This window comes from Miscanthus floridulus, chromosome 1, assembly GCF_019320115.1.
Source record: "Miscanthus floridulus cultivar M001 chromosome 1, ASM1932011v1, whole genome shotgun sequence".
NCBI classification, from domain to species: domain Eukaryota; kingdom Viridiplantae; phylum Streptophyta; class Magnoliopsida; order Poales; family Poaceae; genus Miscanthus; species Miscanthus floridulus.
The window spans coordinates 22,321,752-22,393,840 of record NC_089580.1 but is presented as its reverse complement, the minus strand read 5'-3'; the positions used below and the strand labels follow the sequence as shown (position 1 = coordinate 22,393,840).

Sequence of the window (72,089 nt, the reverse complement as noted above, 5' to 3'; positions counted from 1 at the left end):
GCAAACTTCATTCACATATGATTGCGAGTTTGAAGTAAATGGAGGGTCAAATATTGACCAGACGCTGGTTCTGGTGTGACCGGATGCTGGCGTAGACTCTGGTCAGTTCATTTGATCAAGGTAAAGTCATCTGGATGTGACCGGACGCTGAGTGAAATATGATCGAACGCTGGGTGGTAGAGTCCGGTCAACTCCAGTAAGGTTCTAGAGAGGGAGAATCCTGATCGGACGCGTCCGGTCAGTGCTGATCGGACACGTCCGGTCAGTGCTGACCGGACGCCGGTCAGGTTCTGGCTACTGACCAGACACTGAGCAGCAAAGTGACGGGACGCTGGGTGCCAGAGTTCGGTCGACATCAGTGAGGTTCTAGAGAGAAGTTTTTATGACCGGATGTAGGTCAGAGTTCGGTCATAACTTAATGGCTCAGTGGCGGGGAGAACTGATCGAAGCATCCGGTCACCTTGACCGGAGCGTCCGGTCACCCCGCAGAATGCTGACTCAGGCACATAATGGTTTGTTTTGAATGAGGGGGTATAAATACTTCCTCTATTTATTCAAGGGAGGACTCTTGCCCATTTCAACAGCTAAGAAACACCCTTGAGAGAGTGCCAAGGAGAGCAAGAGCCTAGTGAGGTGATTGAGATATGAGAATCCAAGATCAAGGCCTCATTAACAAAAAAAGAGTAGCAAATGTGCATCCACCCTTCTCATTAGGCTTGTTGTGGTCAAGTGAGAGTTCTTGCTTGTTACTCTTGGTGATCGCCATCACCTAGATGGCTTGGTGGTGATTGGGAGTTTGGTGATCATCTGACGGAGCTTGTGGATGACCCAACTCAAGTTGTGAATGGTTGTGGGTGATTCACCATGACTGTGGCAGAACCACCTAATCTAATGCCTCTCAGGAGTGCTTGTCTTCCATTGGACACTAAGCACTCAGGGGAAAACACTAAATTACTCAGTTCCATCAGGCACACCCCAGGGGAGAACCTGAAAATCCACATTTTTACATTAGGATCACAAATAAGAGAATAAAGCTTACATCATTCTTAACCATTTCTTACATCACTTTTATTACAACATCAGAGTATAATATTTATTGTTATATAGCGGAATGTAATCATGTTATTAGAGTTACAGTGGAAAATGAATATCTAATCATGACATGATGAATTGTTGATATATAAATTATGACAACAGATTATGAAACTTTCATTTATAAAAGTATTTGGTGAGAGTTATAAATAACAACTACGATCGCAGCGTAAAGGAATCCTCGCTGAGCCCACCAGGAGGTATCCACACACAAGGGTCAGCTCTAGCATCCACCTGTAACCTGCAGCAGGGGGAATAAAACCCTAAGTACTCAATTATACTCAGCAAGACTTACCCGATAGGAGGAAAGAAAAGACTCCAAGGATATACAAGGCTATCTGGCTTGTGGGTTTATTGCATTTGCAGGAAGCATTACTAAGAGTGCGTCCTTACATTCAATTTTTATTAATAGCCGTATTGGTTTATTAACTAGCCATTCTATGTAAGCACCTATGCTACTTTCAAGCAGGTGGTAAACAATCAGAGTTCCTTTTTCCATTCCATCTTTCATCTTTCAGTTCTTACTACGGTGCTAGACACGAAACAAGCCGTATTGGATCGCTCGGCGATTCATGAATCAATGCCCCCAGCTGGGTACCCTGAAAACATATGCCCTGCTTGTAGCCAAGGCACAAGTAGGACCAACCCATCACCCTCCTGTCCTAGGGCCCTAGGTCCCCGTCCAAACTAGGACTCCAAGCCCCTACCCCCGAGTCCCAAACTCGGTGCAGTGCAAGGACCTCCTCCACCAAAAAAATCCTGACAGTCAGTCTGGAAAGAGCTGAAACCCACGACAAGAGAGCAACAAGTCTTCCAAGCGCCCATACACAAGTATGTGCTCGAGATAATAAATCTATGACTTGCCCACGATGCCTTTTGCAACGACCTGTCCTTAACTGACATGGACAGTGAAAGTAGTGTAACCAAGCCATGCCCCGCGTCCACGGCGACACAACCTCTTACACCCACCCATACCTAAACCATATCCCTGTCCGATCACCATTTTCCTTTCCACCATTTATATTTTCCAAGTAATAATAATACAATAATATATTTCATATCTCTCACGAGTGACAGACAATCACTCGACTTTTACCGGAGTCTTGTAGCATAGCATTCTACACGATCCTGTCATACTAGTAAGACTCATAGGATAAAGATATATATGCAAGTAGGTTTCATTCACCTCCTTAAAGCTTAATGCACAAATATAATTTAAACTGTAGAAAAGTAGGGGTTATACACCGGGGCTTGCCTGGGTAAAATATAACCAAGAGTTAGTATTTGCATCATCAGATCATCCACCATCAACTGAATAGAAAGCCCATTGCATCATCTCCTAGAGAGAATACCATTACACCATCTTTGGATTCCCAATCATCCTTCAATTGATCTGTTGATCCATCATCGTACCTATACGATATGCATTGATGCAAATGCATAGATGTAAATAACCAACGATAGCCAAAACGCTTAGAAATCCGATAACACCTCACAAGCTAACGCGATAGCTCTAACGCGGGTCTACATATCCATGTTGTCGAATAATGCGTTACTTCCCAACCACCGTTTTAGTTATACAAACCCAAGTTATTTCATTGTTTCATTCTATCGATTTAATCATTATTCGAAATAGGGCATCATCATTAATCTAGTAACTAATTATTACGGAGCTACAAAAATTACAGTGAGTACCTAATATTGCTAGGAGCCCACTGTACAAATTTTAGATTCAACACTATTACCAATTTATCCCAATAATTCCTACAAGTTTATATTCTTCAATATTAAGTACCTTAAATTAATTATATAGCTTCCATGAATATTATCACATTATGTGAACAAACTATTCTAACAGGTAGATCCTGATTTTAGGAGACTAACAAAATTGATTTCACTATTTTTAGATCCCTATACTATTTTATATTGCTTTTATAACTTAACTAGAAACCTATATTAGAAAAGTATTTAAATAACGGAAAGGGCAGGAGACAACCCAGTCGGCCCAACAACTCCCAGGGCCCGCAGACGAGTGCACGGCTCAAGCGCGGTGGCACAAGGCTACCCCAAGCAGCCAACCAGCGGGGCGCGTGGCACTAGGCCTAGCGCGACGGATGCGTGGCCCAGCATGGCTGGCGGCACGAATAGCCCAGAGACAGGCAACCGCAGCCCAAGCGAGGGCGGGGCACACGGGCGCAATTGACCTAGCAATGGCCTAAGGCCAGGAGGCCCACACGCGCCATCGTTTTGCAGAAATGACCCTAGATTTCAATGAAATTCACCCATAGCCCTATCCACTATTGTTCTCTTTCTCTGATGGTTTCACCTAGCCCCCAGACTTTCTCCTAATTCAAGCGCACCAGCCTCCCAGCAACTCCACGCGCGACAACGCGACTTTGGCTAACACTGCCCCACTGCGTCGATCAGCAGAGCGAGGCACCGACTAAAGGGCAGGCCGACGAGCACTACAGAGCCACAACGAGACCCTAGGTGCCGATTAGGGACCGAACGGTGACTCCTAATGCTCTGACCACACCGGTGGACTACAAGGTATGGCGGCGCGACTGTTCCAACGTCCTGCGACCTCGAAGACGGAAATCAAAAGATGGGAGAGCAACAGGACGTTACCCCAGACACGGCTACGGTATCAACTAGAGCGGAAACGACCCGTGCTAGGATGGCCACGTGCACAGTGAAGGGCGGCGGCGCTCTGAGCGTGGCACGGCCGTGGCAGCTCATCACCGATGAAAGTCCTGACCAAGCCGAGATGAGCACCAGATAGAGGAGGTTAAGGCGAGTTAGAAATTGCATTTGATCAAACTGCTACCGTAGCCTTGGGCCTTACCCCCAAATGTGCTCTGTAACAGCGGTGGACAGACCGACGGCGACAGCGATGCTCCGCGCGCGCACTCTGGTGGACGATTTCCATAATGGTTGACTGAAATGGCAAGCTAGGGACCTTGGGCACTAGTGAGTGCAAGGAATTGGAGGGAGGCGCTGCGCGCATGATGAATTTTGGAGGAGAGGGAGGGCGGTCATGGTGACTAGCGACAATGACATGACTTAAAGGCGCAGAGCTAAGTGGGTCGGTGAGCAAACTAGTCTAGTGTTCAGGGCATGGGGTAGGGCGCATGTGGTACCACATGGTCGGTAGGGTGCGTCGGCTAGCATGGACAGCGGCACAAAGATGCGCCTGCGTGCGATCAAATGCAACAACGACGCGACTGGCAACACGATGACGTCGAGAATAGGGTGAGGTAGGCAGGTCAAGTAGCAAGGGTTGAGCTCTACAGCGGCCGAGGTGACAAGAGGCAAGGGCGTGGACCTACGCCGGTGTGCGAGAGCAATGCCATGGCCGGCAATAGCTTGCGCATAGTAGGGAGCGGATGTGACCCTGCTAGGCCTGGCGTGCAGTCGACGGCCACTAGGCTGGCCACCTGGGCAGTGGGGCAAAGCGCGGCAGGAGGGCAGCTAGGTGATCGAGGATGGCAGCGCGGCGACGGTGACTAGGCTCAGCCAAGCACTCAGCTAGTGGGCCAGGCCACGACATGGCCAGACAGCAGATGCACTGAGGCGCGTGGTGACCGCGGTCATAGGGTGAGCAACCGAAACAAGTGTCGTGCATGCTTTTTAAAGTGATGCCAAGGCTGCCAACTAGTGCAGTTAAGGTTCAACCAACCTCACTAATCCAAAGTCCATGCCACCAGCTAGCTAGGAAAGCACTCGGCGCGACCAAAGAGCGACTAGGGAAAAAGATACGAGAAGGCCAAGATGAGTTCGTCGAACAGCGCGCTGGTTCACGAACAGAACACCAAACGTGGTTCTTTGCTTGTTCTAAAGAGCTTCGAGCAATCTTATGATAAGCCCGCTATGTCAGACTATTCTACGACCCACTCCACGCCAAAGTACTCACCAGGATGCAACTAGCGATGCAAGAATATCAAGTTAGTGTTTAAGAAATTTAGCTAGAATTTAAATGCTAACACGTCATTGTCTCTTGTTTCCAACTTAGAAAATTATAACTTCTAGTTTTGAACTATATTCAAGAACTACTCAACTAGTTAGTTTAATATAACTCACCACGAGTAATACTTTTAAATATAAGACAAATTTTAAAATCCGAGAAATCATTTCAGAAATTTTCTTAGGCCTAAATCGTGGTGCTAAATAAGCTCGTAACACCAGGGGTGTTACAACCAACCCGCCTTAAAAAGAATCTCGTCGTGAGATTCGAAGCAAGAACCAAAAGAGGGGAAATGCGATTACATTCCGTAAATCAGGTATTACACGAAAGATTACACGACTTCGAATACTAAACCACACGGGGACCTAGGGATATATGGTTAAGAGCAACCTGGTATAACCAAGACTTAATCCAGAAGTCAAGATAGACGAGGGCAGTGGAGAAACAATAAGATAACGATTATCCAAAACATGGCGTAGCACCAATAGATCCAGAAACAGGACTCCCAGAATTCAACCATTGTGAACCCTAAGACCAAACTTACCAAGAGAACTTGAACTTCTTCGGAAACCAGACCCTTTCTTCTTCTCAGATTACACCATCACCTCAGACTAACGAACCTAGCTTCACAACGTCGACTGGATTTCGTAGCTCTACTTCAAATGCGAGGAGAATGGGATAAAGAAGAAGGGCAAGGACCAAGGGCATCTTATATAGGCGAACGGAGGTGGGGCGCAACACACCGGAAGTGGAGGTGGTGGGGATGGGATACATAGATGGTTCATGCTGTGAAGATAAGATCAGACATGGTGTGCTTCCTGCACGAGCGGCAGAGGGGAAATAGAGGAGAGGAGAGGGGGTCCACTCGATGAGGCAGGCGTGCGGGCGACCATGTTCACAACAGAAGACAGAAGGAAGGGAAAGGGGGGGGTCTGGTATGAGGGACGAGGCGTAGGGGTCGAGAGCTGACTGAATGCTGGGAAAAGGAGAAACACACAGTGCACAAAGACGGCGAGTGTGGCACAATGCCGCGGCCACGCGAGAATGAGGTACAAAAGGACCTGACACAGATGGCGCTCGTAGGGCACGCAGCGAAATGACCCAGCACGGTCAACTAAACACATGGCTTAGGACATGACATCCACTCAGACATTTACAATCACTCCCGACTACTCGAGACTAACCTTCCTTACTACTCTTCTTTCCTTCTTTGACCACATCCATCTTTCATGTAGACTAAGACCATGTCGTACGTTCTTCCTCCAAAACCATGTTCTCTTGCTTTCTGTGAGAGAACACTATTTTATTAACTCGTTGTGGATTTCCCGTTTGAACACCTGAACATTTTCAAGGAAATTATTTGTAGCAAAAGTAGTAAGGCGGTGTAACTTGATAAAGGTACTTGGTTAACAACCTTGATACCAGTGCGTGCCAAGCAGCGTCACCATGTGGCAGCTATTCCACAGGGAGCCCTCGGTTTCGTCACGGCACCATAAGCTTTTAACCAGGCAACTATTACCAACTTACACGCCATGAAGACGGTGGGGTCATAGACCACAGAATAAGAGAAGTATTGCAAGGGAATATTCAAACAACAAAGGTTCTCTTCACAACAAGGGACAAGAAATTCAAATCCAAGGGCGGATTTGCTTTAAAGAGAATGAGGGAAGCTTGCGCACAGCAGGGAGCGGATGCGACCCTGTCGGGCCTGCGCGTGCAGTCGACGGCCACCAGGCTGGCCAGCGTGGCAAGGCGCGGTAGGAGGGTAGCCAGGTGATCGAGGATGGTAGCTCGACGATGGTGACTAGGCTCGGCCAGGCATTCAACCGGTGGGCTAGGCCACGGCACGGCCAGACAGCAGACACGCTGAGATGCGTGGTGACCGCGGCCATAGGCGGAGCAGCTGAAACAAGTGTTGTGCATGCTTTTTAAAGCGATGCCAAGGCTACCAACCAGTGCAGTTAAGGTTCGACCAACCTCACTAATCCAAAGTCCAGGCCACCAGCTAGCTAGGAAGGCACTCGGTGCGTCCAAAGAGAGACTAGGGAAAAAATACGAGAAGACTAAGATGAGTTCATCGAGTAGCGCGCTAGTTCTCGAACAGAACACCGAACGTGGTTCTTTGCATGTTCTAAAGAGCTTCGAGCAATCTTGGGATAACCCCGCTATGTCAGACTATTCTACGACCCACTCCACGCCAAAGTACTCACTGGGATGCAACTAGCGATGCAAGAATATCAAGTTAGTGTTTAAGAAATTTAGCTAGAATTTAAATGCTAACACGTCATTGTCTATCGTTTCCGACTTAGAAAATTATAACTTCTAGTTTTGAACTATATTCAAGAACTACTCAACTAGTTAGTTCAATATAACTTGCCATGAGTGATACTTTTAAATATAAGTCAAATTTTAAAATCCAAGAAATCGTTTCATAAATTTTCTTAGGCCTAAATCACGGTGCTAAATAAGTTCATAACACCAAGGGTGTTATAGCGACGGAGTGTCAAAGAATCAACATATAGAGACCACTTGATCCTTGCGCAGATCAAGGGGAAGCTACACCCTTCCGTGGGTGCTCCAATGAGGACTAGCGGGTGCATCAACCCATAGAGACCACTTGATCCTTGCGCGGATCAAGGGGAAGCTACACCCTTGCGCGGATCCTTACCTTGGCAAAACATCACTGCGTTCCTTCTCCTCTCTTTACTTTAAGCATTTACATTTGAGCAATTCAATTCTTGTCTTTACATTCTTAGAATTGCCATGCTAGAGTAGGATTGGAACCTAGAGTGCTAAAGTTTTGTGCGGTAGATCAATAGAATCACTTTCGAGGTACAAGGGGTGAAGTGGGCTAAGTGGGTTAAGCTAATGACACTTGCCTCGATGGCTCGAGTTTCACACTCGGTGAGCTCGCTAATGAGCATGTTTAAGTGGAATCTGGGTCCATCGTTTGTGACGAGGTTGGCATAGCCCTCATTTAGTATTCCACTACTCCTTAACCCGCCTCCCGATAGATGCTCGAGTCGTTTCGGAGACCGACTCAGGTGACCTGCTGGCCTCCCCTCGATGGAGATTCTGTGGGCATGGCTCGAGGTTAGGATTGAGCGAGAAGGTTGAGATGACCCTGTTCACTCCTGAGCAGGTCGACAAAGGCTGCTGGGGCTCATATTTTTTTCTCCCCTTGCTCTGTTCGATGCGAGGTGGCCTCAGCCCTTCGTGGGCCAACCTTCGAACCTTGGTCAGTCGCTGCTCATATCGAATGAGACAACTATCGCTTCATGATGCGACACGAAGCGTTCTGATTGAATAACTGCATATGCGATGCTTGGATGTATGAGAATGGATGAATAAATGCTAATGCTCTGGAAAAGTATAGTGAGGGTTGGTAAAGTTTCCTTGATTTCTCGAGTGACGGGTTCGGAGAGCTCTTACCGGATATGTTTAGAATCAGGGTCCATCGTTAGTGATGGAGTCGACCTAACCCACATGGGGCATCCTACTGCTCCTTACCCGTCTCTCAGTAGCACCCCGAGCCGTTCGATTGACTTGGGCGACCTGTTGGCCTGTCCTCGATGGAGATTCCGCTGGTGGGCCCCTCCAAACCCTTCCTAGAAAGGCGAAGTCTAAAGCTTGGGGTACGATCAACAAACTCTGATCACGCTGGTGAGCAAAAACGTTGTAGCCACTGGAGCGTAGGTTTCTTGCGGTCCGACCAGTTTTACTCAGCATTTGTTTCCACAAACCTTGCCTGTAGCTTTTAATCGTGAGAAAGGGCCATGCATAGAGAATGTATACTGAATAAACATACTCTTACCAGCCCTCGAGTGAGGCCCGACCCCTTGCCATTGCTGGGGTCGGGCGTCACTTATAGATCGTGGAGTTGATCACGATACAAATAAGAGAAAATGTGCATAAATCAAGGGTGACCCCTCTGTCGGCAGCGTCCTGAGCCGTCCAATCGACTTGGGTGACCCACTGGCATAGGACTTACCTTGTTTGCTTGAGTGACTGGTTCGGGGAGCTCTTATCGGATATGTTCGAGTGGAATTTGGGTCCATCGTTCGTAATGGAATCGGCATAACCCTATAGGGCGTCCTACTGCTCCTTACCCGTCTCTCGACAGTGGCTCGAGCTGTCTGATCGACTTGGGTGACCTACTAGCATAGGACTTACCTACGCAGATAGAGGATGAGATCATCCCCCTAAGGAATTAGTTAGGTAGATAAGCCAGGCGGCAAACTCGTAGTAAGCAGACAAGCTCTTAAATTTCATTATGGCCAAATAGTTTTTTAGCCCTTCTCCCCTTTTTGTATAAAAAGGTTAATACGTTCTGACCCTTTCTATCGTTAAGGCTGTAAAGCTTGGGGTGTAGGTGAACAAACTCTGATCATGCTAGTGAGCAAAAACGCCATAGTCACCGGGGCGTAGGTTTCTTACAATCTGACCAGTTTTTCTTAGCATTTGTTTTCGCAACCCTTGCTTCTAGGCCTCGATGTGAGAGAGGGTCGGGCATAGAGAATGTTGGCCAAGTGGATATACTCTTAAACATGTACCAACTCTTTCCATAGTTAAGGGTAAAAAGCTCGAGGTGCAGAACAAACTCTGATCACGCTGGTGAGCAAAAATGCTAGAGCCACTGTTGCGTAGGTTTCTTGCAGTTCGACTAGTTTTACTCAGCATTTGTTTTCATGACCCTCGCTTCTGGGTCTTAATGTGAGAAAGGGTATGTTCTTATTAGCCCCCAAGTGAGGCCCGACCCCTTGCCATTGCTGGGGTTAAGCGTCACTTAAACATCAGGGAGTTGATAGGGAAACTAATAAGAGAAAGCGTATGTAAATTTAAGGGCAAAAGCGATGTATCTGTTCGATGTTCCAGGCATTGATGAAGACTTCACCATTGATGGTCCTAAACTTGTAGGTGCCTGGTCGTAGCACTTCCATGACAATGTATGGTCCCTCCCATGGCAGAGAGAGATTATGGTGGTTCTTGTTGCTCTAGACGAGGAGGAGCACTAGGTCCCTAATGTTGAAGGCCCAACCCCGCACTCGATGGCTATGGTACCGGTGCAATGCTTGCTGGTACTTGGCTGAGCGGAGGAGGGTAATGTCGCATGCTTCATCTAGCTAGTCCATGGCATCCTCGAGGGATGCCTCGGCTCCCTATTCGTCTTAGGCCTTGATCCTTAACGCTCCATAGTTAAGGTCGGTCAGGAGGATAGCCTTGGAACCATAGACCATGAAGAATGGTGTGTAGCCGATGTCCTGGCTATGGGGTCATCCTCAGGCTCTAGAGCATCATGGGAACCGCATCATGAGGACACAATCCTTATATAGGTGCTCGATGGGGAAAGCATGGTTCGAGCATGGCCCTTCGAGTAGCTTCTCAAAGTGGTTCGGGGTACCCTCGGTGGGCTTCTGACCCCCCTTACGGTCGGCGACGGCCACGAGTAAGCCCTCGCGCCACTGCTTGTTCTTCTTCTTGCTAGGATGGTTGGAGGCGCCTTTGTCGGTGTTCTAATCTCGCTTAGCCTTGCCTTTGAGGTGGTCAAAAATTGCCCTGACCGCCTCCTCGCCCGAGGTGTGGCTAATGGTGATGTCGAGGAGCTCTTTGATGGTTTGTGGGTCCTTACATAATAGCTTGTGAACCAAGGACTTGCAGGTGGCCCTAGACATGAAAGCTTGTAACACCCCGATGTTATGAGCTCGTTTAGCACCAAGATTTAGGGCTAATAAAATTTCCAAAACGATTTTCTCAGATTTTAAAATTTATTAAAAACCAGCTTTTCGCGTCAACATCTGAGATTATATTTAAAAGCGCTATTGTTCTTGTTGCACTGTCGTTCTGGATGTTTGAGTATAGTGGTGCATCTCCCGTGCTCTGAATGAATCCATCATCTGAATTATTAACGTCGCGCCATGGCAGAGTGAAGCCGAGTCAGTCCTGCCTCCCTGCTTGCTCGCTCTCTTGGAATCTGCTTGTCTTTTATGCCAGTATGCCCTGCTCATTGCTGCTGCTGCCGTGTACTTCTTTTTATCTGCCTCTGTTGTCTCGTCGAGCCTTGTTGTGCTGTCCCTGCTGCCTGTCTCGTTGTTGGCTCTGTCTGCCTTGTATCCTCTGCATCTACCAAGCTAAGCCAGACTAGTCTCTCACTCTCTCCTTGTGTGGATGTCTCCTGCCTACCCTTCCTCGCATCTCTCACTCGTCCTCTTTCTTTTAATCCTCTCGGTTTCTCTCTCGTTTCCGTCAATCTTCGTCGCCGCTCCTTACCGCATGACCACGCGTGAGCACCGCATCACCAATGCTCCTTCCGTTCCCCCGCCGGTGCTGGCCGTCCCCGCGAGCAAGTGTACCTACGCCCCCTTTGTCGTGCTGGACCAGAGCCTAGGCGCCCACAGCCACCCATACCTGGAGCTCCACTGGTCTACGTACCTCGTTGCGCCTTCCCCGTAGCTCCACAGTCGTAGTGCCCGCCATGGCTGTGCCTGCAGTCGCCCGTGCCAGCGTTGTCGTGAGGCCGCGCCTCGCCAGCCATGGTCCACACCATTGAGCCATGCCTTCCGTTCGTCGTCGTCTCTGCGCCCTCGCTCACCCGTCGCCGGTCCTCTCCGTGTTAGCGTGCCGGAGCCCCACGGCCGCTCGAGACCATAGCACCATAGCGCGCTCGTGCTCTCGGTCTACGTGCGTCTCCCGCCGAAGTGCCACACCACCGCAGCATCCATGCCAGAGCTCTCCATGCCAGTGCTGGCCTTCCCCGCATTGGAACCGCCGCTCTGCTCCATGGCTATCGCGCCCACGAGGCCATCCCCGCCCACCATCGCCCGCTCACCCGGGCGCCCCTCAGTCCCACAGTTACGCGTCGCGCATTCGGCTGCCTGCGCCCTTGTCTTGCTTGCTCTTCCCATGGATACGCTGACCCCATAGCGCCGCTCCATTCCCGTGCTCTGAAGCTCCCCAATGCCGAGCCAGTTCGCCTCGGCCGTCCGGCCACATCACTTGTCCACCTCAGCGACCCGCGCTGGCTGGACACCGCCGGTGGTGGTTCCCCACGGCTCCTCTGTGCCCGCGCGCCCGAGCCACCTCTCTAGCCACGACCCACATGACTCCACCGGTGCCAGCCTTCTCCCGCACCACGTCTCCATCGTCCGTGCCCTGCAGCGCCCTGCTGGGCCGTGCCACCACTGCATCCTCACCGTCGGTTCCCCGGGCATGCACGCTTGGGCCCGTGTTGCCCGCAGTCGCCCTCACCGTGGAGCCGCTTGGTCTCGCGCGCTGACATGCGTGGCTGGAGCTCCTCGCCTTAGCTCGGGCCGAGCTGCGTCCTCCTGTGGGTGCGCTCGGTATCGTGCAAACTATGAGGTCGCCTCCCCACCTTCGTCGTTGAGCGCGCGACCGGATTTTTGCCGCTGCCGGTCGGTACTCCGCTGGTGCTCTATTCATGGAAGAAGAAGAGGACGAGAAGGGTATAAATCCAAGTTGAGCTTTTATACAAGGTCTTTACTGCGAAATACGAGACTCAGTTCAATAGGACACTGGACTGCGGGTTAAATTCATGAAAATGCATGGCCCTTATTGCATAAATTGCTAGGCCGGTTTGGGGGCAGGTCGTGCATCGGCTGGCTTGTCGGGCCGTGCTCACGCCTGCGCTGCTTGGGCTGGCCTACTCGCTGCGCGCACCGCTTGCGCCCACGTGGGCCGTCCACGCCGCCTGCCTCGCCGGGCCGGCCATTTGCCGCCCCCACGTCTGGACCGTTGCTCCATGTTGGGCCATGCTCGCCCCCTGGGCTGCGCTTCTGCTGGGCCAGTTGTGGCCGTCGGCCCCTTTTCCTTTTCCAAAATACTTTTCTAAATAAGTTTCTAGTTTAACTGGTAAAATCAGTAGCAATTCGTGTAGTGATCCAAAAATTGTGAAACCAGTTTTGTCGGGTCTCTAAAATCATGAGCTACCTATTAGTAGATTTTATTCACATAGTTTGATAATATTCTTGGGAGCTATATAATTAACTTGGGATACTTAGTATTGTAAAAAGGTAACTTGTAGGAATTGTTCGGATAAATTGGCAATAGTGTTAAATCTGAAATTTGTATAGTAGGCTCCTAGCAATATTAGTTACTCACTGTAATTGTTGTAGCTCCGGAATAACTAGTTGCTAATTAGATAATGATGTCCCATTGCGAATAAAGATTAAATTGATGAAATACGGTAAAGAAATGACTTCGGTTTATATAACTAAAAGAATTGTTGGGAAGTACGTCTTATCCGACAACGTGTATATGTAGCCTAAGTATGGTCGTTGTTAGAACTAGCCGTTAACTTGAGAGGCGTAAATCATACTTTACGAGTCGCGATTGCAGTTGATTGATTATATCTTTGCATTGCATCGCATGCATATCATATAGGTACGATGATGGATCAACGGATCGATCAAAGGGTGATTGGGAATCCAAGATGGTGTGATGGTATTCTCTCCAGGAGATGATGCAATGGGCTTTCTATTTGGATGATGTGGATGATCTAAAGATGCAGATACTAACTTTTTAATATATCTTACCTAGGCAAGCCCCGGTGCATAACTCCTACTTTTCTGCAGTTTAAATTATAATTGTGCATTAAGTTTTAAGGAGTTGAATGAAACCCACTTGCATATATATATCTTTATCCTATGAGTCTTACTAGTATGGCAGGATCGTGTAGAATGCCATGCTACAAGACTCCAGTAGAAGTCGAGTGATTGCCTATCACTCGTGAGAGATAGGAAATATACTACTATATTATTATCACTTGGAAAATATAAATGGTGGAAAAGAAAATGGTGACCGGGCAGGGATATGGTTTGGGTATTGATGGGTGTAAGAGGTGGTGTCACTGTGGACTCGGGGCATAGCTTGGTAACATTGTTTTCCCTGTCTAGTCGGTTAAGGGCCGATCGTTGCATATGACTCTAGGCAAGTCACAGATTTATTATCCCGGGCGCATACTTGGGTATGGGCGCAGGGAAGACTTGTTGCTCTCTTGTCGCGGATCCGGCTCTTTCTGGACCGACTGATTGGAGGCGGGGATGGTGGAGAGTCCAAGTTTGGATGGGGACCTAGACACCCAGGACAGGAGAGTGATGGGTTAGTCCTGCTTGTGCCAGGGGTACAAGCGGGGTGTGTGTTTCAGGGCACCCAGCTGGGCACATTGGTTCATGAATCGCCGCCGAGTCAGTATGACTTGTCTTAACTCTAGCATCGTAGTAAGAACTAAAAGATGGAAGATGGAAAAAGGAAATCTGATGGCTTACCACCTGCTTGAAAGTAGCACATGTGCTTACATAGAATGGTTAGTTAATGAACCAATGTGGCTATTAATAAAAATCAAATATAAGGACGCATGCTTAGTAATGCTTTCCGCAAATGCAATAAACCCACAAGCCAGATAGCCTTGCATATCTTTGGGGTCTTTTCTTTTCTCCTATCGGGTAAGTCTTGCTGAGTATAATTGAGTACTTAGTGTTTTATTCCCCCTGTTGTAGGTGACAAGGTGGATGCTAGAGCTGACGCTTGTGTGTGCATACCTCCTGGTGGGCTCAGCGAGGATTCCTTTACGCTGCAATTGTTGTTGATACTTATAACTCTCACCAAATGTTTTTATAAATGAAAGTTTATAATCCATTGTCATAGTTGTTATATATCAATACTTCAACATGTCATGAATCGATATTTCTTTCCGCTGTTAACTTAAATTGTCACAACTCTGTTAACATGTTTATATTTCGCTGTTACATTAAGTTATTCATAACTCTGATAATATAATTATATTCTGCTGTTATAGTAAATAAATATTATACTATGATATTGTACTAAAAGTGATGTAAGAAATGGTTAAGAATGATGTAAGCTTTATTCTCTTATTTGTGATCCTGATGGTGAAAATGTGGATTTTTGGGTTCTCCCCTAGGGTGTGCCCGACGGAACCGAGTAATTTAGTGTTCTCCTTTGGGTGCTTAGTGTCTAATGGAAGACAAGCACTCCTGGGAGGCATTAGATTAGGCGGTTCTGCCACAAAGCTCCTATGATGTCAGCGTCGGCGATGTTGGGCAGCTCGTTGCACTGCCGGGAGAAGCGCCGGATGTACCCACGAAGAGTCTCCCTAGACTTCTATCGATAGTTTTTGAGATCCCATGGGTTCCCAAGATGCATGTATGTGCCCTAGAAGTTTCCTATGAAGATCTCTTTTAGGTCTGCCCTACTTTGAATTTGATTGGACGGGAGGTGTTCCAACCACGTTCGCGCTGAATTGGCCAAGAACAATGGAAGGTTGCCAATAATGAAATTGTCCTTATCCATTCCACCGGCTTGGGAAGCAAGCCGATAATCCTTGAGCCATAGTTTGGGGTTCATTTCCTAGAGTATTTCGGGATGTTGGTCGGTGGTCGGTACTGCGGTGGGAAGACGGCGTTGAGGATGTGTCAGTCAAAGGCCTGAGGTCTCGGTAGGTTGGGGCTCGAGCTTCGGTCCTCGCCACTGTCGTAGCATCCGCTACGATGAGAGTGGTAGCCGTGGTTGGCCTCCTCCCTCGCATCGCCGTGGGTACGCCTATGGGAATCTAGGGAGTCGCGTGCGTCGCGATGGAGGCCAAGACACTCATGCACTGGGACCATGGTGCGTGGCCTGTCGCCTTGCTGTGCCTGGTGGACTAACGCGTCCTTGTTGGGTCACTCTGAGAGCGTGCGATGGGTGGCGTCGAGCTCGCGTCGTCGGGACAGTGAGATCTCGGCCTGCTATGCCGCCGCATGCTCGAGTAGCATGTGAATCTCACGATGGACTGACGATCCTCGGGTGTCACGGGCCCTAAAAGCCCCCGAAGTAAGGCCGCCACCACAATGATGTTCTGGTTTGCTCGGGGTGAAGTGTGGGAGGGCTTCATCATCCCCGATGATCCTCTGGTTCACGTCACAGGCCACGGCGCACGCACGCCCGCTGTCTCCATGGCACTCGATCTCTCGCTCGAGCTCTACACGTTTCTACTCGAGCTGGAGTCATGCTTCCTCGAGCTTTTGGTGCCGGGCCTTCAACTGCTCTACCCACATTCGAGGTGGGGCCCCTGCATCACCCTCACCTCGTTGTCGAGGTCGTTTGTTGGGGTAGCCTCTCCCTCGTGGATGCTTTTGACGTGTCCCTCAAGGGTACCTATCATGAAACACTCACGAGAGGGGTGATGACTCCCCCTGCTGGAGTCAGAGGTAGAGGGCGACTCCGATTCTCCTGCGAGGAGGTTGTGGAAAGATTCCGCGACATATTCGGTCATCCCCATGAACTCATCGTTCAAAGGGGATAGAGGCGTGCGTTGCGCCACAAGGTGGTCAACGGTCTCTGTGGCGTGGCGCAGACTAAATAGGAGTGCTATCGGGGCACTCTAGATGAGGTATTCTGGGGAGAGCATCTCTCCTCTGGCAAACTACGTCATGATATTGGCGAACAAGAAGGTGAGACGGCCCAGGTCCTTCTAGGACAGTCAGGGTCTCAGGAAGGCGCCGAGCTAGCGCTCTAGCCTTCCGTAATCAAAACCGAGAAGTTGGTCGCTCCTGGGGGTGCGGGCTTCTGGTGCGTGCAGCTGCAGCTCCTCAAGCGCCTCAGTGATCGCGTCGAGGTCGGCGGGGTGGAGAGGTTGGACTATGGCGGGAGGCTGCGCCAACTCTCCCTCCGTCGTGACGATGAAGTCCAGGTTCCCAAAGCGCACGTGCGCGCCTAGGACCCAGCTGACACCGTGACTAGCCATCTGAGACCTGGTGTGGACATCGAGACGCACAAAAGGTCCCTACCTAACGTGCCAACTGTCGTTGTTTTGAGTTACCATCGACGAGTAAATTTCTAGTATTGCGCGTCTGGCTCGGATAGTGTGCTTAGAGGATACGAGGTTTATACTAGTTCAGACAGAAAGTCATTACGTCCAGTTCGTTGCCGCTGCTCATGTTACTAGCACTAAAAGTTTGTAGTAGGGGTTACAAATGAGCGAGAGAGGAAAATGATCCCAAGTCTCTAATGAAAGGAGTGAACGGGTGCTGAGAGCTCGATTGCTGCTCGGCAGAGTGCTCGTGTCGTGCTCTTATGTGGATCTGGATCGGATTTTGATGGATCAATCCGGCTTGAATCGGATCCCCTTCATGCGACGCCCTGCTTTCCCTTTTGTAGGCTAAGGAAAAGTGCGGGTTACAGCGGAGGAAAAGAGAAGAACGAGAGAGAGAAGGAGGCCTTCAGGATCACTAGGTCCTTCTTCTTCACGCGGGTCCCGCCAATCTTGTAGATGTCAACATGGACGGCTCCACGTCGTGGCCCTGTTTGTCACTGGCGCCATGCGCAGGCGTCGTCTGCCGGTCATGGCGTTCCATTCCGTCCCGACGAACATCGTGGTGAACTGACACGCCTGTCAGCGTTCGTACGAGGGTTAGGCAGAACAGCACCGACACGCCCAACGCTTTTTTTGATGCGAATCCTCAGGTATGGCCCGTCATGGCCACGGGTTACATCGAGTCGTGCCAGTCTCTTCCCTGTTGTTAGAGTTTTGACCCAGGCCCATACGCTTGGACCTGGAGTGGTTGGTGAAGGTATAGGTCCCCGTCGGGCGAGATGGAGCCTGTGGCCTTCGGGTCGGGTGAGACGGAACCCGCGGCCTCGAGGTCTGGCGAGACGAAGCCCGCGTCCTTGTGGTCGAGCGAGACGGAGTCCGCACCCGAGGGGTCGGGCAAGGCGAAAACCGCACCCAAGGGGTCGGGCGAGGCGGAAACCACGTCCTTGGGGTCGGCGCGAGGCGAAAACCGCGGCATTAGGGTTGGACGAGACGGAACCCGCCCCCAAGGGTCGGGCGAGGCGGAGCCCCGCGGCCTTGGATGAGACCCTCGCAGCCAAGGGGTCGGGCGGGGCAGAGCCCGCACCTAGAGGTCGGGCGAGGCGGAGCCCGCGCACCTGGGGTTCGGTCGGAGCTGTAGTCGCGCTCTTGACTGCTCGGATGAATCAATGTTGATGACTATTAGCTCCTCCTCTTCAGGTACCCTAGTATTGGTTTCCGACACACAGCTGGTATAACATACGCATATAGGCTATATAAGGTAGGGATAGGGAGCCCTGGTTTGGTATCCAATACTATTAATCTACGAACACAATCTGTACAATCCACCAAAACATGATGCGGGGTCATACCTCCATGCAAGCGGCTAAATCTCCATGAATCTTCGTGCCTTGTGTGTTACCATCTTTTTTTTTTTGAAAGTTTAAATTTTAATTGCATCAGAAACAAAGTACAGATATAGGCCTAAGATTGCCCCATTCGAAAATGTTCCAAAGCTTGAGCAATGTTACATATTGGTGAATGTGCTAATGCGTGGCAAGAGAGAAGAGAAGCGTTTGGGATTCTAGCACACCTTGCTTTTTTGGCAAGTGTGTCAGCCGTTTTGTTTGACTCTCTTCCGATCTTGATGAAGGAGAGATTCCTGACATGACTGATCTCCTGCAATTCAGAAAATAGAGACCGTAGTGTCCGATGCCCATCTAATTTCATCTTGCGCATAATGCCCATAGTCATAATGTCGGTGACAAAACACTGACAATATGCAGTCGACCAGGGGTCACTATGGATCACTATAGACTTCTGTTTGGTTCACTTCCTAATCTTGTTGCAAGTTTGGCCTGCTGTTTTGGTGTGATGCACAGCGAGCCAAACACGCCATAAGGGTAGTCCTAATCCCAAAACCAGGGGCGCAGCCAAGGCCCGCCCACCTAGGCCGCTGCCCGGGCTCCCCCGCAACCTGCATTTTAGGACCAAAGGCCCAGCACAGAGAAACAGGTCCAGTGGGAGGGGCGCCACCACGGCTTCACGCTACCACGCATCACGGGAAAGTTGTTTCGCCCAGGCTCTAGGATTGCTGGCTCCGCCACTGCCCAAAACCACATATCTGCTTTTCCATAAGCCATCAGCTTGTTCGCTTGCTGGTATATGATCATAGATTATAAATTGAAATAGTATTTTTTTCTCACATCAAACTAACCCACAGTAATAATCCATAATCATTTTAGCCCGGCTGATACGGACGCGACCAGCGGCGAGGCAGGAGGTGTGGCGAGGATGCAGCGTGCAAGCACGCCGCCCTCAATGGCCACAAGGAGAGGCCCACTCGAATGGAAACCGGCGAACACCCCAATCTCTGAAACCACAGGTTTCCTACCCTTTCGAGCTCACAAGCCGAAATGGCTTCTCAGGCATGAAACAGCTTACCTCTCTTATTTAATTTTCTTATCTAGTCAGCGATATGTTTATATATATGGTAGCCCATTTAATGCATACTTCTTGTGGGTCTCAAAATAATGGGGATCTTACTTTCCGAGGAGTCAAAACATCTTAAATTTAACCAAATATATAAGAAATGATAAAAATAATCACAAATTGTATTACCTGTTTAAAAATATGAATGTTGATATTATTTTTAAAAATTTAGTCAATTTTAGGATTGTTTGATGTGCTGAAACGGGATTTTTTTTACGAGGGTTTGGACTACCAAACCGATGTGGGCTATGTACGAGTATTTATTGGACAATTTATTACTGCAAGGCCAGCATGACAGTGCTGCCACCCCCAGACATAAATACTGACCGGGCGTGCAAACGCACATAAATTATGCGGACAACGCAACCACTGCATATGAGCCATGAGCTTGAGCTTGTTTAGTTGTTCAAATTTGGGAATTTGGGATATTGTAGCATTTTTGTTTTTATTTGACAAATAGTGTTCAATCGTGGACTAATTAGACTCAAAATATTCGTTTCGCAATTTCCAACCAAACTGTGCAATTAGTTTTTTTCGTCTATATTTAACGCTCCATGCATGTATCGTAAGATTCGATGGGATGAGTACTGTAGTACTTTTTTGGATTTTAGGGTGAGAACTAAACACGCTCTGATTTGTTTTCGCCCTCCGTGACCAGTAGCGGTCATTGTTAAAGAATCCTTTCGCACAGGTGCTGCCCCAGGGCGAAAGTTACCGAGCTTTTCTGTAGGCCTGGTATCAAAAGTTACCGTATCAGAATATGGTAATGGCATAGTAAAAAGTTTTACTACTCGATTTCAAAACTTTGCCATTGCCACTCCAAAGCCTAGTTCTCCTCCCTCTTTTTAAAGAAGGGAACCAAAAGCAGGGCAAAGAGGGGCAGCGGCCTGACCTGCGCAAAACCCCGCTCTCAGCTCTCGCCAAAACCCCCCAAGAAGCCGCAAGGGAACGGAACCCCCCTCTCCAACTGTTTCGCCTGCGGCCTGTTCGAAAGCAACCGCGGAGGAGAAGAAGAATTGGCGGCGGCGGTGTGTAGGCTGCGCAGAGAGAGACAGCGAGGGATCGTAAGCTGTTGGCAGTGGTGGTCTTGGAATGCAGCAGCAACACCTGATGCAGATGAACCAGAACATGATTGGGGGCTACACCTCGCCTGCCGCTGTGACCACCGATCTCATCCAGCAGGTCCTGATCCTAACCCAAATCCCCCCATCCCTCCCCGCCCCCGCTCTATCCTCGTGTCTTTGAATCTTTTCTTCTTTGTTTGTGCCGTGATCTTGCCTTCGCTATCGCTTTTGGATTCTTCGCTTGTCAGAGTATCAGATATGAGTCAAAGTTCTCACTTTTTCCGTTCTTCTTCCCTCCCTGAAATTTTTCCCAATCTCTTGCTTTCTTGATTTTTCTCTGCACTAGTATCTTCACGTTTACTTGCATTTTTTTAATCTGTAAATGCAAATATTCTTTTTGGCGACTTGAAAAATACCCCCCTCTCTTTATATCAATCTTTCGTGATATTCGAAATAGTTGTACTAGTTCACACTTCCTGGTACATAGGGCTTTCAGTTTATCCCTTCTCTTCTGTTCTTCGTGTTGATTTCTTTTTCTTTTTTCATCTTTCGATTGATCCCATGTCCTTGTGTCATTTTATATTGACGTGTTTTCAGATGGTCCCTCGCTTCTGATTTCCTCTGCAGTTCAAACTGCCGCAGTCTATTTGGTCCTATTCTTTTGCTGCTGTCGCCCACATGATTTGAATACCTCCATTATCTCCGCATCTAAACCCAACCCTTTGTAGCTCGGTTTGGTTGGTGGTCTGCTGTGAATGATCATACATCCCCCTGCTGTTTTTCGCAAGCAGTAACGATGCCAGGCCTGCACCCTGCACCTGTCTCCTGCCTAGCGATCTTTAAAGCCTGGCCAGGCGGGCATCATGTGGGATATTTCCATCGAAGGAAACATATAAAAGCTGTGAGATTTGCATAGACATCAAATATTTGGGATATTCCATCAAAGGAAACATATAAAAGGACTAGTAGTATCAAATATCTTATTACAAGCTCACAGGCAGGCCCTTATTGGCCGTGCTGTGGGTGAACATGATCTGGACCATATTCTGAAATTCATGTAGGTAGGAGCGAATGTAGGTTCGCGTGCGCTGTACTGCTGGACGCCCATTGGAGTTTGACTGTTAGACCCTTAAAAAGCTCCAGCTTCACAGCCAAACGCCGAAATGCTAACAGCCAGGGGCCCGGACTGCGGACTGCATGTCCTGACCTTGCCTGATGCCTAGTATGTTTGCATGCTCCCGTGTCAGTCAATGATTCAATGATTGAGTGAGAAACCAGGGTATCAATCATTGAATCTTCACGGTAGTTCATTGGAGATGAACTGCCGTGTTGGTCAGTCGTGGAGCAAATGCACCGCCTGGCGCCCAAGTAAATTGTTCACTGGTCTGCAAAGTATTTGAGACTTGATTTCTTCGTTAGCTGAATAGCAGTACATGGATGAGATAGATGCTCCCGTCTGTGGTCAGTGATGATAGATACAGTACATGCGTCTCCTGGATTGTATTGACATGCTAATACGTTTTCGACCCTGAACTGTGCAGTACCTGGATGAGAACAAGCAGCTGATCCTGGCCATCCTCGACAACCAGAACAATGGCAAGGTGGAGGAGTGCGAACGGTGAGTTACTGAGTTTCATGTTCATCTCCCAGCATGATTGTTATGGATGTAGTAGCAGCTAGACTCTCTAGCAGCTGTAACTTGTGTTAACATGGACAAGAATGCCCCTTTGTTCAGTCTAGCATCAAACAAGCCTAATTTGTCTACTGTTAAAACATGTTTCTTGCTAAAATGCTCCTTTCGCGATGAATGATTCCATATTTGCACAGTCCAATACTGGTTAGTCTGCTGTAGCTCATGCATTGATTAATATATTTGGCAAATGTTCACGTGATAAAGCATGTGATTAGTTCTGTAGCACCAACCATGTACTGTTTTGTTCAGTCTACTGTTTTTGTGGCCTGTAATGGCATCATGTCAATGTCATATATCACACCATCTATAGTTTTTCCATAACTGAGGCCCCGTTTAGTTCCACCCAAAAACCAAAAATTTTTGCATAGTAACCGTCACATCGAATCTTGCGGCACATGCATGGAGTACTAAATGTAGACGAAAAAAAAAACTAATTACACAGTTAGCCGAGAAATCGTGAGACGAATCTTTTAAGCCTAAATAGTCCATAATTGGACAATTTTTGTCAAATAAAAACGAAAGTGCTACAGTAGCCAAAAGCCAAAAATTTTCGGAACTAAACACGCCCTGAATCAACTTCTGATGTTTCTTTCTCAGGCCTTGTTTAGATTGCAAGTTTTTTCACTCTCTCTCCATCACATCAAATTTTTGGACACATGCATGGAGTAATAAATGTAGATAAAAAAATAATTAATTACACAGTTTGATTGTAAATTACGAGACGAATCTTTTGAGCCTAGTTAGGCCATGATTGGACAATAATTGTTAAATACAAACGAAAATGCTACAGTGTCAAACACTGATTCCTAACCCCAATCTAAACAAGGCGTCAATCATCGTTCCAAAGTAAAAGAGACCGGTAAAAGAGACTTCGGCCGTTTAGTTTCCTCCCAAAATGTCAAAATTTTCAAGATTCCCCATCACATCGAATCTTTAGACGCATGCATGAAGTAGTAAATATAAATAAAAAATAAAACTAATTACACGGTTTAGACGAAATCCACGAGACGAATCTTTTAAGCCTAATTAGACTATGTAATTGTCAAATAAGAACGAAAACTGCTACGTGTCATTTTGTCAAATTTTTCGACATCTAAACAGGCCCTTGTTTAGTTTATATATATCTGACGACAACCATGCATGATTATGTAGTGCAGTGAACTATAGATATCCTCGTAAGCTGAGTGTTCTCGTGTCTGCCACCTGATGCTGTCTTGCAGGCACCAAGCTAAGCTCCAGCACAACCTCATGTACCTGGCCGCCATTGCTGACAGCCAGCCGCCACAGACCGCACCGCTATCACAGGTACTGCTAATGCTGCTCGTCGGCGTGGCCCTTGCTGCTCTAACACCCAAGCATTTTCATTAGCGGATCAAGGGTTGGGTCGCTCATCTCACTTGGCATGTCTGCAGTATCCGTCCAACCTGATGATGCAGCCGGGTCCTCGGTACATGCCACCGCAGTCCGGGCAGATGATGAGCCCGCAGTCGCTAATGGCCGCGCGGTCCTCCATGATGTACGCGCATCTGTCCATGTCACCGCTCCAGCAGCAGCAGGCAGCGCACGGCCAGCTGGGCATGGCTTCAGGGGCGGGCGCTGGCACGACCAGTGGGTTCAGCATCCTCCACGGCGAGGCCAGCATGGGCGGTGGTGCAGGCGCTGGCACCGGCAACAGCATGATGAACACCGGCATGTTCTCAGGCTTTGGCCGCAGCGGCAGTGGCGCCAAGGAGGGATCGACCTCGCTGTCTGTTGACGTCCGGGGTGGCACCAGCTCCGGCGCGCAGAGCGGGGACGGCGAGTACCTGAAAGCAGGCACCGAGGAAGAAGGCAGTTAAGACGATGTCACTAGCACTGGCATCGGCATGGCATAGCAGCAGGATTAGCAGGTAGCTTTGAGGAACGAGGAGGGGTAGTAGTGTAGTAATGGTAGCACTAGTATGTAGTCGGTAAGGTAGGGTTGTTCCATAGAACCTGGAGGTGGTAGTGACCAGCATGCATGCATGATGGTCACTTGTTTTGGATGTACGTTGCAGGTTTTCCCCCAAGATGTAGTATGGAACGTTGCTGGTGACCTCTTTGCGCGAACAATGAAGTGTTGATGATCTTGACCAAAAAAAAAAAAAACTTTTCACTATTGCCTTTTGATCTTGTGATTGTTGTTGGAACACTTCAGTTTCGAAGAAGCACTGGACACGATATGAGGATGCGAGGGCCCAATCATGGCGACTTAGGCTGTGTTTGGTTTGAAAGATATTCATGGACGGAGATAACAATTCATATTTTGAAAGTATGAGAAAGAATATTCTCTCTATATGGTGGATGAGGCTACAAGAAAAGACCTGATGTGCTCATCTATATTTTCTAATATTGGTCATTATTAATAAATTAAGGATTGTTAGTATGTTCTAATTTTTGTCATTATTAATAAAAGGTTAATTAGTATGTTATATTAGTACTTAATTATGATGGTAAGATTAGTTTTGATTAGTGCTTCTACGTTAGCTAGCGCATGACTTTTGTGCCAATTAACATATTTTATTTTTAATTAGTAATTATCTTGAAAAAATAGTGTCCGTGCATATTTATTTATGTATGACTATTTGTTATCAGTTCTGTTAAAAGATATACAGCATGTTCGTTTGGTCGTAAACGATTGTGGATTATAAGTCAGAACAGTATTTTTCTCACACCAAACCAGCCAACAGTAATAATACACGATCGTTTTAGCCAAAACGAACCGGCTGATAATTAGTGAACTACTATCCTATCCATCCAATTAAACAAAAAAATATTTATCATATCCATCGAACCAAACATGGTACAGATAGTCCTATCCTAAAATCTATGGATGATCGTATCCAATTCAACATTGCCGTCAAATCAAACACGCCCTAAGAGGACTCGGCCCCCAACAACCAAATCCGACCCATTTCCTTCCACTCCGCCGAGTAAACTTCAGATTTGACTTCTCCTCACGTGGATCTATCGATTCATGGATCATTGAGGCTTGTTGATGTTGTGGGTTGGTGGTGTGGAGGCAACTCGGCTTGGCCTTCGCTGCCACATCCCCCTTCGGCCACCCTAGTCTCTAGCGTTAGTCTCTAGCGTGAAGCTTCCTCTGTTGGTTCTCATCGTCCGTCTACTGATGTTTCTGAGTTCGAGCTCGGCTGCGTCGTCATCGAGGCGGCTCTTCCTTAGTTGTTACTACTGCATTCAAAGTTGTGCCTTCCGCCACTGTGGTGGTTGAAGGACCGAAAACAACGACCAGAGAAGGGTGAACGGGAGCTGTAAAATTTCTCATGAAACTTTTGGCCGCTGTTTTAAAATCATCGCCAAACACACAAACCAAATACCATGATGTACACGACCCAAATGAGTGGGTGAATGTTCCTCTGAAACCAGCGGGATAACACAAAGCAAGCGGACCGAGAAGCACTCACACCGTGTCAAGGAACCGAAAATAAGATACTCAACTTCTATCGAGAAAAAGCGAGTTTCCGAAGCTAAAATATCCAAGCCAACTAGTGGCAAGGGTAACTAGAAAAGTTTCTTAGTTGGATGGAAGACCAACGCAAAAAAAAACGGAATGCGAACAGGAGCTTAAACGCGCAAACGACAGACAAAAGCGAGCCGTAAATTCAAGCAGCTTGGACCGGAAAAACACCTGGAAATTCTAGCACAGAGAGAGCTACTGAAATCTGCTCGGCACTGCAGGGAACAAACTGGGCTAGCAGGAGCGGCATCAGCTGCCTATGCGAGCTGTGCGGTTGGATAAATTGCTCTTGCAGGGTAGGGATGAAAACGGATCGGATATGGACGGATATCACCGATATTACATTTGTTTTCATATTTCTGTCCGGATTCAGATTCGAATACGGATAGTGTCAACTATGTCGGATAGGATACGATTGGATATCGACATCATAAATATGCGATTTGAGTATTCGGATACGGATACGGTATCGGATGTTGGATATCCGGACTCGGATACGGACAGATCTCAACCTCTCTAAACGGATTCGGTTTCGAATACGGTCGGAAAATATCCGTACCGTTTTCATCCTCGCTTGCAGCTGAGCACCACACGCAAGTGCTTGAAGCAGGATCAAGCAACGAACAGGGAAAAACAGATGCAAGAAGCTATAACTTTTTGACCAATCAAAATTGATTTTTTTTAAATTTTAATACTTTTTAGAAACTAATTTTAAATCTAACACGGTCGTTTTTTTAAAAAAAAAACTAACACTTTTGGCCGTGCCTATTGTCCTGGCGCGGCTAAATGCCTGTGTCGCGCCATGCATGGTGGCGCGGCAGCAGACTAACGTGGCGGCGACCGGAATCGCTGACCGGTGACGTGGCAGGGCTCTGCCACGCTACCGATCTTGGCGCGGCACTACCGCGCCCTGATCCGTGGCGCGACAGAGCCGAATAAAACTCCCGCCGCGTCCCTCGTCCGCCAGTGGCCGGGCAGCCGCCATTGCCCGAGCAGCGCAGCAAGGCCGCCTGGCCGCCGCGCCCGCGTCCGGCCACGCCAGCCAGCCACCGAGCATGGCACGGCCGCCGCGCCCGCACGCCGTCGTGCCACCCCCTCCAGCCACGCACGGCGGCTGCCCGCCGAGGCCTGTGCCCGCGCCTCCTAGCCCGGTCTAGCGCGCTGCAGCGAGGTACTCCCCTAATATAGTTAGTATAGTTAATAAAGTTAGTAAAATTATTAAAGTATAGTTAGTATAGTTAGTAAAGTTAGTTAGTTTAGTTAGTATAGGTAATATAGTAAGTTAGTATATGTAGTAAAGTTAGGTAGTTTAGTTAGTACGGTTATTGAGTCTAGTTATATATTGTATTTAGTCTAATTAGTTGTTGTTGTTAGCCTCGTATAGATGTTAATATTAGATTAGTTAGTATAGTTATAGTTATAATATATATTAATATTACTATGGACATTACGTACGACGATTTCGACGACTTGATGAAGTTTCTTAAAATGCTTTTGCAAATGAATTGTTGTGTTAGAGTTTTGTATGAAGGAAGTGTTAGGAGAGAAGATGGTATGTTTGAGGATATGGAAGAAGAATTAGAATGGTTTGATGAACCTCATAGCTTCAATGACCTTTGTGTCCGTCTGAATGTAAAGTTTGGCAGTGATTTCACACTGAAGGGGAGGTTTGATACTGGAAAGACTAGGGCACACTATGTCCTCATACCCTTGCGCGACCCTACTCACTGGTCCCACTATACTAGGGTTCTCCAAGGTTCTAATGTGCCCATGGCTGAGGTGATGGTGAAGAATGGGTACATGATGCAGGTTGTTTAGGACGGCCCGTCCATTGATGGTTTTGGAGGTAATGACCAAAAATTAGGGGTCGAAGGGGAAGCAACTCAGAATAACATGGATTTGGACGGTCAGTTGATGCAGGAGCAGTTTCATTCAACTGCAATAGGTTGTATAAGCAATGACTTCGATGTGAATGATGTCGAACGGGAAGAGGAGGAGGAGGAGGAGGAGGACAGGATCAGTGATGTAGTTAGCAGTGATTCTGACGATTCTAATGATGACCAAGGTGGTACAGATGCTATGCCAACACCGGCTGATCCCATGCCAGTATCGGTTCATACTATGCCATTACCAGTACCAACTGAGGTTTTGCATGATGTCCAGGCTCAGGGTAGACTAGTCACAGATTTGGCTGCAGATGATACCCTCTATGATTCATGGGCCAGAATTAGCGAAGCGCAGCAGTATGTTCCACCACTACCTTACGCAGCGACTGAGCTTGAGCAACTAAGGTCCAAGAACATACCTTTCAGGAGCGTTCTAAACTATAGTGATGTCAGCATAACGGATATGGCAGTTTGTGACACCGGTCTCCAGATGTGTAGGAATTCATTGTACAACCATGAGAAAGAAACCCTTAGGAAGGGGATGATATTCAACACAATGTCAGAGATGAAACTCTTCCTTCAGGACTATGCTGTGTACCACCATAGGCCGTACACTGTCACTCATTCAGACTAGGAGTTGAGGTACCACGTGATATGCAAAAACGGTTGTATGTGGAGGTTAAATGCACGAAAGAGACAGAGTGATGGCAAATGGAGGATAACTAAAGTTGTCGAACCCCACACTTGCCTAGACAATAGGGGGAAGGAAAATCATCAGCAGCTCATTGCACGTTACCTTGCCCGTCCTATATTGGGGCTCGTTGATGATAATAACGACATCTCGGTGTCTTCTTTACAACAATCCATATCTGAATTCATTAAGTACGATGTGACGTACGGAAAGGCTTGGCGTGCTAAGCAAATTGCTCTGGTGATTCGATGGGGTACTTGAGAGGAAGCGTACAACAGGGTGCCCCGCAGCTTATGTGCAATGCACTACTACAACCCTCACTTGAAATGGTTTATGAACACCAGAGGGATGTTTTTTGGGACCCATTGATGCATGTCCTCTATTGTGTGTTCTGGTCGTTCGCGCAAATGGAACATGCATTCCAGTTTTGTCGGGCAGTCGTACTTGTCGATGGCACTTTCCTGACAGGAAAGTACAGGGGCACCTTGATGATGGCTGCTGCTATTGATCCTGAGGACCAGATAGTACACATGGCTTTTGCTTTGACAGAGGGAGAGAACAATGAATCGTGGTCATGGTTCATGCGGCTTCTACGTGTGCAAGTGCTTGGCCCAACTCGCACTATATGTTTGATCTCGGACCGTCAAGCAGGGCTTCTTAATGCTGTAGCTGAGCATATAGATGGGTTCCCACCTCTAGTACATAGATGGTGCATGAGACACTTTGCCGCTTATTTCTGGCAGCGTCAGCGGAAGCAGGAGGTATGTGACAAGGTAAAGGCTCTATGTTGTGTACGTACAGAGCACCAGTTCAAGGAGACAAAGAGAGAACTAGACAAGATGGTAAATACAGCGGGAAAGGCCTAGTTAGAGGCGTAGATGGAACAGAAGGCTCAGTGGACGTTAGCATATGATGAGGGGGGTTTCAGGTTTGGTATCATGACCACTAACTTCTCGGAGTCCTTCAACCGTGTATTCATCGGAGTTCGATCGTTGCCTGTGTCTAGAATTGTTGAGTTCTTCTTTCATAAGTGCAACGAATATTTTGTAAAGAGGTGGGAACTTGTGCAGAGGAATATAGCTGAGCATGGGCGTTTTGAAAAGGCCAGAGCTGAACATTTGAAGGTGGCCGAGGAATTGGCCAAGCAGCCCACCACCGAGCCGTATGGACCCCACTGCCATATCTTTAGTGTACGGGGTAAGGGTGGCACAAGCTTGAGCAGCAAACGTTATGGTGGACGAAACTAATGAGTTGATCTTGAAAAGGTAGAGTGTAGTTGCAACGTCCCTCAGATCATGCATGCTCCTTGCTCTCATATGATCATGGCCTACAGGGTTTGCGGGTACAACTATGAGGATCTGCCATATATGTCACCCTTGTATCTTCGTTCGAACACCGCTAGTATTTGAGAGATGAGCTTCGAGCCATACCTTGACCTGACACAGTGGCCACCTTATAATGGTTATGACTACATACCGCATCAGGTTCTAATGAAGGTAGGGATGGGTAGGAGGAAGAAGAAGCGACTCAAGGGGGACATATTCGCTATGAGAGGGTACGACGAAGATATGTACGGTGGGGGAGACTTCAACGAGACCCGTGACAGAAATCTTTGCTCTGTTTGCAAACAATCTGGTCACAAGGCTTGCTGGCATAGAAGACGAGGGCAGCAGGTGATTTCATATTGTGTTCGTATTGCATAACAAGTAGTTCAAATTTTGCAATGCTACATAATGTTAATCTGAATATTGTTAATTTAAATACTCTAACCCTTTGTTTATCAATTTGTAACATGATGACCCCTCCCACGCCGCACCAGTTGTACCCCCTTCTTGAGGTGGAGTACGACGACCCCCTTCTTCCACCTTACATTCCTGGGACTTAGTTCATTACATCGAACTTATGTCGAACGAATATTGTCGCCGAAAACTTACAGACTCATAAACTAATGAAAATGTTATGTGGCAACTTGTCATCCATTTATTTGCTTCATGTTCATTTCAACTTGCGCACGGTCGCGGCAGCACTTGTAGTTTTGTACAAGACCGATAATAACTCAATTGAAGCTAGATGTTGCCTGTCCGCGTCACTGCTACACCATGGTCTATGGCGCGTGACTTGCGGTGGACTCTGGCGTGGTAGAACCTGGGCTATGGCACGGCCGAACCAGTGGGCTACGGCGCTGTATTCGAGATAATTTCACCCGGTTACGTTCGTTTTAGAAATTTTGAACGCATGATACAAACAGATATGATCACTTAAGATCGATCATGGGTAATCCGAGTACATGATACATGGGTACAGTACATTAGTAGTTTAAATGGAATATAAGACAACATAATGGAATTTCTACTACATAGCTACATTGATCATTAATAAAGCATGGAACTAATAGACGACGTAATAAAAAACCCTCAGGCAGAAACATACTGAGTAAGCAACTTGTCGTCCGAGTATCAATCCTCAACCACAACCCTGTTGTTGTGGTTAGGCTCACCTCCATTGCCCTGATCTGCCTTTCGCCTATAGTAAGCGGCCTCCGCTTCATCTGTGGCCTCTGCGATCTGAGTGAAGAACACATCGTCATCCTCCTCCGCTTGCAAGCCCGTCTCTGGTAGAGCGATGAGCTCACTTAGTCTGCCAGTGTCGTCCTCAGCCTCCTCCGCCTACAAGCCCGCCTCTGCTAGAGCGATGAGCTCACTCAGTCTACCAGTGCCGTCTTCAATCTCATCCGCCTACAAGCCCGCCTCTGCTAGAGCGATGAGCTTGCTGAGTCTGGCAGTGTCGTCCTCATCCTCGTCCCCCTCATCAGACAACACAATCGGTGATTCAACGGTGCGACCAGCTCGCTTTCTATGCTCATCTAACTTCTTTTCCTCGTACCTTGCACGAGCCACCTCTGCAATATGGTCCTCGCTGCATCCAATCCCTTCATGTATAAAATGCAATCAGTTAGCAATGGGACTATATTACATTTAAAATCAGGCAACGAAAAAAGCTTTCAAGCACTCACTAGCACATAATGAAACAACATGCTCGTTCAAGACTTGCATCTGTACTCTTGTCCCTCCCTTGCCTCCTTCCTTGCCCTCTCCTCCTCTAATGTCATTCGTCTCTCCAATCCCCATTTGACAAGCCCAATGGCGATTGGGTTATAAATACCGCGCTGTCTAGCAAACTCACGCATCTTGTCTTTGTGATATTTAACGAAAAGGTTGACGTAGTCAGGTCCATATCCTCTCTTTCATGCAATTACTTGCGTCTTCTTTAGTTCATCCAAGAACTTAGCTTGACCATCATAACATTCTCACCTGCATTTCCTAGTGCTCTGTTCAAACGATAAATTATATCATATATGTTTTAGCAAAAAAAACAAAATACGATTTCATGGTTACCACAAAAATAACCAACCTCATCATAGTCAATCATATGGCTGCAATAATGGCCTATTCCAAGCTCCGAAGGGACTAGACCATACTTGGATTTAACACCACATTCGCGCTTAACTGGCGGTGCTCTGTAAATTAACCTTTCTTTCTTCTTTTGCTTTGCTTTTGGAGGTTCTTCGGGCCATTTATTCTTAGGACCATACAACAACTCCTTGAAACGACACTTCACTATTGAATACACCTAAATAACGTGATATTAGTACATGACACATATAGCTCAACATTTCAACACATATACTTTGCACTTACTTCATGCTTGTTTGGACACACAAACTCCAACGTATTGTCAGGGTTTATCACGGCTCGGTCTCCACAATGGCACAGAGGAGGTTCATCGAGTCGTCTAACTACGGCTAAGTGCTTCTCCTTAGCCATCATTGGAGGGGGGTTAGGGGGAGATGGAACCCACCGCTCGAAGTGCTCTCGTGGATATCGCCCTCTCCACCAAACGTCGAAAAGGAGGTACCTGGGGTCAAACTTGCTGCACCGTCGATCCACTGAAAGAAAAAGCACCTCTCATGGGCCTACACAACAAAATTCCAATAAAATATTAGTAATCTAGTAATACAAATGAAGAAAAAAACATACGAAAACAATTACTTACATTAAAACGACTGCATGTGTAGAAGCAACGAGCCGCTGTGTCCAGATGTCTCGATTGAAACACGTTGGCCAGACGACCACAGTCACAGTTAGGGACAGGGAGTTCAGGAGGGACAAGGGCATCTTTGCTAGACTCGTCGGGGTACAATTCTCTAGGACGACCCTGTTTTCGCCATAACTGCTCCCGAAACATGTCTTTCATCTAATAAAACGGTTCAAATTAAACATCAATCAAAACAACGCAAATTAATGTAAAATATAATCATTTGCAATGCAACTAAAATAATATAACCGACAATTATAGCAACAAAAAAACATGGTAAACATACTTCTAACTAAATAATTAACCTTAACATTGACAAAATCAAACTCATATCTTCCTTCAAACCGTAGACCATAGTTCCCAAACATAATTTTCCTTCTAACCTTAACTCCCATTCATAATATCCTATCCACCATTCAAACGAAAATAAAATGTGTGTCATTACCTTGAACGAGGATGAGAAGGGAGGGAGGCGGCCGAGGAATGGAAGGGAAGGGATGGAGGCGGCAATGGAGGGCCGGGCGGGGGGAGGGGGGGGGGCGGGCTGCCGGCGTTCGTGGCGCGGTGGGGGGCTGGCGCGGGCGGACGAGGGTGCGGCGGCTAGGCGGCCTTGCTGCTCGGGCAGCAGGACTGGCCACAGGGGTTTTATTGGGCTCTGCCGTGCCACCGATCAGGGCGCGGCACTGCCGCGCCAAGATCGGTGGCGCGACAAAGCCCTGCCAAATCACCGGTCGCGATTCCGGTTGTCGCCACGTCAGCCCGCTGCCGCGCCACCATGCATGGCGCGGCACAGACATTTGGCCACGCCAGGGCAATAGGCGCTGTCAAAAGTGTTAGTTTTTTTTTAAAAAACCCAACCGTGTTAGATTTATAATGAGTTCCCAAAAAGTGTTAAAATTTAAAAAAAATCTCAAAATTAAGGACAGATTCGCCTTGGCTCACGACGAGCTTTGCTCGGCTCTGGACGAGCGCACGGAGCTGATGCGCTTGATGCTGGTCTGCAAGCACCGCGACGAGCAGCAAACGGAAAACCAGTAGCCGGACTCCTCTGCCTGGGCATCGAACTATGGGACCTGAGTCCGACTCCCAGCGCTGGAAGACAGAGGCAAAAACCCGAACAGAGAGAGAGAGAGAGAGAGAGATCGATAACAAGAAATAGAGGGCACCGGACAGCTCTGAAAGGGCACCGCCTGGAGCAGGACGGTGCACCGCCTGGGAGAGGGCGGTGAACACAACACCGCCCGGTGACAGCCATACAGAAACAAGAGAAAAGAGAGGGACAACGACGCACGGCACAGAGAGAAATCGGTCTCGAGGACCTGGAGCGATGGGCGGGCCTCCTTGCCGCTCAGAGCCTGGCGAGCGCTCAGCTGCTGGCTGGCGTCCTCCGCAGAAGAAGGCGAGTGCCTGCTCTGGCCTGGGGACGGGCGCTGCTCAGACGAGCACGCTCGGTGCCAGAGCACCGGCGCTTGTAGCGCTGCTGTCTCCACCCATCGATCAGAGCCTGTGCCTCACGAACAGAGAGACCGAGAACAAAGAACAGGCAGACGAGCGGCCACAACGATCAAACAAAAATCGACCCAAACCAAAAGCTCTTGAGCCCAAATTTTGCACACATGAAATTCGACTTGATACAAACCTATTCCTAAAAAATCAACGCCATGGATTGACTTAAACTCCGAGAAAAATCAGATCGCAGTCAAGACGAAAATAGGGAAAAACTAATAACACAGATGAACAAAAATCACACATAAAAGTGACGAATCCCAGATGGCATGAGGAGGTTTTGGGCCTCCTTTCCCATTCCAAATCTCAGAGAATACACCACAAATATTTAGATTTGGGATCTCTCTCAATAACCCTAAGGGAGGGAGAAAACTAGAAAACCGGAGAAATGTGAGAGGTAAAATGGTTTGGGTGGAGCCATCAATTATTTATGGGCTATTACATAATTCTCAGAATGTCCCTAGTTATTTTGAGTCAAACCACTTGACCCGAGGGCGTAATGGTCCAACTCTTTTTCTGTTGATCAGACGGTCACGCTTTCTACATAGATTTGTTTCGCCTTGATGCAACCTCTGTGATTCCGCCACGTGCCACCCTATTCTTCCTCGAAATCTTCGCCCGCGTTTTGACGATAAACCTGTAAAAATCGTCCACCCAGTGGTTTTGAGGCTAAACCCACCAAACCGTCCATGCCTGGTTTTGAGGTCCAAACCAGCAAACCGTCCTCCGATGGTTTTGAAATCGAAACCACCGAACCCGTGCGATGGTTTTGAGGACGAAACCACCAAACCCCTCTGATGTCGACGCGTGTTCGACCTCAGCCAAGCTTGATGTCTTTGCCTTCCTTCTTGACTTGACCGACACCATCTACATCTCCCATGTAGATGCGTGTCCGCCCTCCGCCATGTGCCACGACGCCATCGTCCTCCTCTTTGACTTGGTCAACGCCATCTTCATCACCCATGTACTCTTGCACTTGTCGATATCCCCAAGTGTTAGCCATTGCGGCTGGTCACCCGACCTCCTGGTCCCTCGGTCCAAGCCTCACGTCCTTCCTTCACCGCTCCCAGTCCATCGACACGACACGTCTCTACTTGACCTTCACCTCGCCGCCGACCACTGCGTCCAAGCTCCACACCTGCGCACCACAAGCCAAGAGACATGTTGCACAACTCAACTCACGCCATGGTTAATTCACCGACTCAATCTAAGACGCAAGTCACGTTGACAATCACTCATCACAACCGAACCACAAGGGCACATACCAACCTGGTGTTCGCAGTGGTAGGTGGTAAACAGATGTCTATCATCGTTGCTTCCCATTCCGGTGGGGAGCCACAACTCGGGTCTTTGAGCTCGGCGTGTTGTCTCCTCAATGCTTCGCTAGCCACTGCCATTAACAAGACAACTACCTCTGTTGTGGACATTGTGCGGATGTTTGTGGTCTTATGCTCAAAGAATCATTCGCTCTCCTATCATTTGCCTGTGCCAATGCCAAGGTCGTCCTCTAGTTATGGCATGCCAGGCTTCACCCCTGATGCATTCCCGATGTTATTGACACCCTTGACATTGCCACAGTCGGGTTCTGTTAGGCCTCGCTCGGTCAGTTCTCGCCGGGTGCATCCTTCTTACCAAGGGTTCATTAGCGACGACATCACCGGAGGTCTGGTCTCATGACCCGCGGCTCCTTCGCCTCATTGCTCAACACCACGTAGGATACCACCATCTTAGCTCTTTCTTACATACAGCCATCGTCTCCTGACATTGCCCTTTGCATTGTTTGTTCGGAGTGTGAGCAGATGGTTGTTGTGTTATCATCCAAGCTATGCCGTGGACTTCCCTCGTCGAGATCCAATCGACAATTGCTAAGGATGCCATTCTTCGATTAGGTAGGGCTCAAGCTCACAGGTTGCTCTTAGTTGATCTCATCAAGTTTTTCAAGTATCAGATCCACTCCTTCCAGTCTTCGATTCGATGGTGGCTTTACCCTTATCGGGGCGAGGAAGTTCTGAAGGGAGCTACTCCTCTGTCGTTTCCCTCCATTCTGAGATCCAAAGTAGCCAGCCCTCGAAATCTAAGCTGGAATAGTACCTGGATAAATCCCTCACTCCACGTATCCAGGAGCTTGATATCCTGAACTGGTGGAAGCTAAACACAGTCAAGTTTCCAACCCTCTATAAAATGGCCCATGATATCTTGGCCATTCCAATGTCCATGGTAAATAGTGGCAGCTCTATATTCTCTGCTGGAACATGAAGTCACATGCTCGATGACTACAGAAGCTCTCTTCGACCCGAGATTGTTGAAGCACTTGTCCGCGCAAAGACTAGCTCCAGTATTCACCACCTGCCACCGAGGCACCGAGTTTTGCACCGGTGAAGGCCGAAGGATCGTAGGTTTGTCGTGGTCACTTCCTGCCTTGGGGAAGCAAGAATCTTATTATCCATGTGTCGTATCTCTGAGTGTAGTTAACTAATAGGTGTAATGTAGGCTGAGATTGTGAATTGATTGTTGTGATCTATTCCGGTATTTATCTCGTAAAGGTGTAACTTGTGTTGAACTCATGTTCTGGTGTCATCTGACTTAGGAGTTTGCACGCTTCACTCTGTGTGTGTACAAGCCGTGGGATGCATCAGCTGGTTGCTGTGTATTTTGTTTTTTTAATTATATAGTACAACACAGACGTCCACAACATGCACGCACACTCACCCATATCAACACATGTATGCAAACCTTACCTTTATGAGCACCTCTGAAGGACTGAGCCGACAAATCTCGAGATTCATGAAGTCACCACTTAAATCCTAGAATAAATTCAGAAAAAATACGAACACCCGTGCCAAGTCAAAGACTTCAACCCGGGTGAGTAGATCATATTGGCACGGGTTTTGGCAGAACCGCATAATCTAATCACGCTTAAAATACGTTTACGCCTCTCACGCTAACGAGCTAGCTCTAGTGACTAATGTACTAGGCTATGTACCCACGTTACCGAGCCAGGTGTTATTTTCCAATGGGCGTTTTAGCTATACAAACCCAAGTTGTTTCTTTATTCCATTCTATCGATTTAATATCTATTCGAAATAGGACATCATTATCTATCTAGCAAACTAATTATTCTGGAGCTACAAAAATTACAGTGAGCAACTAATAATATTAGTAATTTACTGTAAAATTTTCAGAGTCAACACTATCACTATTTTCTCACAAAAATTCCCACAAGTTCACATTTTAACAATATTAAACATTTTAAAATAATTAGAGCAACCCTGGAAACATTTTAAAACTAGATGAACCAATTACGCTAATAAATAGATCATGATTTTAGGAGCCTAACAAGATTGATTTGGCACTTTTGTAGGGTCGAGATGGCGACTAGAGGGGGTCTGAGTAGTCGTTTCTAAATTTAATCGCGTCGGCTAACCGAAACAAGTACGGAATTAAAACTACCGGTCTAGTCAAGACTACACCCCTCTATCTATGTTCTCTAGCACCTTGCAAAGATCCTAATTAAGCAACAAAGGTGTCGGGCTAGGTAGAGCTCACCTAATCAATTCTAGAAGCAATGTCACATAAACCTATGCCACTAGTACTTTAAGCAACGGGGAGCTCCTACACATGCTAGTAAGCAAAAGCACAAAGCCAACTAAGCTCGCTAGCAATGCTCAATAACAAGGCAACCAATACCAAATTAGAGAGCGCAAATACTTAGCTACACAAACTAAGCAACGTGACTAACAAGGTTATACAAACCAAATTAGTCACGCAAGAGAGCTACTTCAATGCTACACAAGCAAGAAAGTAACTAGTGAGCTATACGAGCAAACTAATTACAAGAGCAACTATACAAGCACAATGTATATAAAAGTAATTACAAGCTTGTGTAACGAGGATGCAAACCAACGGAAAGAATAAAGATGACAGGGTGATTTTTCTCTCGAGATTCACGTGCTTGTCTACACGCTAGTCCCCGTTGTGTCGACCGCTCACTTGGTGGTTCGGTGGCTAATTGGCATCACCCGCTAAGCCCGCACGTCGAGCACCGCAAGTACCTACCCCGAAAGTAAGGGTAGCTCAATGACATACTTTACTTGAGTTGCTCTTCGCGGCTCCCGCGGGATGAGCACAATGCCCCTCACAAAGCTCTTCTCCGGAGCACCGCACAAGCTTTTTATGGGCTTCGACGGAGACCACCACCAAGCCGTCTGGGAGATGGCAACCTCCAAGAGTAACAAGCACCACCGGCTTGCAACTCAATCACCTAGTGCCACTCGATGCAACCTCACGATGCAATCACACTAGAATTGCTCTCTCACATAATCGGATGATCACTATCAAGCATATGTGAGATGGAGGGCTCCTAAGCACTCTCAAGCATGGACACAAAATCCTCCGAGGTGCTTAGCATCGGCCATGGCCGAGACCACCTTTTATTTATAGCCCCATGGGCTAAACTAGCCGTTACCCCTTCACTGGACAAATTTTAGGACGACCGAACACTCTGGTCAGATCGACCGGACGCACCGTGCCAGCATCCGGTTGCTCTACGCCATCCACGTGTCACTCTGAGTTCAATCGGAGCCGCCCAATCTCAACGGCTAAGTTGCGATCGGACGCTGCACAGTGAATGACCGGACGCTGCTGCGCCTGAGTCCGGTCGTTTCCAGAGAGCTCCCTGAGCCTTTGTTTTGCGACCGAACGTGTCCGGTCCACCATGACCGGATGCAGACCAATGTTCGATCAGTTTTGTGCCTGCATGCCTAACTCCAGCATCGCCTACATCACCATACGTCAGCATTGATCGGACACAGACCCTGAGCGTCCGGTCACTCTTCGCGCCAGCGTCCGGTCACGAGACCGTGAACGCGCGCTTACTGCTGCCACTGATCGGACGTGCTAGTCCTACCGAGGGCAGCATCCGATCAGTTCTATGAAACCCTATCTTTTCTGTATAGGGTGTCAGTGGAGTTTTGAACCTTTCTCGCCTCTGTTCCTTCACCGAGTTGATCCACATCAACTCCAACTTGTTCTCCCTTGCAAATGTGCTAATACCACCAAGTGTACACCACCATGTGTATGTGTGTTAGCTTTTCATAAACATCTCTCAAAGGATTAGCCACTCAACTTGCCATGCTACTCAATCCTAGCGATGATACAAGGTTAGATCACTCGAGTGGCACTAGATGACCGATATGCAAACAAGTTTGCCCCTCTTGATAGTACGACCATCTATCCTAAACCCAGTCATAAACTTCTCTACACACCTATGACCGGTGAAATGAAATACCCTAGGTTATACCTTTGTCTTGCGCATTCCATTCCATCTCCTCCAATGTCGATGCAACACATGCACCAACATGATCAACAATGATATGATCCACTTCATATCATCACATTATCATATTGGTTCATCGATCTTGACTTCACTTGCTTTTCATCGTTGCCTTCGTCCATCGGCGCCAAGTCTTGCATAAGCTTCACCGCCACGTGGTCCATCGCTCTAAAGCCTCCAACTTGCCCTTCACGCTTGCAACCGGGCCATCAAGCCAAGTCATTTCTTGATCTTCTCCACCTTGATCACATGACTCAATGTCATGTCTCATTTGCAATGAGCTCCATCATCATCACTTGTGTGAGCTTTGCAACATCTCCAAGCCTTTTTCACCTTCATGGCATATGTTGCTCACACATATATATCTCTAGACTAATCACCAGTGTATCTTATGTAAACATAATTAGTCCACCTAGATTGTCACTAAATTACTAAAACCACACAAGGACCTTTCAACTTTTATGATTTTTCTACACCATTTGGCGGATTTATTAAGTTTCTGCAAAAAAGAAAAAAGAAAATGAAATTTCCTCTAGGCACTGGGCTACGGCCCTGTTTGGTTGGGCTTTTGGCTTTGGCTTTTGGCCCCAAAAGCCAAAAGCCCAACCAAAGGGGCTGCTTTTGGAGGGTGCTTTTTCAGAAGCAGCTGCTTTTTCGTAGTTCATTTTTGAAAGCTGGTTTGACCCTGCTTTTGGCTTTTGGCTTTCTGCTTTTCGAAATTGGTGGAATAAAAAGCTCTTCCATAGTTGTTTTAAGAGAGATAAAGATAAAAGGTATATTTTATACTTGTTTAACCAAACAGCTTTCAGCTTTTCTACAGCTCACAGCCCACAGCAGCTTTTCCACAGCTCACAGCCCACAGCAGCTTTTTTCCACAGCCACAGCTCAACCAAACAGGGCCTACGTGGCCACCCCGTAGCCACGGCGGCCCACTCGGACGTGTGACCCAGGCACACAGCGCGCACATGCGGCCCAGGCGCGGGTGACACAAGGCCGGCCCAAAGCGGGGCGCGCGGTAACGGGCGCGGGCGGCCCAGGCGCGTAGGCAGCGGCCCAGCAAGCTGGAAGCGAATGGCCCACGCGGACGAGCCCAAGCGCGGTGGCCAACTAGCACGAAGGCCCATGAGCTTTCTCGAAACTAACCCGCAGTACAAAAAACTATTCATGTGTGTCACGGATTTTGCATTGAGAACCCTAAAAAAGTTTCTATTCTAATTTCTCACCTGTCTCCTTCCATGGGCGAAGCAGAGGAGCAGAGGAGGGATGGCTTCGATCGATTCTCGTCGAAGGAACGGTGGCCAGCCGGAACAGGAGCAGCAGCGGACCTGACCATGCTATGTGGGCGCCGGTGGTATGGCCAAAGGTGGCCCGAGGCACCCTAGCCACGCACGCACGCAGGCAGCCGCATCGATGGCGATGGCGTAGCCATGGCGGGGGTGTTGTGGCCTATGGGGCATGGCTGCAGAGGTGGAGCGACACGGGGCAATGCGGGGCTCGAGCGCGCTCGCATGCACGGTGGATGGCGAGGTCACAACCTCGGCCATGGACGTCGGGGCACAGTGGTGAAGAAGCCTCGATGAGGTAGCAGCCTTGGTGAAATAGAGGAGGCACAACGTGGCTCTCATGTCGGCAAAGCGGAGCACGGCATGGCAGAGGAGGCTCGGCCAAAGAGAAGGCGTGGCCTTGAGTCAGTCCCTAGCGTGGTCGACCACGTGCAGGTGCGGCGAGGCGAGGTATGACAGCCTAGCCATGCGCGCACATTGCGGCGACACGGTACATGGCGAAGCCTGGCTCGGTGAAGGCCGACGAGCACGCATGGGACACCAAGGAGAGCGAGGCAGAGGCAGTGAGGTAGGTGGTCGAGCGCGGGAAGGCGCCGAGCGATGGTGAGCTCGAGCTTCATGATGGCCCTGGCGGACGCACGCGCGAGAACAAAAGGGGAGAGAGCGGAGCTAAGCTAGAGCAGCGCGAGAGAGGGAGGGGAGCTGAAAGCTCTAGTTTGGTTTTGGTGAATTGATGAAACCCTAAGTGCTAACCTAGTTTATCAAGTGATCATAAGATAGGTAGCACATTCTAAGTGGTGAAGCAAATGAAGATCATGACATGATGATGGTGATGCCATGGTCATGATCAAGTGCTTGGACTTGAAAAGAAGAAAGAGAAAAACAAAAGACTCAAGGCAAAGGTATAAATGGTAGGAGCCATTTTGTTTTAGTGATCGAGACACTTAGAGAGTGTGATCACATTTAGGATCGATAGCCGTAATATTAAGAGGGGTAAAACTCGTATCAGAATGTGGTTATCAAAGTGCCACTAGATGCTCTAACTCATTGCATATGCATTTATGATCTAGTGGAGTGCTAACACCCTTGAAAATGTTTGTGAAATATGCAAACACATGTGCACAAGGTGATACACTTGGTGGTTGGCACAATTGAGCAAGGGTTAGAAACTTCACCGGCGGAGTGTCACCAACGGTGCCACCGACGCCCTATACAGAAAAGACAAAGGTCACTATAAGTGACCGGACACTGGTCTCTGAAGGACCGATGCGTCCGGTTAGTGGTAGCTGAGGACGCACAGTTTTGGCCCCATGACCGGACGCTGGCGCTAAAACTGACCGGACGCTTAGGGCCTGAGTTCGGTCGGTCTGACGTATGATGACGTAGAGTGACCGGACGCTGGGTGAGTCCGGTCGAGCATGACCGGACACCTCCGGTTGTGATTTCTCGCTTCTGGATGCTTACAGGAAATGACCGAATGCTGAGGTCCAGCATTCGGTCATCACTTGACCATTGGAATCGAGCGCTCAGTATTTGAAGAGAGGGGACATGTGGCGTGCATCGCATGACCGGACGCTAGGGTCCAGCGTCCGGTCAATCTGACCGAAGCATCCGGTCGCCCCGTGTTCAGTGCAGTGAAGAGCCCAACGACTCTATTCATGGGGGCTCTCTATTTAGGCCCCATGGCTAGCTCAAGCTCACCCTCTTGGCCATTTGCATTGACATAACAACCTTGTGAGCATAGCCAAAGCCCTCCCACTCATCTCCATCATTGATTCATCATCTTTGTGAGATTGGGAGTGAATCCAAGTGCATTGCTTGAGTGTTTGCATCTAGAGACACTTGGTGTTCGTAGTTCACTGTGGGATTCACTTGTTACTCTTGGTGGTTGCCACCACCTAGATGGCTTGGACCAGCGTGGATCGTTGAGCGGAGGTTGGTGATTATCTCCGGCTCTGATCGTGTTGATTGTGAGGCGTTCTTGACCTTTCCCCATCGGAGAGCCAAAAGGTACTCTAGTGAATTGCTCGTGGCTTATGTGATCATCATCTTGTGTTGTTTGTGCGGCACCCTATTGAGGGTTTTGCGTATGATGCCAATTAGCGCGTGAACCTCCAAGTGAGTGAATCGCCATAACGAGGACTAGCTTGCCAGCAAGCAAGTGAACCTCAGTAAAAAATCATTGTGTCATCTTTTGATTTCGAGGTGATTGGTCTTTATTGGTATTCATTCTTGTGATTGATTGGTTCACTCCTCGACTCGGCGGTATAACCATCTTGCTCACTCTCTTTATATTACCGCAAACTAGTTATCAAGCTCTTTAGTGTAGCTAGGTGTGAGAGCTTGTTAGTTTGGTTAGTGTGACTCTTTAGTTAGTCTTTGAGAGCACACTAACTTAGTGTAGTGACATAGCCGTTGTGTGGAAAGTAACTATATAAACTAGAGTTATGGTAGGTGGCTTGCTTTTTAGTAGGCTAGCGTAACACTTGCTTAGTTCATTCTATGTAAGCATTAGTTCATTAACTAACCATTAACTAACAATTGTGGTAGGTAGCATTAGTTCATTAACTAACCATTCTATGTAAGCACCTATGCTACTTTCAAGCAGGTGGTAAGCAATCATAATCATTTTATCATCTTTCATCTTCCAGTTCTTACTACGGTGCTAGATTGTACACAAGTCGTACCGGATCGCCCGGTGATTCGCGAATCAATGTGCCTAGCTGGGTACCCCAAAACACACGCTCTGCTTGTACCCTAGGCACAAGCAGGACCAACCCACTACCCTCCTATCATGGGGTCTAGGTCCCCGTCCAAACTTGGACTCCAAGCCCCCGCTCCTGAGTCCCGGACTCAGTGCAGTGCTTAGACCTCCACCATCCCCGCCTCCAATCAGCCGATTCAGAAAGAGCCGGAACCCATGACAAGAGAGCAATTAGTCTTCCCGCGCCCATACACAAGTATGTGTTCAGGATAATAAGTATGTGACCTACCTAGAACCTAATGCAACGGTCGGTCCTTAACCGACACAGGCGGAACAAATGCAATCCGAGCCTCGCTAGAATGCCAACCCAAGTCTAGATCCAAAGTACCATTCCGCCCGGTCTCCAATTATCATTCATATATATATTCTAGGCGATAATAATATAGTAACATCAATAGTATATTTCCTATCTCTCGCGAGTGACAGGCAATTACTCGACTTCTACCGGAGTCCTGTAGCATAGCAATCTACACGATCCAGTCATACTAGTAAGATTCATAGGATAAAGATATATATATATATATGCAAGTGGGTTTCATTCAACTCCTTAAAACTTAATACACAAACATAACATAAAGTGCAGGGCAATAGGGGTTATGCACCGGGGCTTGCCTGGGTAAGATACAATCGAAGTTAGCATCCCATCATGATGACACGATCATCGAGACACCATCTTTTCCGATACTCCAGATAATTCCCCGATCCATCGTTGTTCCTATTATGACATACGTGGATGCAACGCAGAGACGTAATTAATCAAAGGCAACCGCAACTCTTAAAATACGTTTACGCCTCTCACGCTAACGGGCTAGCTCTAGTGACTAATGTACTAGGCTATGTACCCACGTTGCCCAACCAGACATTATTTCCCAATGAGCGTTTTAGCTATACAAACCCAAGTTGTTTCTTTATTCCATTCTATCGATTTAATATCTATTCGAAATAGGACATTATTATCTATCTAGCAAACTAATTATTCTGGAGCTACAAAAATTATAGTGAGCAACTAATAATATTAGTAATTTACTATAAAACTTTCAGAGTCAAAACTATCACCATTTTCTCACAAAAATTCCCACAAGTTCATATTTTAACAATATTAAATATTTTAAAATAATTAGAGCAACCATGTAAACATTTTAAAACTAGATGAACCAATTACGCTAATAGATAGATCATGATTTTAAGAGCCTAACAAGATTGGTTTGGCACTTTTATGATTTTTCTACACCTTTTAGCGGATTTATGAAGTTTCTGTAAATAAGAAAAAGGAAAATGAAATTTTCTTTAGGCACTGGGCTACGCGGCCAGCCCATAGCCATGGCGGCCCACTCGGATGCATGGACTAGGCACACAGCGCGTGCACGCGGCCCAGGCGTGGGCGCCACAAGGCCGGCCCAAGCGGGGCGCACGGTAACGGGCGCGGGCGGCCTAGGCGCGCAGTCAGCGACCTAGCAAGCAAGAAGCGGCCGGCCCACACGGATGAGCCTAGGCGTGGTGGCCAACTTGCACGAAGGCCCCTGAGCTTTCTTGAAACTAACCCGTAGTACAAAACACTATTCATGCGAGTCACAGATTTTGCATTCAAAACCCTGGAAAACTTTCTATTCTAATTTCTCACCCGTCTCCTTCCATGGGCGAAGCAGAGGAGCAGAGGAGGGATGGCTTCGGCTGATTCCCATCGGAGGAACGGCGGTCAGGAGGCACAGGAGCAGCAGCGGACCCGACCGTGCTCGCGGGCGCCAGCGGTATGGCTAGAGGTGGCCTGAGGCACCCTAGCCACGCACGCATGCGGGCAGCCGCATCGGCGGTGTTGGCGCGGCCATGGCGGGGGTGCTACGGGGCACGACAGTGGAGGTGGAGCGGCACGGGGCAACGCAGGGCTCGGGCGCTCTCGCACGCGCGGTGGCTGGCGAGGTCACGACCCCAGCCACGGACGTCGGGGTGCAGTGGTGAAGTAGGCTCGGCGAGGTAGCGGCCTTGGTGAAATAGAGGAGGCACAGCATGGCTCCCGCGTCGGCGAAGCGGAGCACGGCATGGCAGAGGAGGCTCAGCCGGAGAGAAGTCGTGGCCTTGAGTCGGTCCCCGACATGATCGACCGTGTGCAGATGCGGTGAGTCGAGGTATGATGGCCCGACCACGCGCGCACATCACGGCGACACGGTACACGGCGAAGCTCGGCTCGGTGAAGGCCGATGAGCACGCATGGGACATAGAGGAGAGCGAGGCGGAGGCGGTGAGGCAGGTGGTCAAGCGCGGGGAGGCGTCGGGCGTTGGCAAGTTCGAGCTTCGCGACGGCCCTAGCGGCCACATGCGCGAGAACGAAAGGGGAGAGAGCGGAGCTAAGCTAGAGCAGCGCGAGAGAGGGAGGGTAGCGTCGTAGGGGCTCGGCGTCCTCAAGAAAGCAAGGGCCAGGGCGAGGACAATAGCTCGGCCTTGGCTTAATGGCGCATGAGGCAGCAGACAGGCAACATGGCAAGGACGCGGGCAGGAGCAAAGCCATGTGCTCCCCACGGCAGTGGACGCAATGACAGAGCAGACCGTGGTAGGTGAAATGAACGGTTGTGAACGATGCTTAACGCTGGTTCGTGAACGAGCACCCGATTGAATTCGCAACGTGTTCTAAAGAAGTTAGGCAAATTTTTTCGAGATCCACGTGGCACTCAACACAACTATAACCTACACCATTCTCGAGTACTCGCCTTGGTGCAAATCACTAAATAAAAAAACATGGCACTAGTGCTTAACTAGATTTTCAGAAGTCAATTGCCAAAATGACATTATCTACTATCATTTCATACTTAAAAGAATTCAAGGTTTCAGTTAGAACTAACATCCCTAAACACTTTTGGTTGAATTTTTAAACAGTAAAAACTTTACCAAACTTCACCAACAACCATTTCACGGCATAGCACACACTTTATACCAAGCAATAGAACCAAAACATCAGGGCGTTATTTAACTATTTTGCATTTTAAAAATCACCAAAAAGATGTACTTTCAGCACAACTTTAATTTTTTGCCGATTTAACGAAAATGGCTAATTTTAATTTCCAATTTGATTTTGAGCTATCAAAAATACCATGAAACAACATCTATTCACCAATTCAACAGTTGCAATTTCATCTACTAAACTTGCACTTCAAGTTTTATTTAAGTACCAATTACAGGTTATATTTTATTTTTGTTTATAAAAATTGTTTTTCATGCTTAATCAAATAAACAAGCCATTCACTATTTATTTGCTATCAAGCATTTGTAAGCACTTTCTTTCTACTTTTCCAAAACAAGCCCTAAACAACTTTTGTCCACAAGATTATTTAAAAGTTGTTAAGCACCGAAACAAGTTAACTAGCGACACTTATTTGTTTGTTTATAATTCTATGTGTGCTTTAAACTTTTAAACTTGAAAACTTGTTTTGCTAATTTCTCTTAGGCATTAACTTAGGTGCTAAGCAAGCTCGTAACACCAGAGGTGTTATACGGGTGTTCGTATTTTTCTAGATTTATTCCAGGATTTAAGTGGTGACTTTATGAATCTCGAAATTTGTCGGCTCAGTCCTTCAGATGTGCTCATAAGGATAAGGTTTGCGTACGCGTGTTCATATAGGTGAATGTGCCTACGTGTTGTGGGCGTCTGCATTGTATTGTGTAATTAAAAAAACAAAATAGACAGCAACCAGCCGATGCATCCCACGGCTTGTACACACACATAGTGAAGCGTGCAAACTCCTTCCAGTCTTCGATTCGATGGTGGCTTTACCATTATCGGGGCGAGGAAGTTCTGAAGCGAGCTACTCCTCTGTCGTTTCCCTCCATTCTGAGATCCAAAGTAGCCAGCCCTTGAAATCTAAGCTGGAACAGTACCTGGATAAATCCCTCACTCCACGTATCTAGGAGTTTGATATCCTGAACTGGTGGAAGCTAAACACAGTCAAGTTTCCAACCCTCTATAAAATGGCCCGTGATATCTTGGCCATTCCAATGTCCATGGTAAACAGTGGCAGCTCTATATTCTCTGCTGGAACATGAAGTCACATGCTCGATGACTACAGAAGCTCTCTTCGACCCGAGATTGTTGAAGCACTTGTCCGCGCAAAGACTAGCTCCAGTATTCACCACCTGCCACCGAGGCACCGAGTTTTGCACCGGTGAAGGCCGAAGGATCGTAGGTTTGTCGTGGTCACTTCCTGCCTTGTGGAAGCGAGAATCTTATTACCCATGTCGTATCTCTGAGTGTAGTTAACTGTAGGTGTATTGTAGGCTGAGAGCCTGTTCGGCTGTCTTTAAGCCGGCCGGCTGGCTTGTTCTGCCACTCACAAGATCACTGTTTACGTCCTGCCAGAACAGTATTTTTCTCTCACAACAATCAGCCGGAACAGTATTTTTCAGTCCTGCCGAACAGGCTCTGAGGTTGTGAACTGATTGTTGTGATCTATTCCGGTATTTATCTCGTAAAGGTGTAACTTGTGTTGAACTCATGTTCTGGTGTCGTCTGACTCAGGAGTTTGCACGCTTCACTACGTGTGTGTACAAGCCGTGGGATGCATCAGCTGGTTGCTGTGTATTTTGTTTTTTTAATTACACAGTACAACGCAGATGTCCACAACACACACATACTCACCCATATGAACACACATATGCAAACCTTATCCTTATGAGCATCTCTGAAGGACTGAGCCGACAAATCTTGAGATTCATGAAGTCACCACTTAAATCCTGAAATAAATCCAGAAAATGCGAACACCTGTGCCAAGTCGAAGACTTCAACTCGGGTGAGTAGGTCATCCCTTTTTGTATTCAATTGGTTTTATACCGTGGACTGAATACAAAAAGGGGACTGAATACAAAAAGGGATGACCTACTCACCTGGGTTGAAGTCTTCGACTTGGCACGGGTTGTGGCAAAACCGTCTAATCTAATCACTCTTAAAATACGTTTACGTCTCTCACGCTAACGAGCTAGCTCTAGTGACTAATGTACAAGGCTATGTACCCACGTTACCGAACCAGACGTTATTTCCCAATGAGCGTTTTAGCTATAAAAACCCAAGTTGTTTCTTTATTCCATTCTATCGATTTAATATCTATTCGAAATAGGGCATCATTATCTATCTAGCAAACTAATTATTCTGGAGCTACGAAAATTACAGTGAGCAGCTAATAATATTAGTAATTTACTGTAAAATTTTCAGAGTCAACACTATCACTATTTTCTCACAAAAAATCCCACAAGTTCACATTTTAACAATATTAAACATTTTAAAATAATTAGAGCAACCCTAGAAACATTTTAAAACTAGATGAACCAATTACGCTAATAGATAGATCATGATTTTATGAGCCTAACAAGATTGGTTTGGCACTTTTATGATTTTCTACACTTTTTGGTGGATTTATGAAGTTTCTGCAAATAAGAAAAAGGAAAATGAAATTTCCTCCAAGCACTGGGCTACGCGGCCAGCCCGCAGCCATGGCGGCCCACTTGAACGCGTGGCCCAGGCACACAGCGCGCGCACGCGGCCTAGGCGCGGACGGCACAAGGTCGGCCCAAGCGGGGCGCGTGGTAACGGGTGCGGGCGGCCCAGGCGCGCAGGCAGCGGCCCAACAAGCCAGAAGCGGCCGACTGAAAGGTTCTAATGGCTAGAGGGGGTGAATAGCCTATAAAAATTTCTACAACAACACTTAGCAAACCGGTTAGACAATTATGAGGCAAAGCAAATGTTGCGCTAGCCTACTAAAAATACAAGCCACCTACCACAATTCTAGTTTCTATAGTTTCTAACCACACAATGACTATGTCACTACACTAAGTTAGTGTGCTCTCAAAGGCTAACTAAAGAGCCACACTAACCAAACTAACAAGCTCTCATAACTAGCTATACTAAAGAGCTTGATAACTAGTTTGCGATAATGTAAAGAGAGAGAGCAAGATAGTTATACCGCCGTGTCGAGGAATGAACCTATCAATCACAAGAATGAAAACCAATGAAGACCAATCACCTCGAAATCAAATGATGACACAATAATTTTTTACCGAGGTTCACTTGCTTGCTGGTAAGCTAGTTCTTGTTGTGGCGATTCACTCACTTGGAGGTTCACACGCTAATTAGCGTCACACGTCAAACCCTCAATAGGGTGCCACACAACCAACATAAGATGAGGATCACACAAGCCACGAGCAATTCACTAGAGTACCTTTTGGCTCTCCGCTAAGAAAAGGTCAAGAACTCCTCACAATCACTATGATCAGAGCCAGAGACAATCACCAACCTCCGTTCGACGATCCTCGCTGCTCCAAGCCGTTTAGGTGACGGCAACCACCAAGAGTAACAAGTGAATCCCACAGTATAACAGAACACCAAGTGCCTCTAGATGCAAACACTCAAGCAATGCACTTGGATTCACTCCCAATCTCACAAAGATGATAAATCAATGATGGAGATGAGTGGGAGGGCTTTGGCTAAGCTCACAAGGTTGCTATGTCAATGCAAAATGGCCAAGAGAGTGAGTTTGAGCCGGTCATGGGGCTTAAATAGAAGCTCCCACGAAATAGAGTCATTATACCCCTTCACTGGGCACAACACGTGGTGACCGGAAGCTCCGGTCAGATCGACCAGACGCAGGACCCCATCGTTCGGTCGCCCGATACTTGTCACGTGTCATCGGCTTCCACGCTGATCGCCCGATCTCAATGATCATCAGTATATTTAAGTAGTGACCGAACAAGCTGCTCAAAGTGACCGGATGCACCAACACCAGCGTCCGGTCGTTTCCAATAAGGTACCAGAAGCGAAAAATCACGACCGAACGCGTCCAGTCATGCTCGATCGGACTCACCCAGCTTTCGGTCACTCAACGTCTCCTCTGTGCGCTGCCACGTCAGCGGGACCGGACGCACCCACTCAGTGTCTGGTCATGAAGTGACCCAACGTCCGATCAAAGACCGACGCTAGCGTCTTCACTGCTTCTACAGACTAGACGCGTTGGTCCAGTTGAGGCCAGCGTCTGGTCCACTCTGTGAGATCCTATCTTTTCTGTATAGGGCGTCGGTGACACCGTCGGACCGTCCGCACTCTACGAGCGGACACTCCACTGGTGAAGTTCCTAACCCTTGCTCAAATGTGCCAACTACCAAGTGTATTACCTTGTGCACATGTGTTAGCATATTTTCACAAACATTTTAAGGGTGTTAGCACTCCACTAGATCCTAAATGCATATACAATGGGTTAAAGCGTCTAGTGGCACTTTGATAACCGCATTTTGATATAAGTTTCACCCCTCTTAATAGTAAGGCTATCGATCCTAAATGTAATCACACTCACTAAGTGTCTCGATCACCAAAACAAAATGGCTCCTACCATTTATACCTTTGCCTTGAGCCTTTTGTTTTTCTCTTTCTTCTTTTCAAGTCTAAGCACTTGATCATTACTATGACATCACCATCATCATGTCATGATCTTCATTTGCTTCACCACTTGGAATGTGCTACCTATTTCCTGATCACTTGATAAACTAGGTTAGCACTTAGGGTTTCATCAATTCACCAAAACAAACTAGAGCTTTCACCGGCCCACGCGAACAAGCCCAACCGCGATGGCCAACTTGCACGAAGGCCCCTGAGCTTTCTCGAAACTAACCCGCAGTACAAAACACTATTCATGTGAGTCATGAATTTTGCATTGAGAACCCTGAAAAAGTTTCTATTATAATTTCTCACCCGTCTCCTTCCATAGGCGAAGCAGAGGAGCAGAGGAGGGACGGCTCCAACCGATTCTCGCCAGAGGAACGAAAGCCAGGCGGCACAGGAGCAGCAGCGGACTCGACCGTGCTCGCGGGAGCCGGCGGTATGGCCATAGGCGGCCCGAGGCACCCTGGCCACGCACGCACGCGGACAGCCGCATCGGCGGCGATGGCGCAACCATGGCGGGGGTGCTGCGGGGCGCGGCAGCGGAGGTGCAGCGGTGCGGCGCAACGCGGGGCTTGGGTGCGCTCGCACACGCGGTGGCTGGCGAGGTCACGACCCCGGCCACGGACGTCAGGGCGCAGCGGTGAAGAAGGCTCGGCGAGTCAAGGATGCCAGCGAGGACCCCTCTCCTGGCCATATGCGGCGGCTGGAAAGGAGCCACCGATCTCGGCGAGGTCGTAAAGGATCCCCGAGAAGAACGAGGCGACGGCGGCGCAACGACGGGGTGCGGGGACGAGCAGCAGCGCATGCGGCGGTGGGCCGTCGAGGTGGGCGGCGGGGAGTCACTGTGGGCCGGGTTGAGGGGTGGGTGTAGGAAGCAGCATGCGTGCTCTCGTACGAGTAGACAGTGACTGTGTTTCATGCGTTTCCTGTTGGAGGAAGGAGAAGAGGAGCCAATGTTTAGGCTCGCAGTGTAGGAGAGAGGGTGGGAATAAGTGGTGTGACCGGTTAGGCTGCTGTTCCCAACCAGAGGTATCAAACCCGGAATGGAGTGTCCTGATTTTTTTTAGATTCTGGATATACTGTTGTGTAGCATCACCGTATTTTCTCTAGTCGTTTGAAAAGAGATTTTTTCTCACAGCGCCCAAATTTCCTGAAACGAAGCGCTCACCGTAACCGATGCGGGCGCCATAAACGGCACACCGCGCGCAAGAGGCCAGCAGCCGCTGGCCTTTGGATTGGAGAGTGGCCCTGCTTTTCGATTGCAGAGCTGGGTCCTCTAGGCCTCTGGGTCCAAGGGTTACGAACCGTCCAGATGAGATGAACCCATCGTTGCGTCCGGTCGAAGGCCCAACCCAAGACGCCATCCAATCCAGCGCCGTGCTGCGCCTGCCATCCATCACCACCAAGCAGTCCAAGCCCCACATACTCCGATCCATATTTTGCGTGAACAAAAAACTCCTCATGAGACGAGGAAACCGCCCAAAGACAGACCCAGCGTCCCACCAGCCTGTTAGACGCGCGGAGAGGCCCCCACCTTGTCCACCGGCAGCCTCACAGCTCGCGCCAGCTCACGAGGCCCATCGTCATGGGCCGCTAGCCCATTAAATCCCCGCACCGGGCGGCTCCGCGTCCGCAGCCACCAGACCCCTCCGGGTTCTCTCTCTACGGGTCGAGAAGCCCCTCTCCTCTGTCCCCGGCTCGTCTCCCTCTCCCTTGCTCGCTCGGCCTTCGTCCTTCTTGGGCCGAGCCCTAATTCGTCTGCACCGCCACCAAGCAAGCCGAGCCCCCGGTTTGGTTCGCCTCCGCTGCGCCCCGCTTCCTCCCCGTACGTAAGCCCCCAAACTCCAAACCCCTCTCCTGGCCCTCCTCTGCTCCTCCCGCATGTTCCGTCTTCTCCTAAATCCGCGCTGCTAGTAGCTTTCGGATTGGATTGTTTCGTGGTTTAGGTTTTGGTGCGCCGTTCGAGTTGATCCGTTGGGCTCCGTTTTAGTGGGCTCGGTTCGTCGGATCTGTAGGGGAGCAACTCTCCTGGCCCTCCTCTGCTCCTCCCGCATGTTCCGTCTTCTCCTAAATCCGCGCTGCTAGTAGCTTTCGGATTGGATTGTTTCGTGGTTTAGGTTTTGGTGCGCCGTTCGAGTTGATCCGTTGGGCTCCGTTTTAGTGGGCTCGGTTCGTCGGATCTGTAGGGGAGCAACTCTCCTGGCCCTCCTCTGCTCCTCCCGCATGTTCCGTCTTCTCCTAAATCCGCGCTGCTAGTAGCTTTCGGATTGGATTGTTTCGTGGTTTAGGTTTTGGTGCGCCGTTCGAGTTGATCCGTTGGGCTCCGTTTTAGTGGGCTCGGTTCGTCGGATCTGTAGGGGAGCAAGCGCTTCGCTGGGAGCGTTGTTTGGAATGTTTTTTTTTTTTTTTTTTGTTTTGGTGCGAAATTTTTCGTAGTTTTTGTTTCTTTTCCGGTGGGCGTCAGCGCTGTTGGCGCTGTAGATTATGTGCGCTATATTGTTGGCCTCTTTAGCATATTCTGTTACGAGCAAATTGTGGCGTGTTTCTGGGAGGGGTTCAGTTTCCCGAGGGAATTGCTAAGATTTTTGTCGAAGTAGGACCTAGTTGTCGTCTGTGAAGATGAAGAGTTTATAGGAAACAGTTTGATTTTGTTCTTTGGGAAACAGTACCCCGTTCGGGTATTAGTCTTGTTAGCTATAGAATTACTAGTACATGTTACTCTGAGTGTTTGAAGCTTAAAAAAAATGATTCATCGCATAGTGCCGCATGCCTGTATCTTTGTGAATTTTGTACCTACACCATGGTAGTCATACTGGAGTAGTTGAGTATGATTTCGAAGTCCAATAGCCTGCTAGGTTTGATGGCTGTAATTATCTTTTTGATAGGAAGTTCCAGCAACCATGGCTTGTTTCTGACAGGACCTTAAGTAAACGATGAGCATGGTTGAGTTTCTGCTCAAAGGCTAGGTTGCCGGTGGCATTTTATTCTTTAGCTATTCATGTGCAGCCCCATATGGTTCTGGTGAAGGGCCTACCCTTGAACTTCGGTGAAGGGCCTACCCTTGAACTTCGTATTTTATTTTCTGTTACAGCTGCATGTTTAACTACTTGCATTCAGCATTACTTTGCCTGGCTTGGTGACATTTGTCACTTTTCTATTGTCTTGCTCATGCTATATTCAAATGTGTGAAAACATACCTTCATTGCTGACATCTCTCATAGGTACAATGTTCTAAATTTTTTGCACTTTTGGATACCATCACGATTGAGAAGTCATCATTATGTCATCTAGTCTATCTACTACAAAATATATTCCTTGTGTAGCTTTTGGAAAACGTCTGCAATGTTGGTGGCCTCTGAACCTTGACATGAAAATTTGTTCCTGGGCACTGCTGCCATAAACAACCAGATCTTGTTAATAATGGAACTATGTAGAATATCTGCTGTCTGTCTATTTTGTCATGAAAACTTTGATGGTGTACCTTATGAAATTTTGTTGAGTGAAATCCATGAGCGGCCTCTGAACTTGTCATGGGGTGCCACTTCGGTCCACGAACTTTGAAACTGCATTTCAAGGCCCCTAAACTTGTTAAGTGGTGCACCGCAGTGGTCTTTATGGTCCACAAATGGACCTGCTATGCACTATTTTACAAGTTTAAGGATGTACGGTGCACCACTTAACAAGTTTGGGGACTCAGAAATGCATTTTTAAAATTCGTGGGCCTAAGTGACACTGTATAACAAGTTCAGGGGAAGCTGATGCATTTAACTCTATTTTATTTGTTTGGAGTCCCTTTTTCATGAAACAATCAAGTGATATGATGTGACTGAATTGCACCTAACATGATTGTATTTACTTATTAATCCAAATTGACAGGCATTCTTGGATTCCATTGGCTTGTATCTTCAGCATGGGTGAGCCAAACAGAAATGATAATGCAATGGTGCATGGCAGTGAGATGGTTGATGGCAATGGTGTGATCCATGGTAGTGAGATGATTCATGGTAGTGAAATGATCCATGGCGATGAGATGATCCATGGGACTGAGATGGTTGAAGGCAGTGAGATGATCCATGGTCATGATATGGTTCAGGTTAATGATCTCATCCACGGTAATGAGATGGTTCCAGTTAACGACATGGTCAATGGTGACGAGATGGCCCATGGTAATGAATTGGTCAATGCTGAGATGGCCCCGCGAACATCAAGACGTCGGAAGAAGAAGTCGTTAGTTTGGGAGCACTTCACTATAGAACCCATGCCAGGAGGGAACTCAAGAGCATGCTGCAATTTATGCAAGCAAACCTTTGCGTATAGTTCTGGCTCAAAAATTGCAGGCACTAGCCATCTCAAGAGGCACATCACCCTGGGCTCCTGTCCTGTTATGAAAGACCAAGACAGGAAGCTAACACTGCCACTTGCAGGGGGCCATGTCACTGATAATGATGGTGAGGCTGCTGTGGAACGTCCTACTAAGAGGCGTTACAGATACACTGGTTATGCAAATGCTACTTTTGATCAGGAACGGAGCTCCTCTTATCTGGCGAAGATGATCATTTTGCATGATTACCCACTTCACATTGTTCAACAGTCATCCTTTACTAATTTTATTGAGAGTCTGCAGCCTCGTTTCAAGGTTGTAGATGTGGAGACAATGGAAGGAGAGGTGTATGCTGTTTTCCAGAAAGCAAAAGAGAACCTGTTTCAAGCATTCAGCACTATGCCAGGAAGGATCAGCCTCACTATAGGACTCTGGACAACCAGTCAGACTCTTGGCTATGTTTCTCTTGTTGGGCAGTTTATTGACTCCGATTGGAAAGTGCACCGAAGAATGCTCAACTTCATGATGGTGTCTTCTCCTCATTCAGAGAATGCACTTAGTGAAGCTATTAGCTCGAGCCTTTCGGAGTGGAATATGAAGGACAAGCTGTTCACTATCACATTGGATAACGATTGCTCTTCCCATGATATTTACAGTGCAAATCTTAGGGATCACCTCTCCAATAAGAACAACCTCATGCTTAAGGGACAGCTCTTTGTTGTGAGGTGCTATGCTCATATCCTGAATGTAGTTGCTCAGGATGTAATTGCTTCGATTCACGGCGTGATTTACAACATCCGTGAGAGTATCAAGTTCATAAAAGCTTCTCCAAGCTGTGAGGAGAAGTTTGCTGAGATTGCTCTGCATCTGGAGATTCCCAGTGCCAAGACCCTTTGTTTAGATGTTACAACCCAGTGGAACACAACTTATCTGATGCTGCTGGCTGCCTTGGACTATAAGCAGGCTTTTGCTACACTGGAGACATGTGATGATAATTACAATGAATCTCCTTCAGCAGAGGACTGGAAGAAAGTTGAGGCTAGCTGTAATTACCTGAAACTGCTATATGACTCTGCACATAGTGTGATGGCTTCAGCAAACCCTACTGCAAACATCATTTTCCATGAAGCTTGGAAAATTCAGCTTGAGCTAGCCAATGGCACAGAACATGAAAGTCCCTTTTTCAGCAGTATTGCCAAGGATATGCATGAGAGATTTGACAAATACTGGAAAGATTGCAGCCTGGTGTTAGCCATTGCTGTTGTTATGGATCCACGTTTCAAGATGAAGCTTGTTGAGTTCAGTTACTCTAAAATTTATGGTGCTGAGGCTGCGAAATATGTTAAGGTTGTCAATGACTCTCTGCATGAGCTGTATAAGGAGTGTGTGGCACAGCCGTTCCCCTTGACCCCTGCCTATGTTGAAGCTAACAATGTGGCTGCCAACGCGAATGTTAACCAGGGAAATCCTCCTTCCACTAGTGATGGTCTTCTTGACTTTGATATGTACCTTTCTGAGATTCAAAGTAGCCAGCCTGCAAAATGTGAACTGGAGCAGTACCTGGAGGAATCCCTCACTCCACGTATCCAGGAGTTTGATATCCTTAACTGGTGGAAGCTTAACACAGTCAAGTTTCCAACTCTGTCCAAGATGGCCCGGGATATCTTGGCCATCCCAATGTCAATGGTTAGCAGTGGCAGCTCCATATTCTCTGCTGGAACTGGGAACCACAGGCTTGATGACTACAGAAGCTCTCTTCGCCCGGAGACTGTGGAGGCACTTGTCTGTGCAAAAGACTGGCTCCAGTATTCACCACCGGCTGCAACTGAGGCGCCAGGTTCTGAGATGATCAAGGCAGAAGCATTGTAGATTGCCGATACTGCTTCCCTGTTGAAACACAAATAATATTGTGGTATCTTCGAGTGTAGTTAAGCGTAGGCATATTTTAGGCACCAAATGCAGACATATATCTCTTCTGGAGTTTATATCTCATAGTTGTAATTTGTCATGTCGAACTCAGTTTAACTCACTGCAGTGTGTACTGAGTTTAGCTGTGGTCTGAGGGATGTCTCAGGGATTGAGGTGGTAAACTTATTTCCAGATTCTGGCTATTGTTGGCTCAGTTATTCAGGTGCTAAACTTATTTCCAGATTTTGGTTATTGTTGGTGCTGCTGTTTATTTCCCTTCTTAAGGCGTAACCTCTGTTCTGTGCTAGTGTGTTAGATGCCGTGGTTTGGTATCTATTTATATTTGTATCTGTGTAAATTTAGCCTCATTTTTTTGTGTGCTTGTCGCAAGTTATCTGATAGTGTCATCTGTTTAAGGTTCACAACTTTGGTGGTGATGACTTTGGTAATCAATGCTTTTGTTTGTACTCTGTCGTCTCACCATTGGTTCAACTCGGTGAAGTTACCGATGCTAACCAAGGTGTCTGTGGAGGTAGACAGCTCCGTTGCAGTCTTGGGATTCTTGGTGGCCACTGGCCATCGTTAATGGCCTCCAAAGGTGTCAGTGTTTATTGTTGCTGCATCAAGTTTTGGACAAAAGATAGAAGGGTCTGTATAAAAACACAGGAAGGAATAGGAATGATATTGCAAAACAGAGGAATAGAAAACGTAGTGTTTGGAATGCAGGAATCCACGACACACGAATAAAAACATGGGAGTGATAAACTAAAGTTAGCATCTCTAATAATAGTGGATCAACTTGCTTGTATTTTATAATTAACTTGTGGCATTTAATAGCGTGCAACTGTTACATATGTGCTTCCTACCCCGTGTGCATTAACTCTCTCTATCTATTCACCGTACATATGCAGCTCATCCATTCATCAAAATTCCACCGACTAATATAGTAGTATAGTAAACAAGCGAGAGAGGTGTTGAGCAGACGTAGGAAAGTTTCCAATGAGCCCAGAGTTCATTTTCTGATTCCTCCAAAAGTACAGGTGTAGCTGCCGTTTCTTTGGAAAGATTTATGTGGCAATGAGCTCAGAGCTCATTTTCTGATTCCTCCAAAAGTACAGGTGTAGCTGCCGTTCCTTTGGAAAGATTTATGTGGTTCCCTCGTTCCAAACGATGAGAGAAAAGATAATTCCTGTGGAATGAGTTTCCTACGCTTCCTTTGATCAAACGAGGCGTCTGCGCACTTGTCACACAGACGATCATGTCGAACTGCTTTGAAATTGGATGGGACTTCCAATGCTTCCCACAGATATCACGAACAACTGCTCTTACAGGACCTGACAAATTGTCGCCAATGTCTCGCAAACACCAGAAACAACATATTTTGAACTTTTAAGCAGTGCCACTGCCTACAAAGTGCACACTGACAGCAGAAAATTACCAAACAACGCCCCCCCCCCCCCCCCCCCCCCCCCACACCCCCCGATTTTTCATAGCAAGATAGGGAATGTCTTCACTGCCTGGTGGAAACGATCAGCAACGAAATTGTATTAAGAATGCAAGAAAGCTGTATATGAAAGGAAAACCGTATAGTGGTAAGAAAACAATGTGGTTCGCCACTGCCTGGTGAAAAAATTTACCAAGGAACATAATTCATCAGAAGACAAGTAAGCTGAAAGGTGAAAGCCTCAAAGTCTACTTCCAGATAAAGCAAAAATATCTTTTTTTTTTCAACTGATAAAGCAAAAATATCAATTATCATGCTTTAGTTCATGTGTGTGTGTGTGTGTGTGTGTGGGTGGGTGGGGGGGGGGGGGGGGGGGGGGGGGGGGTGGAGACTAACAAGACCCTGGACCAGCTTCTCTCGCCTATTCAGTGACACCGCTGGTCCAGCGGTTCGAGGCCAAGCCTGGAACTTGTGTCCATGGTTTGCGGTTTTGTTAGAAACAGTCTTAGGATTGCTACCTGTTTCCAAAAGAATGAACCTGATTAGAGGAAAACTTGCTAATGCCTTCTTGTCCGAAACAAATGTACCGCAAAAGTACGCAGTGGCAAATTAAAGGATCCCACAAGCGAGCCCACGATGTAGCCAGCCGTTTTTTTTTTTTTTGCAAAAGAATGAATAAAGTATGTATGATTATGTTTGGTAAAGGAACATGAAAGCCGCAGAGCAGCAGAAACTATTTGGTTGACTCAAGGCAGGCCCAAAACTTATCCACATGAAACTAGGCCCATTTATATTACAGAGATTTCATAAGAATTATAAAGAAAATCATAGGAAATTAGTTCGCAAAATAGAAAAATTCCTACGTTTCGAAGAAGACCTAAGAATGAAAGCTCTCTTATACAATGATACATACAATAGGAGGTAGATCAACAGAAGTATACAAAATAAAGTTCAGCAAACTCAACGCATACTTTTTGTGCGTCAAATGCATGCGCAAAGATAATCATTTGTTTTTACACATAAAATCCACACTCGTATGATCATGTGTCGTGAGTCTGGGTCATATATGGGCAATAATTTCCATTTTACCGCTAGATGTATTTTCGCATCGGACTCTGTACCATCACTTGCACGTGTGTTGTTATAATAACTCGTATGAGCACGGATCGCGAGTCAGAAAATTTTTATTGATCTATATTACCCATTAAATCAATGAGACCAGAGGCGGAACCAGAGAAAAATCTAAGGGGGGGCAAGATGAAGGAAATGGATAGATACAATACCTTCAAGAACTCAATCCCTTTGAAATACCTACTATTACTATGGCTGAAGCAGGAGTATATAAAGAAATTTCAGATCATAGGGGGTGGCCCCTGCTAGGGATGTCTCAGGGACTGATGTGGTAAACTTATTTCAGATTCTGGCTATTGTTGGCTCAGGTATTCATGTGCTAAACTTATTTCCAGATTTTGGTTATTGTTGGTGCTGCTGTTTATTTTCCTTTCTTAAGGCGTAACCTCTGTTCTGTGCTAGCGTGTTAGATGCCGTGGATTAGTATCTATTTATATTTGTATCTGTATAAATTTAGCCTCATTTTTTTGTGTGCCTGTCGCAAGTTATCTGATAGTGTCATCTGTTTAAGGTTCACAAGCTTTGGTGGTGATGACTTTGGTAATCAATGCTTTTGTTTGTACTCTGTCGTCTCACCGTTGGTTCAACTCGGTGAAGTTACCAATGCTAACCAAGGTGTCTGTGGAGGTAGACAGTTCCGCCGTCTGAATGAGATCATAGCTTTTACGGTAAAAATGGTTAACCCGCATCCCTAAAACTAGCCTTGGAGCAACTGAGCCAGATCCAAGGTCGGTCCATTCCCATCGCTATGCCTCACGCTTCGGCGGCCGCGGCGTCTCACGCTTCCACCTGATCCGGATCTTTTCAGGGACAGAAAAATCGCATCCACGAGGCAACGAGCCATGGAGATCGGCACTGACATGCACACCAACAACCCGCTGGATCTCGCCAGGTCCCGCGTGCCAGTGCCACTTGCGAGATCAATCGATCGGAACGAACGGGACGCGCCTGTGGCATCACGAGACAGCCGAGACGCGCCAACGCCGTGGCAGCCGGCACCAAGTACAAATATGCTATCGCCCGCGTGCAACCGTCGCCATCTGCCTGTGCCGGGCCGAGCTCTCTTCTTAACTCGCTATCGACAACGACAACACATCGAACAATCCCGCGCGCACACTCGCACTCAACGCTCACTCACTGAGCCATTACTCAGCTCACCAAGTCCAGATCTCAATGGCGCACTCGCGCTGCCACCACCTTCTCCCCACAGCCATGGCCCCTGCGTGCTTCCTCCTCGTGACCCTCCTCACGCTCTGCGCCACGCCGGCGCCGGCCCACGGCGCGCGCGTCCTCACGCCGGGCAGGCGCGGGCGCGGTCACCAAGGCGCAGCAAGGCGGCACCAGCAGCACCAGCAGCAACGCGACGGCGGCGGACGAGTACCTGGCGCCGCACAACCAGGCGCGCGCGGCGGTGGGCGTGGCCCCGCTGCGGTGGAGCGCGGACCTGGCCTCGGCGGCCGCGAAGACGGTGGCGCAGCAGCAGCGGCAGGGCGGGTGCGCGTTCGCGGACATGGGGGCCAGCCCCTACGGCGCCAACCAGGGGTGGGCCAGCTACCGCGCGCGCCCCGCCGACGTGGTGGCGCTGTGGGTGGCGGAGGGGCGGTACTACACCCACGCCAACAACACGTGCGCCGCGGGGCGGCAGTGCGGCACGTACACGCAGGTGGTGTGGCGCCGCACCGCCGAGGTCGGGTGCGCGCAGGCCACCTGCGCCACGGGCGCCACGCTCACGCTCTGCCTGTACAACCCGCACGGCAATGTGCAGGGCCAGAGCCCCTACTAGCTAGCTAGATAGCTACCTCAGCGGCGGCCGATCGATCAGGTCATCAGGTCGGAGCCTCCCACTGCCGGCGACGGCAGCGGAGTACTACGTAGGTGCAGTCTTCTCTTGTTCGGTGACTTCGGTCACGGGTGCTTTGCTTTGTGTTGTGGTGTAATCCGGTGGTGTTCTTGGTGTTCAGAACTGCTTTGGTTTGGCGTGTCATCTTGTATTGCCGGGTAAAAACGCCTGTGAGCTGTGATGTGAATGTGATGCTTCATCCTTGTGGACTGTGCTGTGGATGCGTGTTGGCTGTCTTGATTCGCTGCATGCTTAAACTTCTACTAGAAAAAAATTGGATACTACAACCGAGGAGATTTGCTATGAAAGATTATTGAGCTAACTTCTAAGGAAACAATGAAAGTTATAGCACTACCAAGAACCCAAATTAGAGCTAAAATCAAATCTTCGAAAAAATACAGTTCTGTTGGTGATCCTTGTTGACATGTACTTCCTCCGTTCCAAATTATAAGTCTCTTTGATATATGAACAAAAAGTCAAGCGACTTATAATTTGGAACTAAGGAAGTAGTATTTCTCTCTTTTTTTTTTGAAATAACACTATTTTACTAAAGAATTGCAGAACTAAGAGTTGGAATGAAAATATTGTAGATACAGGATATGTCCGGCAATTGTATGGTCAACAGGACCCTAATTGGCGAACCAATGGTATCAATAGACTGTGTCATGCATTAGAGTAACTTGCAGGGTCTCTACTTGAGCCCTCAAAATTGAATTTGAGGGTCCTGAGTCAAAAATTGAGCTTCAACAGAGCCCCTATTAGGGACCTCAAATTTGAGAGGGCCCTCAAACCCCCTCTCACCCATCGTTCCTCTCCCCGCGCGCACGCAGAACACGCCTTTTCGTTCGCATTCGACCCAGCACCATCGCCTCCTCTGTCTTCGGCAAGGCCATTTGCTAGCACGACTCTCTCGGCACGTCCCCTCCCAACAACTTCTACCGCACCTCCACCATCCTCCTCGGCAGCTCCCCTCTCCCTGGCGACGTGCCCCTTCCCTAGATCTCCTCACTGTCACTTCCCCAGTCGGCTACCACCATGACAAGTTCTCTACCTAGCTACACCCCTCCCTGGCGTGGCCGCCACTGCCCTCCTCAGCATCTCCCTTCCCCTGGAGGCATGCCCCTTGTCCAGATCTAGCATCGGTGAGTGGCTCCCCTCTACCCTCTCTCTCGGATCTAGTGCTACATCTTCTCGTGCTCCGGTGAGCCCCTCTTCTTCTCCTCTCTAGCTTCTCTGGCTAGTTGTCGAGATATGTCCAAGTTAGTCAATGAGGAAGAAGATGAGAAAGAGGATGACAAATGGGTCCCACATGTTATTCCCTACTAGAATAAATTTGAGGATCATATTTTGAGAGCCACCGTTGGAGTACAACCTAGAAAACATGACTATCAAAAGTAAAAAAAACCCTTATATCAAAATTAGAGACCCTAATTTGAGGGCTCCTACTCGAGATGCTGTTAGAAGCCAATAGCAAGGCATGTTTCCCTTCTCTCGTCGTTTTGATTTTCTAGATTTTGTTTGTCCATTCCAAACAAGGTATTTAGGTACCGCTTGTAATTTTTTAAGTAGATGCTAAAGATAAAGCATAGTCCATTTTGTTTGGATTTAACATAATTGATTTTATAATTTTGAAATTAAAATTCTTCCCATAATACTATATTTGACTTTTCACTTTAATTGTTTAGCTGTAAAACAGTTTCTAAAAATTGTTTAACTATCTAAATTAATGGTTCAAAAACTAGTATTTTTCATGTATTTTTTCTATACATGTGCTTAGGTGACATCTAGTTTTTTTAACAAGGACATACTCAAAATTAAGTTTTAATTCAAATTAAATTTAAAATCATCTCCCTTATTAAGAAACGTTGGATGTCCCTTATTGCAATTTTTCAAGTAGATGTTACAAATCAAGCGTAACCCCTTTTTCTTGGATCTAGCATCACTGATTTTATAGTTTTAAAATTAAAATTCTTCCTATATCGCTATATTTGAGTAATAATTTATCCAATAATTTTTAACTATTCTAATATATACTTGACACAATTAGATTTGTAATTAAATGTACTATCTAATAATCAAAATTATATAATCATAACTAATCTAATATAAAATAAATGAATAATCAAAGTGTATCAAGTTAATTTAGATATGCCTTATAAAGTAGTCTAATAATCTAATTATATAATTATAAATAATCTAATATTTGGAGACCGTATCACATCAGGCTATGTCTTATAAATTGGAGCTAGCTGCAAAAATAGTCTCTAAAAATATGAAAAAAATCATCTAAATTCATGGTTTGGAAAGTAGTATTTTTCATGCAATTTTTCTATACATATACTTAGGTGAAACCCAAAGTTTTTAATGAAGGAATGCTCAAAGGTAAATTTAAATTCTAAAATATTTAAAATCATTCGAAACAATGCTTAATGATTTTAAATTTAACTTTGAATTGGAACTTCATTTTGATCATGTCCGTCCCTAGGAAAGTTTGGGTGTTGTGGCAGAACCAGCTTAATCTAATGCCTCACAAGAGTACTCAGTCTTTCATTAGACACTAAGTACTCAAGGGAGGACATCCAAATTATACGGTTCCGTCGGGCACACCCCAAGGGAAGAAAGCCGAAAATCCATATTTTTTCATCAGGATCATAAATGAGAGAATAAAGCTTACATCATTCTTAACCATTTCTTACATCACTTTTAATACATCATCAGAGTATAATATTTATTGTTTATAATAGCGGAATATGATCATGTTATCAGAGTTATGAACAATTTGAATTTAACATCAGGAATATAAACATGTGATCAGAATTACAGCGGAAATAAATATCTATTCATGATATGATGAAACATCGATATATAAACTTATGATAACTAGATTATAAAACATTTCATTTATAAAACATTTAGTGAGAGTTATAAATAAAAACTATGATCGCAACGTAAAGAAATTCTCTCTAAGCCCACCAGAAGGAATCCGCACACAAGGGTCAGCTCTAGCATCCACCCATCACCTACAACAGAGAGAAATAAAACCCTAAGTACTCAATTGTACTCAGCAAGACTTACCCGTCAGGAGAAAAGAAAAAACTCCAAGGATATGCAAGGCTATCTGGCTTGTGGGTTTATTGCATCTATAGGAGCATTACTAAAAGCGTGTCCTTATATTCGATTTTTATTAGCAGTGTATTAGTTCATTAACTAACCATTCTATGTAAGCACATGTGCTACTTCTTAAGCAGGTGGTAAGCAATCAGGTTTTCTTTTTCCATCTTTCATCTTCTAGTTCTTACTACGATGCTAGAGTTTAGACAAATCGTACCGGATCGCCCGACGATTTATGAATCAATGCCTCCAGCTGGGTACCCCAAAAACACATGCCCCGCTTGTACCCCAGGCACAAGCAGGACCAACCCACTATTCTTCTGTCATGGGGTCTAGGTCCCCGTCCAAACTAGGACTCCAAGCCCCACCCCTTAGTCCCGGACTCAGTGCGGTGCAAGGACCTCCTACCCAAAAACCACCCTGACAGTCGGTCTGAAAAGAGCCAGAACCCATGACAAAAGAGTAACAAGTCTTTCCTATGCCCATACTCAAGTATGTGCTCGGGATAATAAGTCTGTGACTTGCCTATCGTCCAATGCAATAGCAGGCCCTTAACTGACACAGATAGGAAAAACATTGTAACCATGCTATGCCCCGTTGGCCGCAGGACACAACCTCTTACACCCACCAATACGACAATACCCAAGCCATATCCCTGCCCGGTCACCATTTATCATTTCCACCATTTATATTTCCCAAGTGATAATAATACAGTAATAAATTTCCTATCTCTCGCGAGTGACAGGCAATCACTCGACTTCTACCGGAGTCCTGTAGCATAGCACTCTACACGATCCTATCATACTAGTAAGACTCATAGGATAAAGATATATGCAAGTAGGTTTCATTCAACTTCTTAAAACTTAATGCATAAATATAATTTAAAGTGCAGAAAAGTAGGGGTTATGCACTAGAGCTTGCCTGGGTAAGATATAATAAGAAGTTAGCTTTCCATCACGATGGCACGATCATCAAGACACCATCTTTTCTGATACTCCAGATGACTCCACGATCCATCAACGTCCCCTATTATGATATGCCATGCGATGCAATGCAATGCAAAGACGTAATTAATCAACTGCAATCGTGACTCGTAAAATACGATTTACACCACTCAAACTAACGAGCTAGTTCTAACGACGACCGTACTTAAGATACGTATCAATGTTGTCGAATAAGGTGTTATTTCCCAACAAATGTTTTAGTCATGAAACCACAAGGCATTTCTTTATCTATTTCATTGATTTAATATATGTCCAAACTAGGGCTCAATAGTTAACCTAGCAAACTAATTATTCTAGAGCTACAAAATAATTACAGCGAGCAGATAAAAATATTAGTAATTTACTATAAAATTTTTAGAGTCAACGCTATCATTGGTTTATCACGGAAATTCCTACAAGTTCATATTTTAACAATAATAAACATCTTAAAATAATTAAAGCAACCCTAAAAATATTTTAAAACTAGATAAACTAATTATGCTAACAGATAAATCATGATTTTAGGAGCCTAACAAATTGGTTTCACAATTTTTGGATAATTATACTATTTTATATTGATTTTACAATTTAAACTAGAAACCTATATTAGAAAATCATTTAGACAACGGAAAGGGCCGACGGTAACTCCCTTTCGGCCCAGCAGCCCACGGTAACAGTGCGGCAGCCCAGAGCACAACACGCACACGCGGCCCAGTGGACCAGTTTGGCCCAGCGCGTGGCGCGAGCGGCCCAACCACGGCGGCCACAGACCGACCCATCGCGCGATGCAAGCGGCTCAACCACGACGGCTACAGACCGGCCCAGCGCGCGGCCTGCCCAAACCGGCCAGGCGATTTTGCAAAAATGACCCTGCGTTTACCTTAAACCAGTCCAATATACATTGTTCATGCGAGTCACGTTAATGCACCTAGAACCCCCAAAAAACTTCTAATTACACGTTCTCACCTTCCTTCCTTCCCCAGAAGCAGAGCACGGAGCAGAGGAGGTTCGACCGGCGGTCAATCCCGGCCGGGGAAGGCACGGCAGTGGCGGAAACCCGCAGGTGAGGGCCACGGGAGCCCGCGCGACCATGGGCTGGCCGTGGCAAGACCCGAGCCGGCCCCCGGTAGCCTGCCCGCGCGAGCCGTGCTGGCGGCGCCGGCCAGACGGACGGTGGCAACGGCGCTGCGGCGGGAGGTGGTGCAGATCTGGCGCGTGGCAAGCGTGAGCCAGGGGTGCACAACGTGGATGGGGCATGGGGAGCAGGCCAAGGCAACGCGATTCATGTGGCGTAGGCGACAGCGCGGCTTCGAGAAGGGCAGCGCAGCATGGGGGTCGATGACGGCGGTGGGGAGGCAGCCTCATGGCTTGCCCGATGCCAGACGCACCCACTAGAGGACGCAGCTCGGCTAGAGCAGAAGCATGGTGCCCCGGCCACGTGCGTCGATGCTCGGGACCGGGTGGCTCCGCGGTGAGAGCGCGCCGGTGGTGAGGTGGTGGTGTGGCTTGCCGGTGATGACCGTCGAAAAGTAGGTTATGCGCTGGGTGGGGCGGCTGCGGGGCAACGTGGGCCCAAGCACGCTCACGTGCATGGCGACAGGCGAAGGAAGCAGCCACAGCGGGCGTGGAGGAGCGAGGCGAGGCGAAACCGCGCGTGGCTTCGGTGAGTGGGAGGAGAGCAGCGTGGTGCTGCGGCCGAAGGTGGAGCGGCGCGGGGAGGTGCGCGGACTCGGCGCACACGCAAGGGGGGAAAATCAACGACGGCGCTCTAGGGCGCGGTGGCAGTCGCGCTTGGAGGGGCAGCGCCGAGGGGTGGCGGTCCAGCGCGGACCGGGGCGGGCACGTCGGCCAGCAGCGCGAGAGCGCGCGATGCGAGGAGGAAGAAGGAGGGGCAGCACTGCACGCGGAGGAGAGGAGGTGAGGCAGAGCCGCTCGCGCACACGCGAAGGGAAAGGGGAAACGACGGGCGGGAGGGGACACAGCGACGACGGGAGCCGCCAAAACAGGTGCTCGGCCCGGCACAGAGGCAGACAACAGTGGCAGGCAAGGACAATCAGAGATAGAAAAAGGAGGAAAACAACACAAGGGTTCGGCCAACTTCATTAACGCATGGACAACGCGACGTGCTTTGGCAGCTTTGCGGAGCGAGGGGACGATGCGAGCAGAAGGTGGCAGGGACACGGCGATACGTCGCAACAAATCAGATGACTGATTCAGAGCAGGGGGACGCACCACCGTCGTCACACTAGCGCATAGACAGGACGGCTCGAACCTGGCGGGACGCAAAGGCAGCCAGCTCCTTCGTGGTTAGGTGGGTCATGCGGTGGGCGAAGCACCACGTCGGCCAGACGTCTGGCAGGAAATATACACGACAACCGCAGGTTAAGTCGTACGACGGTCAGTAGTGATGCACACGAATTTTTAAGAGACGCAAAAACCGCTGATGAGCTCATACTCCATACCATGCCATAGAACAAAATATTAGGGTGCTATGTAATTATTTTTGCGCAAAACAAATCGTCGTAACAACGCTTTAAAATATATTTTCTGATTTTTACCGTTGATGCGAGAAGCTAGTTTTTTAAAATTTTTAATTTTGATTTTTGAGCTATCAAACATACCATGGAACAACATCCACACGCCACATCAACAGTTGCATTTTTAACTACTAACTTGCACTTCTAATTTTTTTATTTAAGTTCTAATTACAAGTTATATTTTATTTGGTTTATAAAAATTGTTTTCATGCTCAATCCAACAGAACAAGCCACTCGTCATTTACTTACTAGAATCGTTATCGGACATTTCTAAATATCTTTACGCATTGAGTAATTTAGTTTGACGTTGATTCGAGACCACAAAATAGAGTCACACATGATTCCCTTATCACTTTAAGTATGTTTTAAATCAAAAATCTGAGAAACTCGCTTCGAAAATTTTTCTTAAACCTAAATCTCGGTGCTAAACGACCTCGTAACACCAGAGGTGTTACAAGTGTCTCTTCTTGCAATTTTTTAAGTAGATACCTAAAATCAAGCGCAATCCATTTTACTTGATCTAGATTCATATGGAAAAAGTAGTATTGTTAAGTAGATAGGTAAATGGTGACATGGGTCACGTGTCACGTCGGCCATCTACAGAATAGGGTGATTGGTTTGAAAAATGACTCAATTTTAAATAAAGTGATATATTATGAGTCCATTCTTTAATAGGGTGTTTGGTTCGTAGAAGGAGGTAGTCTATCACCATCTCACTTTTTAATTTTTTTGTTTGATTTGTAAAATAGACTGAGTTAATGCATCGTCACTTTATTCGTCGTAGGCTTATAATTAGTGTTAGTATGAAAAATAAAGTCATTCCACAAATTTGAAGAATGAACTCATAATAAATCTATCACATCATCGAGAATGGATTGGTTCTCTAAACCAAACACTCCATAAATTTAGTGAAATAACTCCATTCCTCGTAATAGTATTAATTATTAGCTTGTGAGAAATTAAGGTGACATCGAAAACCAATTTTATTCAACAAAACAAAAAGAAAGAAGAGTGATATGAGACTAACTCCCAACTAATTCCTCAAACCAAATACCCTATAATTGCTTATATGTTACTAAGCAGCATCCGGCACAAAATTTACTTGAACGAGAATATGTTCAGAAAGAACTCTATATTCCAAAAAACACAGGTGTTTCTTCTGTGTGGTCATTTCCCATTGAGTTCATCCAGACAGACCAAGACTCAAAGAAATGGATTTATACTAAGACGATCGATAATACCCTAAACTTAGTAAACTAGTATTCTAAGCTTCTATTATTTGTTTGGACTAGGGCATTATATACGCGCAACACGAGCTGACACTAACACGAAAGTCTTGCACGTCTAACAAACCCGATGGAAGAAGATACTAAGACCGCCGTCGAAGCCGCCGCCGTGGACTCCCGGCCATTCAGTGAGGTGGAACGACTCCGCGTCCGACGAGGCGACGATCCTCTCGAACCTCCCGCGCAGGTATTCCACCCCTCCGCTGGCAGCCAGCCAGCGCCGGCGGTCACGGCCCGCAGCTTCTCCAGCAACCACCCCTCCGCATCCGACGGCCGCTCCCGCCTCGTCGCGTACCCGACGCGCGTGCCCTTGCAGTACACCAGCCACTTGGTCGAGTCGAGGAGCGCGCCGGGAGAGGCATTGGGCGGCGTCCACTGGCGCTGGTACTCGAGCACGATCCTGCCCGCAGCGGCAATGTCCGCACCGCCGAGGCCAGCCGGCAGGTCGAGGACGAGGAAATGCTCTTCGTGGTCCACTGGTTGGTCCGCGGCGGGCCCGTGCTCCTGCAGGAAGAGGCGGACGCGGCGGTCACCGGCGGAGGGCACGAAGAGCGTGCCACGGACGATGGCCGATTTTGTGGTCGGCGCCGAGGGGCACGGGAGGAACGTGGACGCGAGGACGCACCGGACGTGGTTCCACCACGCAAGCCACGCGACATGGCAGCTGTAATATGTCACCTCCTCGCCGGCGGCCTCGCCAGCGCCGCCGTCTTCAACTGGCACTACTGCAGGTGGCATGGATCACGTAGTGCGGCCGCGTTCCGGGGACGTGGCGCGAAGAGTAGTTAGTTATGATCTATCCTATTTTATTTAGACGCGCCCGCGTTCCGGGGACGTGGCTTCGGACTCGTCTCAGGAAAATCGGAACTATATCGTTCACGTCAGAGTTATCTAAAAACATAGTTTTGTAACTTTTTTAAAAAGCTGGTGGTTAAAAAAATAACATACACTCTACCAACCGTCTGTTTTATTTATTCAAAAAAAAAAAACAAAGTCATCTTCTGTACATACCGACCTTTCAAAATCGTGGTCAAAGATTCAATTCCGATGAACCTCCTAACAGTAGTGATAGTCAAGGCCGTAGTCGGCTATCCCGCCACCATAACTCACATCTAGAACGTCCAAAATCGAATCTCTATTACCTGCTCTATCTCTCAATATCCTTAGATATGAAAATAGTGGTTGGAGATCCAATTCCGATGAATCTTCGGGTGGAGACAGGTGGGAGCAACAAGGAGTGCCGAGGAAAAAAAAGAAACAACACCAAGGGCGCCATCATTGATAGGGAGTACCGACCATCCGCATATCTTTGCCCATGCATGTCTCCGTTAGAATGAGAAGTTGTTGGAGTGGGACTTCTTTCTATCATGAAAAAAAACAAGATTGGAAGAGGGTTTACCAAACTATTGGAGATGCTCATTGTCGGTATTTTGTAAACCAGACTAGTAAACTTATATGATTATCGCGCTGCTCTAGAAAGACGACGGTAGCATCCAAAAGACATAAGGATTTATACTGGTTCAGGCCGGAGCCCTACGTCCAGTCTCAGAGATGATCGAGTGCGTGTTTCTTGCTTGAATGCTTTGAAATTCTAACAACGGGGGGGGTGCAAGAATGGTAAAAGAGGTAGGAGAGCTAGAGCTAGGAAACGGGCTGCCCGAAAGAAAGCTTCAGGAGCCCTTCTATGGTGTAAGAATGAGTGAATGAGAGTCGGATCCCTTATATAGAGTTCGGAGCCAGGGCGTACACAAAGAAGAAGGTTCTCCCGACCGAAGGGTCGTGAGCCTAAGGGAGGACCTAGCTAACTTGGCTTGCAAGCTACGCCGTCTTGTGGTGCACGTCTAGGCATGGTTGTCGTCATGGTCTTGTGGCCATGCCGCGGCATAGCGCGACGTGGTGCTACTGTGCCGGCCGTGGCGACACTGTAGGCACGGTGGTGGTTCGCCAGCCGTCTTGTGTGGCGTGGTCTCCGCCGTGGTCTTCGTCATTGCCTCCAGGTTTCCTGGCGCGTCGTACAGGAGTTGGTAGCCACCCCCGGGTCATCGATCGCCCTGTTGGCTTGAGGAGCTAAGGGCCACGATCCCGATCGTTGGGGTCGTGGATCCCGTCGGTTGGATGGCCTCTAAGTTAAGGCCTTCGTCGTGTATCCCATCCCGTAGTGGGTAGAAGCGTACATGTGTCTCGTCGGACCGTAGTTGGCCGGTGGTTTTTGTACCGATCGTCACCGCCTTGGGCGGTATTGTCTTGTCTTAGCTACGTGGCACAGGGATGGCGCCTGACCGGACCGAGGTGACTATTGTCCCCTCAGTCCTTGCAGAGTTAGAGTGGCGTGCCTACTCCTGTCATAGCAGGCACGTTTGGCTAGGCTCGACCTCTCCCTGTTCCTCCCAAGGGTCATGGCGGCGAGAGGTCGTGCGTCTCTTGTGCATCGTGTGGCTAAGGCAGAAGGGAGGGGTCGTGGCTAACCCTGGCCTTGGCGTTCGGCCTAGCTCACTTGGCTCTCAGCTGGGCCTCGGTCGCTTCGGGCTTTCGCTGGCTATTGTATAATGGGCCGATTTGGCCTGTCACTTAGTCGATGCCCTGAGACACCCTAGGGTTATAACCCCAACAGTAGCCCCCGGGCGTTTTTATGATCACGAAGTGATCGTGAAAGCACCTGTAGCTTGCATATCGAATACAGGTTTGTAGTTCATGTAACACCCAAAAATTTCATTCTTTTAAAATAAGTAAATTTGATTTAATTATGTTATTATGTGTGCATTCAAATATAGGAAATTAATATTTTTTGGGAAATTAAAATCAAATATAAGGTTAGTAACCTTTTGATGCATACATGCTGCTGCACCTTTATTTTTGTAATGATTGGTTTTGATCAAATTTGAATTTGGATACAAAATCAATTTGAAAATGGTTTGCTAAAACTCTAGAAAATAAAAAGAAAAAGGAAATTCATTC

At 47.5% G+C, this 72,089-nt stretch overlaps 2 protein-coding genes and 2 pseudogenes across 3 annotated transcripts; 3 read left to right on the top strand and 1 right to left on the bottom strand.

Moving 5' to 3' along the window:
• Positions 1 to 20,231: 20,231 nt before the first annotated feature.
• On the top strand, positions 20,232 to 24,210 carry LOC136475784 (GRF-interacting factor 1-like). The gene is made up of 4 exons (XM_066473379.1): positions 20,232 to 20,534; positions 21,958 to 22,034; positions 23,330 to 23,414; positions 23,522 to 24,210. The coding sequence occupies exons 1-4, from the start codon at positions 20,445 to 20,447 to the stop codon at positions 23,945 to 23,947; spliced, it is 678 nt and encodes a 225-aa protein (XP_066329476.1). The 5' UTR covers positions 20,232 to 20,444; the 3' UTR covers positions 23,948 to 24,210.
• A 28,085-nt stretch (positions 24,211 to 52,295) lies between these two features.
• On the top strand, positions 52,296 to 56,923 carry LOC136454582 (zinc finger BED domain-containing protein RICESLEEPER 2-like). 2 transcript variants are annotated; one of them, XM_066454980.1, is made up of 2 exons: positions 52,296 to 52,402; positions 54,450 to 56,923. In XM_066454980.1, the coding sequence occupies exon 2, from the start codon at positions 54,484 to 54,486 to the stop codon at positions 56,761 to 56,763; it is 2,280 nt and encodes a 759-aa protein (XP_066311077.1). In that variant the 5' UTR covers positions 52,296 to 52,402; positions 54,450 to 54,483; the 3' UTR covers positions 56,764 to 56,923. The 2 variants fall into 2 exon arrangements, with proteins under 2 accessions (XP_066311077.1, XP_066311115.1); XM_066455018.1 differs by having other exon boundaries at positions 52,298 to 52,398.
• Positions 56,924 to 60,007: 3,084 nt separating this feature from the next.
• LOC136475775 (pathogenesis-related protein PRMS-like) lies at positions 60,008 to 61,430 on the top strand (annotated as a pseudogene).
• Positions 61,431 to 69,192: 7,762 nt separating this feature from the next.
• LOC136475764 (protein MIZU-KUSSEI 1-like) lies at positions 69,193 to 69,872 on the bottom strand (annotated as a pseudogene).
• Between the last annotated feature and the right edge of the window lie 2,217 nt (positions 69,873 to 72,089).

Coding starts and splice junctions, on each gene's coding strand:
- LOC136475784 (XM_066473379.1), top strand. CDS start 20,445: ATGCAGCAGCAACACCTGATGCAGATGAACCAGAACATGATTGGGGGC. Junction 20,535..21,957: donor CCACCGATCTCATCCAGCAG/GTCCTGATCCTA, acceptor TGAACTGTGCAG/TACCTGGATGAGAACAAGCA. Junction 23,415..23,521: donor AGACCGCACCGCTATCACAG/GTACTGCTAATG, acceptor GCATGTCTGCAG/TATCCGTCCAACCTGATGAT.
- LOC136454582 (XM_066454980.1), top strand. CDS start 54,484: ATGGGTGAGCCAAACAGAAATGATAATGCAATGGTGCATGGCAGTGAG.